Consider the following 72,089-nt stretch of genomic DNA (forward strand, 5'->3'; position numbering starts at 1 on the left):
CTCCAGTGGGAACGATTTACCTCAGGCTGCAACCACCTGAAATATTTTTTGAAGGCAGAGGTGGCTGACTTGAGTCATCCCACGTTCCAAAGGCAAAGCTAAGCCATGATTCTTTGGTTTAGCCGAATTGGAAATACAGGAGCTACAGCTGTTGTGTGGAGACCTCTAACAGGCCATCAGAGGGACCCTGAATTCCTAAGGTAGTGCTGAGCAGAGTATCAGCCTGGAAGCTCATGTCAAACCTGTCTTAGCAATCAAAGTCTGAAATAACAAAACACAAAATAATGTCAACATTTGAGAAGAAAAGGTCATATGCCTCCAGCCAAGCTTTGTAGGATTTCCCCTCTGAGTAACAGCTGGTCTGTCACTGTCTTACAGCCAGCCTGGCTTAAAGACAATCACAGGACAAAAATTAAGGAAATAATCTCCCTGCAGCAGGTCGCTACTGGCAACCCACAGCTACAGTTGCAAATACTGTCTCCCACTTTCCTCCATGTTCACTGCTGTTTGTCTGCTCTAGCTGAGAGGTGAATGTGTTCAATCTCATCAGATCTACAATTCAAAAGACACTGGTAGGCAGTGTCTATATGGCTGAGTGTCAGCCATCAGTAGCACAGGATCTCAGAGCAACTTCAAGTTACTACAGAAATGTGCTCCATAGGAATAAATGTTAAAAGATTCCTGCCATATCAACCTGAGAATCTAACAAAGTTCACCCAAAACTGCTGTTTCCACCCAGTCACCCCAAGTTCTATGCTTAACAGAATTAAGAACAGCTGACAGATCTAATTAAGTCATCATGGGTATCTTATCCTCATCTTGTAGTAGGTCAAAGGAAGCTACCACTTGCTTTGTGTTTTGGTGGTGTGGACAGAACCTACCATAAAGCCAGTAAACACATTAATCCCTGCATAGGGAAACAGTCCCTTCCCCCCAGAGGAACTAATTGTCTGATTAAGAAATCCTGTTCTTTTTACTGCTCCTCAATCACAGTGCATACTATTTGAACTTGAATATAAGCTTCATGTGTTTATGCATTGCAGTGCAGGTTATTCATACATTATGCAGCTCAAAATCTAGCCAAGGTTATTTAAGCTTGTGCTCCTTTAAGGTTAGCTGTAAGGGAATTAAAGTTGTTTTGTAATTTAAATTATTCTCTGCAATAACTATTATATGTGCACCTGTCACAGAATAACTGGCCTCATTAGGGAAAACTTAGTCCAGACAGGACAGCAGACATGCAGCAGCCTCCTGCCTTGGGCCTAACAGTCGACCTGTGCTACCACAGGAACCTGCCTGCACTGGCTGTGGGAGAGGAAGGCAAAGTGAATGAGACAGGGGGCTGAGATGCTCACACAGGGATTCCAGAGGGAGAATAATGAAATCTGGATGAGCTCTGAGGAATTCAGGAATGAGAAGCATCTGAGAGACAAGGGCTTCCCCTCTCATCCTTCCTAAAACAACAAAGGTCATGAAGCAGTGAAGTACCTATATATTCATCCCTGAGCAAGATGAAACCCTGCAATGCAGACACTCTAGAACCTTACATGACTTTGACAAAGTCTGCCCATTATTTAACTAAAAATAAATATTGGCCAATGAATATCAGCTCAAATGTGACCTGAGGGTTGTCAGTCATCCCGATATGTAGAGAAAGCAGTGCAGGACTCTGATCAGAAAGGAGCAACAAGAGCAAGTCTGGCAGCATTTTAGCCTACCTTAAAGTTGTAAGCCATCCTGCACAAATATTGTGCCTTTCTATTTTACCAGATGGCTGCTATCATAAAAGGAGTCTTTGGTCCCTGTCACAACTTTTCATCACTGTGTACAAAATACAGCAAATATTTGCATCTTTTAGCATCAGTTACAGAGCATTTTCCATCATCTCTAGTGTGTACAGTAACATTATATGGTAACATGACTGGACTGATGAATATTGCTTTATGCCTGAGAAAACCTACCAGAATTTTTCTATCATATCCCATTCAGACTATAAAATAAGCTCTTGCACTAGGATAGCATCTGCTCTCCTCCCTCATGTCATTTGGAAAGACACATGTATTTTATTTGGTTCAGCTTGCCTTGAACTGGAAAAGAGGATTCATTAGGGTCACAGCAATTAAGCTGGCTGAGACGCAAACAGATGTCTACACCAAATTCTAGGCTATCTTGACCAGGTAAGGAGGTTTTGGCACACTGTGAACAGCATGCCCTGCTGACCAAACACTGCCACTCTGCTGCAGCCATACCTGCCGTGAGGAGAAAAATCTGCACTTCTCCAGGTTAGACCAATTTCCCATTTTAAAAACCCATTCCTGTATTAGCAATCTGAATATTAATCCCAAAATGAAATTAAAATGTATAACCACGTTATTGCAAGTCGGTTGTTTATTTTCTTCCTGTGTACAGAATTGCAGGCCAATAATGTGCACCAGACAGCATCACGCCCACTGCTACAGCTCTGCAGAAGTAGGTGGTGTTGGTGATAATGGATGGCAGAATCACACTAAACATTGTAATCGTGCTTCCAGAACTGCAGTACCTGAGAAGTGCAGTTAACACCATGAATATCTTGTCAAGAGGATGCCAGTAAATTTAATAAGTATGCAACTTCAAAACTTTACTTTTTCAAAAGCAGAACACCGAATCATCACAGAACCACTGGCAAAAACATTTTATAACTGCCAGAAGCTTTCCTTAAACAGATGAAAACTGAAGAGTTGGACTTACAGCTGCTACTAACACCGATATGCTCAATACAAGGTTAGCTGCTAGTATTAAGAAAACATCAGTCACCTTCTACAGCACCATTAGTAAGCACTGACAAATTCACCTGTTGATGCAGATTATTACCACATAAACTCAACCAATCAGCTTGCATTTAAGTAATTAAAAGCTTGTGTTTAGACTTTCTAGTTGCCAGAGATCCAAAGCAGTCCCCACTAAGAGGGCATTTAAAACTGTCTACACCATTCAACAGAAATCTTCCAAGTGTTCCTCACCACTCTAATTTCTAAATCTTGCAGTTGCTGCCCACATTCAAAAGGACAGAAAGCAGCAAGTTTAAAAATAAAGACATAGAAGCAATTCCTTCTGTATCATTTACATTCTTCTAGGAGGAATCCAAGGGAACCAGGAAGTTCCTCAGGCTGCTGGCAGAGCTAATTAACTCAGCTGATGAAAACTCCTCCCTTGTTCATTAGCTGAAATTCATACATGAACTTGTGTGAGAATCTGGAAGAGATCCCTGCAAGATTGGTCATCCATCCATCCTAAATTTCACCTGTCATCACAAACATACAGAGCTCTTCGCTGTTACTGCCATGCAGGCGGGTGTGGTTTGAGCCACTCCTCATGGACATTTGTAGCTCTGGAACACAGCACCCATCTCCACTGCAGGGACAAACACCATGGGCTTGCAGCACCCGCTAATACAGGACATGGCCAGGTTTTCCTAAAGACAGCTTTGCTGAATTTAGGGATTTTCTACAATACAGTCCTGCTATGACAACTCAGCAATGCTGGATGTTCTGTGAAGCACTGTCCCAAGAAGTCCAGATTTGGTCATTAGCACACAGCATTAGCATTGTTGAGGAAATAGCATAAAGACAAAACAAAACAAGTTAAACACCTGTTTCTAGCCCTCCTATAAAGCAAGATTCTTACCTATTAAGAAAGGGAACAACTCCCCTGTCTGACTAGTTACCAACCCCTGTCACCTGTCCTCAGCTCTGCACATGGAAAAATGTCATTCAAAACAGTCTGAAAGGTGCAGAGGTGCTCTGTGCTTGCCATCTTCCTACTTCACTCTTTAGTGCTCAAGCCTGGACAGACACTTGTTCTGTAGTCTCCTCTAAGTTCTAAAAGGCCTAGGCAAAGGAAACCAGCTTCCTGCCTAGGCCTCACTGGATTATTGTTGAAAAGTTATTTTATGCTTCTGTATCCTCATGTTTCTACTTAGGCCTGCCTAATGAGAGTATATCATGCTCCTTTCCTAAGGATAAATGCAAAAAATACTATTTTGTTGGCTTGTCATTTAAAGTTGCTGTGTCTGAAAATCAGCAGAAGTAGATGTTATAGTAACAAAGGGGATTTTGTTACAGCAGGAAATAAAAATATAACTGGATATTCAAAGCATCTGTTCATCTTACGATTCAGAGGCCTAACCAGGTAACAGTAAATCCTCTGCAACAGAGAAGAGCTGTTCTGCAGTTAAGTATTTTGTAAGCAGACAGTATTTTTGATACAGCATATTAAATATTGAACTGAAAGGCACAGTTACACCCAGGAGTACCATAATTACCTTTTCTCTCTGCTGTGGCCCCCAAGCTGCACTGCACAGCCTCAGCCAGGTGAGTGAAGAAGGCGAGGCTGGCAGCTGCGGGTGGCTGTCCCCAGAGAGGAGCAGAAGCTCCTTGCCTGTCCCAACAGGCGTTTGTTGGGCAGCAAAGTGGGAACGCATCTCTGCCCCGCAGGTTCTGCTTGGAATGGTTCCATTAGGCTGGCATGAGAAATGGGTGTTAATGTCTTCACTAACGACTCGGTCTGAAAAACCACCCGGGTGCTGAGGAACGGCTGCGGGGGTCTGCAGGGACATCAAGCCGTGAAAGTTTGTTACAGAACCCAGCCAATTTGAATTTCTGAACTGAGGGGGACGGCAGAAATAGGTCCGAGTAAGTTTGTTACAGAACCCAGACAATGTGAATTTCTGAAAGGGGAAAATGACCAAGCAACATGCATGTTCAAGGGGGGATATGTGGTAGGCGGCTCGGGAGGGCTGTAACCTCCTGGTTCCTCAGCCAGCAGGGAAAAGAGGAGGGCAACAAGCGGCCGGGAGATCACTATCAACAGAGTCCCCCAAAAACTCGGGACCCCGCGGGGGTGTGGCCCTGGGAGCTCTCTCCCTTTATTTGGTCTAAGTTGCAGAACCTCTGTCTCCTTTGTGAACCCTGGCTTTTCAGATCATGATTTTCCACACAATACTAGGAAGGTGAATATTCTAAGTATGCGATGCAAATCCTATGAAAACAGTAATGGTGGTATTTTACAACGCATTAAGTGCATCTACTGCATCACAGCTACAGCAATACCTCTCTGAGGAGGGAGAATGGGAAAGCACAGGAGTTATTCCTCACCAATACACAAGGCTTTTTGACACCTGGCTTACCTGTTAGCACACCGCCAGGAGCAGCAGGTCCGTTCGCTGTGTGCACAGCCTGGAAGGGGGTGCAGCCCGGGCCTGCCCTGAGGGTGCCAGCTCCCGGCGCTGAGGAGCTGAGGGCCGGACACGGCCATTTGAACTCGGGGCTACCTCAGCGCCGTCCCTCTCACAAAGTCAGCCCAGCTCCGCAGGAGCTGAGATCCACATCGCAGCTTTAGGCTCCAAGCCACATTCTGGCACATGTCACAGGATGGTGAGGGCCAGCTGCTCCCCGAAGGGTGCAGAGCAGCAGTGTCCATGGCTGGGCAGAGACGCAGCTGCAGAAAGGCACAGCTCCGGAAGGGCTCAGGAGGGAAGAAGCCAGGCCGAGCTCCAAGGGCTCCCTCACGGCCAAGGGCAGAAAGTGGGGCACCCTCCTGGCCGGGGTGAGGCTCCTCAGGACAATCAAGGGCTGTCCAGTGCCTGATGGACACCCACCACTCATCTCACAGAGCATCAGCTGGGCCGGCGCCCTCTCACACTCAGAAAAATGGTATGAGCTGTTTCTAAAACCCCTTGTTCTCACTGCTGTCAGAGCAGCTCGAGGTTCATTGCTGACAAACACGTCTATAGCAGACCATGCACTTTCCTACCATATTTTCCACTTGTTTAACAGTTCACTACCCATTGTACTTTCACATCCTAAACTGAACAGACTCCAAACTGAGTAGCAGCCGTCTTTTGTGTGCATCTAAAGTGACGTTTTAAGCCAGTTCTTACTTCATTTGAAGGCATTCTCCTTTCTCTAAATCCCTCTGAGAGCGCCAAGCCTCCTGCCTTTGAGACATCTGAGCTCAGGGTGGGCACAGAGCTGCGTACCCCAGCACCTCAGTTCCTCGCCCTCCGGAGCCCCAGCAGCGTGGGCAGCAGCTTCAGGCGCTTGCTTGGCTGGAAGGGGGCTCGCAGCCGGCCCAGCCCCAGCACCCACTAATTGCCTACCAAGAAAGTAGGTTGCGAATGAAAGTGTGACAGGCACCGTCACACAGGGTGATGAGAAGGAACTGTGGCAGTAGAGAAAGCACAAGGATATAAATGTGGATAATTGGAATGATTTAATTTGCTAATGTTGCATAAGAGGCGTAATTAGTTCAGTAACAGTGAGAGCAGCAGAGGAATCAGACTAGTAATCACAAATAATTACGTGCCAATTACACATAGTAAGGGGGTTTTGTTGTTATTGAATGGTCAGAATTTGGGAACTAGACCAAATAACAGACCTCACAATCTCTGTTTCAGTCACTTTTTCTTTCCTAAAGCAGCAAAGCCTCTCTACGTTTTCTGTGGCAAAAAAAAGAAAAAACAAAACCCAAGAAAACCCAAGATGTGATGTGCATCCAAATTGGACATTATTCTTATCAGGAAAGATAAACTTCTAGCATCTTTCCAAAGCTCTCTTTCTGTAGCCAAAATCTTTGTCTTGTCCACACTGTCAATACCATCTGCCAGCAGCCTCCTCAGCTCATAAGCCATCTGCCAGCCATTGACCTAGAGCTTTGCGTGCTCTCACTGCCATGCTTGCCTAAGCTTCTGCATTTCCACATCTCTCACTAGCCTCCTACCCTGCTCTCACACATCCTCCCAGAAGAACTGATCCAGACAAATATTACTAAGCCAACAAGAATGGAAGGGGTTGAATATTGGTTGTCTTTCCTGTGAAAAATGCCCTCTTTTTTTTTTTTTTTTTTTTTTTTAGTTATTTCCTCATTAAATAATATATGGCCTTAGAGTTGTTCTGCAATTAAAAAAAAATAAAACAAATTGAAATTGGTTTTTTTTTCTTTGAAAAAAACCCCCTTTTTTTTTTTTTTTTTTTTTAGTTATTTCCTCATTAAATAATATATGGCCTTAGAGTTGTTCTGCAATTAAAAAAAAATAAAACAAAAAAAACCAAAAAAACCCCCACCAAAAACAGTAGTAGATAATTCACTATTCAGTACGGCACATAAATTAGTTTATTTAAATAGACTATTTCTTCTTAATTACAAAACTAAAATAAAAATCAAGAAAATGGAGATCCATATTTTATTATCAATGACACTAGTCACATATTTATTCTCATATCTGACAGTCTTTAACTGAGGGAAACTATAACTGCCTTGAGTTGTAGTTGGACACTTTACTGCCATTAGAAAGAGTTATTGCAACAAACTAAGAAAATACTGTATCTAAAGATGAACAATGCTGCCACTACCACTGGAGTTTGAAATTCATGTTTACTGATGTAAAGTTTTGTTCAAATCTAAAATTCTGTACTTAGAAATATGAAAGCAACTTTTGTGTCTTTCAAGTGTGCACAGAAGAGAAGGACATCCCTGAAGCCTCCACTTTGATTCCCACACATCCATAAAAGCACAGAATGAGATTCCCTGTATTGTGCCCAAATGAAAAAAGGACCATCCTACAGCTGCAGATAACACACTACTACTGTGAATGTCAGCATCTGGAAATCCAGATCATGATTGGTTTTCCTAATGTAAGAAAGTGTCAAGTACCCCTTTCTTCAGGAATCTCTTAGACTGTAGCAGAAAACATCACCAGAAACATCACCAGAAAACATCATCATCCAGTTCACTGGATCAGTTTGGAAGCTTTGTAATACTAGTTTTCCTTGCCACAGGTTTCTTAAAACTACTTTTTAGACAAGGTTTTAACATTTAAGTGTGTGTGTTGCTTTTACCCTTTATTGAGAGAACATTTTAGGCAGCATTTAGTTTCTCTCCAGAACTGAGCCCAACTCTTGAAGGTTTTGAACAAAAAAATTTCTTATAAATAGGAACAAGCATAAGAACAACACGACACAACTGAAGAAAGCCTATTTTGCAGCAGAAATATTAAAAAACAGTTTTGTCCCCAGTTGCTAGCCTGCACAAATTTATTATCTACTCACAAATGCATGCTGCTGATGTAACCTCATAGGGGTTCACGTCCCTGAATCTTCAGTAAAATTAATTGGGCCAGTATAATATATGATCTAGTTCTTTTGTTCATTTACCTCGTTTGTGTAACTTTCTGAGGGTATGTTTGTTACATGTTTCCTGGTAGAATTGCACAGATGAAGCTGTTTTGTTACCATGGGATGGGGCCAGAGGAATATTGCTGCTTCTCAAACCAGGTGGCAAAGCAGGAGCACAGCCTGTGCTGTGCTGCAGCTTCTCCCCTGTCCTGGAAATTCTCAACACCATTAAGTGGCTTCTGGGCTGTGCAGCCAAGAGTTGCAGAGGTGCTGCAGGGCTGGGCAGAGGCATCTCACAGGGAACAGAAGCTTTTCTGCCCCTTCCACATCTGCCTACACATTCCCACATTGCAGGGGTACCATGAGATCTTTCCTGCTTTGGGGGAGCCTGAAAATTATCTCCTTTCTCCTGCAAAAGATGCCTCATCTGGGAAATTTCAAGTAGATATGAATGACTAATACATTTAGGGAACATGATGTGGGGGAAATACACAACTCTATGTGTCCCATACCCGTTTGCCAACCTCCCAGTCCCATGTCACAGTGCACTCAGGGCACCAGGAATCATCAGAGCACAATCCCTCTGTGTGCACCCAGCCCAAGGAGCCATCTTCTCTGCACCTCTTTGCTCTCTCTACAAAGGCACATCCATGCAGCATGTCCAAAAAAAAGTCTCTAACCATTTCTTCACCAGCCTTCCCCTCCCCTCCGAGCTGCACAAGGTCCCTCTGGGCTGCCTGATCCACAGCTATGCTGCATCACTTAACTGCTGCCTTAGCTCAAGGTTCACTTCCCACATTTTATTAAGTAAAACATGGAATTAGTTTCACTGGGGCTTTATTTGAGCTTTTTTGGATCTTATATTGCAAGTTTTCTGGAATACACTTGCTTTAAAAAATGGCTCTGATTTCTACCCCACATTCCCTTTTCAGATGTAAAAATGTTCCTTGTTGAATTTTTTCCCATTATTTCCTCTGGGGAGGTGCTGACATGACAGCTTGGTAGGCTTTATGCCATTCTGTTTGCAAAGCTGTTGTGATGCTTGTAATTTTTTCTTATGTGTTTTCCTTTGGAAAAAAGGAAAAGGCTTGCTTTTTCTCCCTCTGATTGATACAAGGAAATACCTATCTACGAGAATTCCCCAGGAGAACCAAGAAAGCAGAGTTAGAGGGGCACAAACCTCACTTGCAGCATTGAAGAGGAACAGAAAGTCCCTTGGCCCTTCCCTGCTCTGCAGCAGGGGCTCTGTTTCAGTTGGTTCATGGGCTGTTTAAACCACTGGGAAGTGCACAAATGAATCACAACCCTGAGTTCATCAGATTTTTATCCCATACCTCTCGCCTTTGTCCTGTGGCAAGTCACAAACATCTCCTAGGTCTGCAGAGGAACTTGTGATCCTTCTGCAGAGAGTATGTTACTTTTATTTCCCTAAGGATCACAACTTTGGCTCTTGTGTTGCTCTAGGGTGCATGAAATGCTTCAGGCTTTCGACCCCAAGTCAGCTCAGATAATGGAACTCAGATATTTCAGATATTGAAAAGGAATGAAAAACCCAAATTATGCAAATTCACTGCACCAAGTAATTCACAACTCCCATTTCCTAGCCCCATTGGCAGCTGCAGATTTCCTGTGTGGAGGTGAGGAGGAACAGATTTAATTAGAGGAGGCTGCCATGCCCAAGTGTCTGCGTTTGTCCAAGGCAGGCAGCGATCGATGCATGAGGAGCCGCAGGGCGACCCACAACGTCTCCTGGGCCTCAGGTTCCTGCCTGTTGTTTCCCTGCTGATGTTTTACTAAATGAGTCAGTGTCAGCCTGCTTTATCTGCTGCTAAGGGAGTTATACAACAAATACACTGACATATTTGATTGTTCCACAGATAGAACCAAAACAAGTGCCACGTTAGTTCTATCATACCATTTAATAACCAGGTTCGGGTGCCCCAGAAATTTGTTTTCATCTTGAAAACTACTTGAAAGGCTTTCTCCAGCATATTCAATTCTTCTCCATATCTTCTTTTAATATGGACAATTTCTTTACTACTTCATTGTAAAAAGATTAGGGAAAATCATCTGTAAAGCGTGTCAGAGCCTTTCTTTCCATCTGCTCAAGAGAGATGCCTTGACGCCCCTTGTAGCCCACTGCCTGTCTGCACAGCAGCTCCCCTGTGGGCAACTATTCCTTCTGTGGACAAACCCAAAGAGTGAACCTCCTGCAGGTCAGTGCTCTGCAGGTTCCAGTGCAAGAATCTGCCTGGGAACTTTCCTTTGCCCACCATAACTTCCTTTGTATATTCAACATACACCTCAGGATTCAATGTACCTATAGAGAAGGGAATCTGCACCTTAATGAATTAAAGACTTTTAGGGCTTTTTAATAGGCTATTAAAGCTTGCAATTTGACACACAAAACCTTACAGGTTATTAAAGTCTACATTAGTTTTGCAAAAAGTGCTAGTCATGCAGGCAGAAAGGTTTTTTCAAAGTGTATTACAACAGCCATTTCTCCCCACCGTAACCTGTGGGTCAATGTATCAGCTCTTCACTCACATTTTCCAAAATTGATTTGGAGGTCTTCTTTCACTGGGTGTTTGAACATGATGAAATACATTGCCTTTGTGGCAAACTCCCCACGATTTCCAAAAAGGTCCAAAAATACTCCTCAAAACACTTCAGAGCACAAGGGTAACTAAAATAAGATACAGACCTGGCGTAATCTGAAGGGGTTGCCGGTTAGTGTCAGAGAAACAGTGTCACTTCAGCTTCCCCTGCTTTGTGAGATTTTGCTTTTGCAAAGGACTTTTGTAAGGACTGCAGCCCCAATGAAGCTCTGGCTTTGGCCAGGGAAGGGGCACACACTGAATTCCAACAGAAGCCTTTAGCTCCTCTGTCAGTGTTTCTCCCTTAAGAAGCAGAAGCCTCCCTCCAACATTCCCTTAGCTAACATCTACCTGGAGCTTTAGAAGAAAAAGACAGACATGTCAGGTTTTAGAGTGACAAATGTCATTCATTTCTCTTATATGCCACAAAGGAAATGTTTAGAGAGCACTTGAGCTCAGAGAAAAAAGGTGCAATTAGAGCGTCTAGTGTTAAACCCTAGCAAAGAGCTCCCCAGGAAATTCAATGCAAGCCACATGATGCAGAAGTGTGAGCAAGTGAGGGGAATGCCTTTCTTTTTGTCAAAATGCAATCAAAATTATAAAAATGAGAAATAGCAGAACTGTTTGTGATTCTGTCTACTTGGGACCAGAAGCAGCAGGAAGCTGAGGGACACAGGGGAAGTGGCACTCAGGGACAGAGCCCACCACCCCAGGCACAGCCCTGGCAAGGACACACAGACTCTCGAGTCAGGTGTTGGCACAGGCAGCCTGGCTTTGTCAAGCACACAGAGGCTCGCAGAGGAAAATCACTGAGAGAAAAGAACACTAACTTGAGATCAGATGTGAAGATTTGATTCAAGTGAGAACAGTTTCCCTCTTCAGAAAAAAAGAGACAAAAGAAATGCCCTTCTGTAATTGTACTCTTTTTGCTTGAGAAATCTCTTTTTTTTCCTGAGAAACAAGTCTGTGTGGTAGCTGTCTAAACAAAGAAGTTGGAACTAAGCAAATAATGTGATGAAATTGGCTCCCTGTGAAAAAAATAACCAGTGTCTTTATTTTAAAAACAAATTTGGTACTATTTTTATGGAATAAAAAGCTAGAAAATTAATTAGGAAGCATAAATAAGAGAATTTCCCTGCTCAATAAATTTACGTTGATTTACAGCTCTCAGCAAATCATAGGTTTTGCTTTCATGACACAATAGCTGCTTAGTGCTTTTGGTGCAACTCCTCATGGAAATACAACAGTTGGTTCCCACATGTACATCTATATGAATCTAAAATTCTCTTTCTGTAAATATTCTTCCCAGTGAAATTGGCTCCCCAGCATGCTCACATAAAGATGAGCTGTGAGAGAATTGTAATTTCAATATCTGAATTGGGATCTACAATACATAAAAAGGGCAAAGCAGATTTATTATATTCACTGTGAATAAAGTCATTTGAGGGAATAACAGCTTTATGTTTATTCAAACATAACTGAATCCATTATTCTTCAAATGTCAACAAAATCATAGGAATAGTTCTCTGCTCTGTGGGTAAAATGCTCAGAAGTTTTCATTTTTACTAAATGACTAAATGACATTCTGACTAAAAGCAAGGGTGATATATGATATAAAACACCTGCTAGGGCCACAGACAGCATGATAAAGTGCTACTGGGCATGGAGAGATTTTATCACACTTAAAATTTAATAAATCAAAGTTGTACTGGGCATGGAGAGATTTTATCACACTTAAAATTTAACAAATATTCTGTCGAGGTCTCTACATGCCCAAAATTGACCTGTTAAAACCAATTTCTTGTATCTTTCTACCCTACTCCACTTTTCCTCCACTGTCTCAGACAAGCTCCTGTAATTGCAGTCTTCTATCCAAAGCCAAATCCCACCCTTGCAAGGCTAAACTAAAAAGCAGAGTAAACAAAACTCACCTCCAGCTCTTTGCCTGAGCTTTCTGTGTTCCTTCCACCTTCCTGCTTAAGTCTCCCTTTTAGTATATGAACAGTATCCTCCTCCCTGGGCCTCAAACTGGGAGTCTTTCCTGGACCTTTCAAACTTTTCTGTTTTACTCTTTCCCTGGCACTGTCATTAGATAGCTTCCACACACATGTGACTTTTCCCTGGAAAGTAATATGGAGCAATTCCTACCACAATCCTCCTTTTGCATCCTTCTCCCACAGCTGTACTGTGATCTTCTGTCCTACAAGGCAAAAAGAAGTAGTGGGAGTGATGAAGGTCTTAATCTGCATCCCTCTAAATGCTCCTCTAACTTCTCTTAAAGAATTTGTTCAGCAAAAGATAAAAAGTAACATTTTGAGTAGGTTTTAAAAATAGAGAAAAAAATATTTTCCCTGAGGAGTAGTGAGTGAGGAAGCTTCTGGAAGTCAGTGCATCCACAAAGGGCAGTAAGTGAAGAAGGTTTTGTAGGAACAACAGACAGCTAAAAATCAAAGAGCATTTGAAAAGAAAAGACTTTTGATGTGTTTGTTGCCCAAGTCCCCACCCAACTCAAAATTTTAATCATTAATATAATAAAAATCTCTGCTGTTTCGAGGAGCTGACTACTCCAGTTGACCAAAAGGGAGAAGTCGATATGAGCAGACAGTAAAAACTGTAGGTGCCCTATGAAAGAAAGATTACCAAGAATTTATTATATGATAATTTTTTCTCTCTAAGTCACAGAAATGAATCTACATTTTTAGACTGAGCACTCATGTATGTCTTATGCTCAGAATATGTCAGGTTGAAACACCCAAAACATATAAATTAAAAGCCATAAAGTGACATCACTGATTTAAGAACCTGAGGGCTAAAACTGTGCTATCATAAAAAACCCCCTACTACTATTTACTATCTTCAAATGTGAAATTGAGATAGACAGATATATATATAGTTGTTTAACATTCTTTGAATCAGCTGTAATAAACAACTGGAGAAATGTACAAGGGATTTGAGAATGTGGATGAAATGGAAGAAAAAGAGAATAGTATAAAGGCTGAGTAAAAGAAAAATTCAAAAAAAGAGGATGACTGTGGTCATTGAGTCTCAACCATTAGCCAGCACTCTACTCAGGCTGTTAAGATCATGCAGGGACCTGTAGGGGATTTTTGTCTTCATTTATCAGTGGTCAGACTCGCAACAACTTCAATGGGAGAATTTTTCTCTTGGCAGTAGAAGTTTTATTTCTCTCATTAGCCTGCTAGTGCAAAAAGAGTCCAATCAATATGAATATACAAATACATTCAAAACAGATGCTCTCAAGGCTCTCTATTAATCAAAAAATTCACTGCGACTTTTAAAAGATTCATCATTGTTTTCAGAGCTGAACAAATAATTCATGAGTAACTTACTCACTAAATTCAGCCTACTTTGGTTAAAAGATTATCAATGTGGAGATCATGATTTCCTCAAATGTATTCATGTTTGAAGGCGATGAATATGTTAGCACATAGTTTGCTCTGTGGATCCTGATAATCCAACTGTAAACTGTATTCTTTGCTGTGATTTGTCAAAATAATCAGATGGCACTTGGTGTTTGATCAGTGAGTGTGAAGGTACTGCCAAACAATCGAGATCGTTCCCATGTTTGTGTCCATAACGCTGTAACACTCAATCTGAGAACGCAGAAGCTGGAACATGAGAAGTAAAAATGGCACCAAAATGGAAAACAAATTTATTTTAAAACAGATACACTTTACAGAGAAGCAAAGTGTATGGTTCAGAAAGAAAAATTGCATGCAGATTTCAGACACCTTTTTTGCTCTCCAAATTTACTCTAGATAGGTATTGAAGACACTATATGTGTTTTAGTCTGCTACCAATGTAACACTACTTATCTTCAAATTAGAAAGCTCAGAATTGCAAAAGGAGTTGTGTCTGTGGCTATACAAACCTTCAGCTTAATTATGCTGCATTTCTATGACAAACTTGAATACCTTTTCCAGGTCTAGTCTTTTATCAGTTTAATCAAACACATTTTAATTCAGGTGACACAGCTCCTGTGAAGAAGCTATGATCCAGAGACCAAAGAGCAAAGAACCATTTTTATAGTTCTGAAAGAACAGCTATAGTGATATCAGTGTAAAATCCCTAACAAAAACTATAGTCACAGAATATAGTTCCTTTTATTATACACTTCCAAGTCTTTAAATAGAAAAAAGAACAGATGCCAAAGCAGAGCCATATGTTTTAAATGTAGCTGTATACAAGCATGATTTTATTTTTTCTGACAGAAAATCTATAACTTGAGTGGGAACTTACTGAGTGGAATCCTCAATGCCATATTTCTGGCTAAAGAAATAAACTCCCTATAGAATATGTCAAAGTCTGAACTGAGAGATTGAGACATTTTGATAACAACTCAATACTTGTCTCAAAACATCCAATTGCTTTGAAGTAATTGGTGGGAGGAGACAAACTGTTAATACTGGATTTATTTGGCAGGGTTTGTGTCTTACACTACAAACAACCACTAGCTTTCCTTGAAGTTGTTGGCAGGTAGCATGCATTTAAATCAATGGTTGGAGTCCAAACTAGCCCACGACTGCAACAGCCCAATAAGCCTCTCTCTACTTAAAAAAGCCATCTTTTCTGAATGGAAAAGATGGGAAAGAGAATGGTTGATCAGATCTCAAATGTCCCAGCAAGTTCTGGCTGCAAAAAATACATTTTCTGTAAATTCTTATGTCACTAGATCAACCTCAAAGGTGTAATGAGCACACTGATGCCTTACAGTCAATGAACCTCACTGATGCATCTCTGAATGTAAACTGTATCTTTCAATTTGAGCACTCCTCATGTAACTGAGACCAGAGGTTGCTCATCTCTCCTGGGTTTTATAGCCCCTTTAGCTCTGGATCCCTCATCTAGAGCCAGGAGTCTCCTAGGAGCTGGAACATTGCAGGAAATTTCTGGTTGCATGTGAAAAATAGCCACAAATTAAACGCAGAAAAATTCATTCAGAAAATATTTTCAGAGGATTAAGGGTATGGACACACAAATACAAAGGTAAAGCCTGATGCATAAACTGGTAGCAAATAACACTGCAGCAGCTGTGTTTATTTGCAAGAAATGAGCAGGCTGTATATTGAAAAGTCCATCTGACAGATTAACAAATTCAGCATGGATTTGTCCAGAGTTAAATCTGTCACTGGTCTGATGGTGCTAAATTGCTTTTAGGAGTTCACAGCTTTTTGAAACTGGGACACTTGACATGGAAAAGTGAACGTGTTAACCTGAAGTAAGGGTTTAGAACAAATTGTTTTTGTGAAGAAAGATCTGATTTAAAAAAAAAAGGGAAAAAAAAGCCTTGAATGAGAAGAACACAACAGGAGAAAACTTCCCATATAATTCAGTAACGCTTCCAATGTAATGCTGGGTTACAAACAACCTGCATAAATTGGGACCTTGCTAAAACCTATCAACGTTCATATCATTGAAGACTAATTAAAGACCATATTTTTTTAAAGGAGAGTTTTTTCTACTGACTTACTAGAAGGTATCTATGATAGTAATGGTTTTAGATCTGTCAGCTCCATCAGCTTCTCAACACACTGCACCTGATCTCAGATACTTGGACAACACAACTAATGACAGGCTGCAAGTCAGAATTGTTGCCAAGGATGCAATCTGGGGAATTATGAAACATGCAGGAGTTTAAAGCTCACAGACAGCACAAATTTATGGCATAACATATGAGAGAGGTAAGCAGAGATTATTGAAGTTGCAGGAAGGTGAGCTGTTTATTTAAAGAAAGAAAATGGTTTTGCTGTTGGCCATTCTTAAACTGTTCATATTAATGTAATGACTAGAGTGCCTCTGACCTGGAAGAACAAGGGAAATTCTCTGTCAACATGAGCGATTACCTAAGCATACAGACAATAACAAGAGATAAGCACAGTAGTTGAAGACAGAAACCAGGTTTTGTAAGCCTTGTAAAACCCACAGCAACAATCAGAGGTTACTAAACAGGGGAAAACAGTATCAGGGAGCACCCAGGAGCTGCTCTCTGCCGTTCTGCAGTGCTCAGCAGGACACCTTGTCTTCAGGTGATTTCAAAACACTGGTGGTAATTCCTTCTTTCTGGGCTAGTAGACTTTATCAGCAAAAGGGCACCTACAGACATGGCACTGGGCATGGCAGCCTCAACATTTCACATTATGAGCCAGAAATAAAAACACAAAATTAAGTCATTCAGATTTGGGACTTGTACTAACATAGCTGGAGAAATGAGCATTCCCTGTCTAGCTGGGACAGCCCTGTCTGAGGTCACTGTAAGGAATCAGCTCCCTTCAGCTCCCTGAAAGCTTTTCACTGGAGCAAGAAGGGCATTTTGGAAAGGGAAACATTGAAATTGCTGCTTATTCAGATCCAGAACACAGGTAAAAATCAAGCAGATATCCAGCAGGCTATTGCACTGAGAATGTTTTTTATTTCAACTTTTGTGCTTTCTCTGCTTCAACACAGGTTTTAAGTGCTAGTGACAAAGGTACAATATCCATGGCAGGGTGCCCTTTTCTTGAAATTGCACATTGGCTACAAAGATGAAAGTCATCCAGATCTTCACATGCTCTAAGTCTGCAGTATCACAGCAGCCCATCTCGCTGTGGTGTCAGGCCGTGCCCTCTTAAGAGGAATGTGATAAGGAGTGCTTTGGGAGGCAAAAGTTAGAGGAAGAGAGAGAACCAACCTTTTGTTTCACTCTTCTGTCCCTCTTACAAGCCCAGAACTGAGGACTCTGGGTGGCAGGAGGAAGTGCAGGGTCCTGTTACAAACCAGAGGCTGTCTGAAGCATCCCTCCCACACAGAAAACGCAGAGGCTTGGCTGTGGTCAGCCCTGTTGTACTGCAGTGCCCTTTCTTCCCCCTCCTGCTTCAGCACAGAGGCAGGGACAGTCCCCTCCCTGTCCTCAGGGAGGTTTGTTCTGTAACACAATTACACTGGAGCATGGCAAGTGTGACCCTAGAGCCTTTCATATGGGGATAGAATCGGAGAGTCATTTAGGTGGGAAAAGTCCTTTGAGATCATCGAATCCAGCCATTAACCCAGCACTGCCAAGTGCCCCACTAAACCATCTCCCTGAGAGTCACATTTATACATCTTTTAAATACCTCCAGGATGGGGACTCCAGCACCTGCTCAGGCAACCTGTGCCAATGACTGAGTGATAGCCAAACCAAAACCACCACCTGAGGAAGCTGCTGTCCTCGGGGCAGGGTCAATTCAGCAGCAGCACCTAGCTCAGTAGAATAAAGGACAGCACAAGGTGACAGACGTGGAACAGGGACCCCAGACCAGAGTCCTGCATGCTCTGTTGCTGCTTCCTTTGCTGTGGACACACCCAGCCACAGCTGGGCTAAAGCCTTTCCTCTAACAGCAGCCCCTCACCCAGCTGCCAGTGCTGGAGAGACTGAACGAGCAGGATGCCAGCAAGCTTCACAATTATGTTCCCTCTGTGAAAGACACCTGCTGCAATTCCTTTGTCATAGTGTGGCTCTGATGTGAAAAGGAAATTGGGTTTTATTACAAAATTGAACTTTATGAAAACACACCCTCCCCCTGCTATCAAATGCATTTCTACAAACAGAAAATCTAACTCTGCAGTAGGTTTTTTTTTTCTTTTTTTGAATCTGAATAGTACAGAGGACACTGTGATATAAATGGAAACATTACAATCATGTAACAAAGCAGTGCTAGGCTATATCACTCAATCACTATGGTCTCCTTCACGAAAAGGAAAAGACTGACTGACTATAAAAGAAAATATTAAATAGCTGTAGTTTACCTACAAAGCCTTTAAAGCACAGATGGCCATTATCTAGGGGATATTGATGCAGAGAGATAACATGGGTCATGCACTATTAAAAAAATAATAAGACAAGGACCACATCTGACACTGTAGAGCAAGAAATAATTTGCTCTTTCAGGGGGTGACCAGACCAAGACTGCAGTTCAGCTCTCAGAGCCGATATCATTATTTAAAAGCGCCTGTACCTCAGTGTAATGCACCCTTTGCTGCTTTATGCTAGACAAAGCAGCTGGGCATTCTTCTTATCACCTCAAGAGATGGTCTTTAATTTTGGTTCAGAAATTATTTTTAAGCAGTTTCAGGAAAGTGCTTGTTATGCTTCTCTAAAGGTGTCTGCAAAGACATCAAAGGCTGTGTGGCCTGCGCAGTGACGCACCTTCCCCACAGACACACAAAGCTTGGTGGGACAGGGCCAAGGTTACACCAGCCTCCCAGAGCTCTGATGCTCTTTGTAATGAGACCATTTGGAATTAAAAACATGAGCTCTAAAGCTCACAAAAGTAGATGTCTGCAAATCAAGGATGACATTATCTTTTCTCTTCTGTTTTCTATTTTTCCTTCTCTTTCATTCTTTCTTTTTAAACATTTTGCCACTGGTACAGTTTAAGAAAGAGATTCCAAGCCAAGCCAGTGCCAAGGAGGAAGTAGGCTCATGGAAGAGCAGAGTATGTGGCTGGCAGTACTTCTTGGTCTGAACTCAACTTTGATTTTTGGTAAGTCTGTTGAAACAGTCTTTAGGAACCAATTTAATTTTCATCTAAGGTATCCTCTCTCTTTGCCAGAAAAAGATGTTTTAAAGCAGGACCAGCTTCATCTGTACAGCTGTCAGTTTTCACATGAATCATAGAAAAATGCATGAATCCCTATTTCAGAGATTTTTGCCATGTCTTGTGAAGTTGTTGGCAGTGTGGGCATTGAATATCCTTATTCCTCTTAGGAAGGGAAAACAGAGGATTTCCCTTTGTGTGAAACCACCCAATTTTTCTTTTTCACCAATACTTACAGGAAGTCATAAACCTGATGCACTAATGACCTATGGTACAAAAATCAATTTTCAGTATTTGTGAGAGGGTTAAATTCTGTTCCCCCTTTTCACCAAGCTTTCTCTTAAAGGGAATAAAGAGTTGGTATTATTATGCCTTCCCCATAAAATTCTCATAAGTACCCTACATGCTGCAGTGCCATTTCAATCAAACACAAAAAAGAATGTATCCAATTCTGATTTTATTATAAGGCACACAGTATTTGAAATCTTTGATTCATAGGGCACTTAGTTCTCTTTCCTGTGTAAATTCTAGCCATTCTGTCCACAGAGAAAAGAATGGGAGTGCAATCCCAGGACACCCAACAGAAACAAATACCAGGAAGCAAATGAAAATAATCTGCAACATATAAAAATAATGATGTTTCAAAGAATAATAACAAGTTAGTTAATGCTGCTCCAGAAATAGTCATTTTGTAATTGCAAGGTCTACCACTAGGAATGCACAGCTAGGACTTAAACACCCATGTTAGTTTCCAAGAAGCAGTTTAGAAGAAGCAGTTTCATATAACCAGCTCCAATCTTCCTCCATGTAATGTCTGTTAAGTGCATCCCTTGGTGACAGAACAACACACAACATGGACACCACAGCCAGGAAACCATCCACAGTATCTAGTCAGCATCTGTGTATCACTGAAACTCCTCTCTCTTCATGTCTGCAACCTATCACAAGAGTGATTTGTGCTTGGGATTGTATTCCAAGGGGTCTGCTGCAGGAAAATGTCATCGCACATGTTTGTGGTGCACCTACTATGGCCAGACCACTAAGACTTCCCAAGGGAATCAGCTGGCTTCTGCTCCTTACAAGCACCATTTGCATGGTAAAGACCCTGTATTAATCACCCACAATATAACTGCATAACCCAAATTAACCCTAAAAATAACTTCCCTTACAGAGATGTGAAATACGTAGTTCATGTGTGTTTTCATTTCACAAGAGCCTTGTTACACCAATTACTCTTGTTGGTTTGGCAAAAGTTAGATTTGCTGAGTGCCAAATTCTGCGCACAGATGTATGTGCCTGGCTACTGCTGAAATAAAAATCAGAGGCTTTGACTTCCACTTTTCTTTTTATCCCTCTGGTCTGGAAGACAGTCTGTCAATCACAGACAAATTGAATACGATGCACACCCACATGCACACCCAAATGGCTTTATGCACACAAAAGAAAAGGGTCCATTTGCATTTAGAAGTGCTTTTATGAGGTATGCATTTAGTAACTATGTTTACAGCTGGGGTCTGGGAGATGATTTCAGGAATGGCATCCAGAGAATTGAATACAGCACTGGCAGTTGAATAAATGATTGCAGCAGCCTGATCCTCATCCTGAAAGTGGGTGGTATTCCTTTTTTTGGCAAGTATATGAGCTACAGGGACTGGATAGTGCTGTTCCCCTTTCTACCCCCTTCTCCATGCTCTTTCCTCTCTTCCCATTTGGCCTCCTTTAACATATTCAAGGTTCTAGGCAAAATGGTGCAGAAAAGGAGTGAAAAGACAAACAGGAACCCACCCAAGTGAGCCTTCTTTTTGTTTGTGTGGGGTTTTTTCCCCCATGTTGGAGTTAGCTGAAGAAACTGTTCAGCATTCAGCTGTGGGCTTTATCCAAACCTCCACCTTCGGGTGTCTTTTCACCCTTGTTTTCTGCCCTGATGCCCACAGTTTGGCCATTCTGGAAGTAATTTACAGCACATACACATGCTCTTCAGTGACACCTTCTCAAGGGACCAGATAAAAAGTACTGGTGCCAATTTTGTATGCCTGCAAGCCCATCTTCCTGAGAGAACTGCTGCCCCTAAACCCTGTGGATGTCCTGGGGTGCTTCTCAGCTCACACAGAGCTGTGGTGAGCCCTTAGGGCAGGGAGAACTTTGCTGACCAGAACAAGGCATCCTGCTTGAAATGCCAACACAGCTGCTGCTTAGCTGTTGAATGAACTTGTAGGAATTCAGCCTGTGACCAAAAATACCCCAGAGCTGCCCTGTATTTCAGTACCTGAAGAGATCTGCCCCATGTATCACCTGCAAGTCTGACCCCACATTCCACGTTTTCCACGCCATCCCTATTAATTGGACCCAAAGTTCTGGAAGTTGAGGACAGCACAGGACTGCAAACCCAGACATGAGCTCCTGCCCCAAAACACAACTCCTCCTTTTTCATGAAGATCAGCCTATCATTCTGTCTTTAATAGTCTGTGTGGCACCTGCTTTGTAGGCCAAGTTATCAGGTTAAGTACAAATTTGAGAGAGACTGAGACATAATGATATAAAACTCTGCTCAGAAGTGTAACTGAAATGCTCCCAGTCCACCTCTTCCCAGGATTATTAGGCAGTAAGAGGGTAAGCAGGAGACACAGAAAGTAGGTGTGCTGCTCCCCTTGTTTAATTTTACCCTCTTACATGAATAAAAAAAAATTATTAATATTTTATAACCTTTGCTTTCATCATAAATAATTTTGTGACAGTTCAGCATTCCTGTAGATTATTTACAGCTTTTTGGTTGATGTGTGCTCCAAAAACATTTAAAAAAGTAATGTTTTTTTGGATATTGCCACAGTAGCATTAGTACACCTTTGAGATTTCGGATACCCATTTCAAGAACACTCCAGGCTGAGGGTCCACAAACTCTCCCTTTTCAGCTGTTCTTTAATAAAACACCAATACTCTTGCTCCAAAAATGCCAAATATAGTTGAGAGAACTCCTTGATAACGTATTTTTGCAAAAAACTATTTATATTCATAGATTCCTGACAGTTCACTTCATTTTGATACAGTTTCTGCATTTAGCCTTCTGATTCTCATTTTTTTAAACCTTGTTTTTGGTTTACGATTTGGAAAAGAAACTACAGTTCTAATCAGGGAAAAAGATATATAACTACGTAAATTACTTACTCTGTGAGCACAATTACTTGTAAATAGCCATGAATCTTTCTTTAAAACAAGACAAAACATAAAATAGTCTGCTTAACTGTAAATTTAAACCTATTTCACTTTCAGGCTTCACCGCTTCCAATATGAATCAGCCTATTATCTTTAAGTATGAAATTAGAAAAAAGATTTGCTGTTTGTGTACACCCAAAGATTAACATTCCCTGAGATTAACAGTGTGTTTCTTGACGATGAAAAGCACATAACGCCAAGAAATACAGTTTAATACTCCGTCTCAGGAGCAATTTTGTTTTTATAGCAAATGCAGCTTGAGATTAAGAATATGCTTTAAAACCAACTAGTGAAAAAGAGATACCAAACCAATGATGCTTTGTGGTGAAAGCAAAACAAATTACTACATGGCCCAAAAGTTAAAGACATAAAATCTGCAGTTTACAGTACATTTGCTTGCATATTTTTGTGGTATGCAAAATAATGCATAAAAATTCAGGATTAAGCATATTTAAATGTCACTTGAATAAGAATTAGAATAAATGTTGGGATGGTAAAATAAGGCATCTGTTTGGAGTAGTCTCTGCTCTATAATTGCCTGATCAATATATTTAAGTTTGCTGAGGAGTATCTAGCCAGGGGGAAAGCAGAACACATCATTGTTCCTTCCTTCATATTGCCCAAGCCTTCAGTCTTTCCAGGAATAGTAAAAATATGAAAATACTAACAACATGTGATTTCTCTGCTAAGTTTGCTTTGGGCTAATTCTCATCACTGTAAGACACAAGGACAGAGCTGACTACTGCATTTATTTCCCAGAGATTTACATACAATATAGAAGTAAAATATTCTATTTACTTTTTACTTATTCCCTCCAATTTGCTTGATTTTTCTTTCTTATTGGGCTCTTTCTGGTCTTTCCAGCCCCCAATGGGCCCTGCACTAACACATAAACACCAACTCAAATACAACACACAAATACTGATTTAAACACAACCCAGAAACACCAACTCAAACATATTACATAAAAATACCAACTCGAATATATTACTGTGGGTAATAATGTGGGCAGCTAAGAAAAGCTGATCCCATCAAGAACCAAGGCAGCTTTAGCCAAAAGCTCGAGAGTTTCCTCATCCATTGGCAGTGGAAGTGCCCTGTACCCCTGCCTTCCTCTTCTGCTGAAGTCTGGAAGGTTTCTAGCACAGCACTTGGTTCTGGTGCCCTCAAATCTTTTAGCAGCACTGAGGCCACAGAGATACCGTGTAAGGCACCATTATTTATTATTTCTGCTGACCTCCCTGAATCTGACCCAGTTCTTGTCAGAGCACAGATATGCTGCACCTGACTGATGGTGCTGGGCTGCAATCTTGTCCACTAAATTCTGAGTGAGTTTGACACCCTTGCCCACAGATGTTCTCTTGTCATATCAGACCAAGGAGCTGGGGAGCAGGGCAGGCAAGGAAGGAGGGGCCAAGTGCCATTATCTGTGCTTCATCATCTTCCTAAGGCATCTCAGAGTGGCCAGGATGAAGTCACCTACACTGTGCATTGCATGCTGGATTAGATGGAAATACAAAGAGAGTCTGGGAGGTGTCTGGTGTGGTATGTAAGGTTTGGAAGTTTCACAGATTCATTCCCTGAAAGTTTTCTAGTCAAGAGTTTTACCTAATTGTGACCTAAATCTTGATGGAGGGGTTTCAGACAGGAGGCAAAATTGGAAACCAGAGGAAACACAGGTTGTTTGTAGTTAAAAGTACAGTTCATAAAACTTGTACAATTTGATCGGTGTCTGCAATGCTGGATAAACCCCTAGTTCCTACTTAACATGTAGAATCCAAGGTCTATGCATAATTTTTGCATATCAAGCAGCCCATGGTGCTTGAAGTTGTATATATGTGCAGCAAAAATAATGGCTATCTGCCAAAGATTTTCTGAGCTGCATGAGCAGGTTCACACAGAGAACATCAGCCTGCCTGACACCATCCAGAAAACCCCAGGAAGGGTGTTTGTAGCTCCAGAGTCTAGCTGTGTTGCCACAAATATTCATCTGTTGTTTCTATGTTCTTTCTCTCTTCCTCTTTGTTATTGAAATTGCAAAGCAGACTTATACCCACTTCAGACAGTGGAACTCTGTCTGGAGATTCTGAGCAAGGTGTCTGGAAAAGGCATACAAGTAAAACAGGATATGTTACACTCAGACTGAAATTCTAAGAAAGTTGTTCTTAAAAGATACAACTTCGTAATTCTTCAGAGAAATTCTCAAATGCTTTAGATACAGCCACCTATGGATACCTCAGTGAAAACAAATCCTAAGCCTGAGTCACAACAACTCCACTTTCTATTATCACTGAAGAATTAACTCCTTTAGCTGTGTTATTTAGAGGCAAAAAAAAAAAAAAATTAAACCCAACCATAACAAATATCTGGAGAATGACTATTTGACCTAAACTCCTAAGTCACGAGAGGCAATAAACAAGGAGCTCTATGAGGTTTTATTTAGTGCTTTTTTTCAGAAGATAACTCTATTTTGACTTATTTTCTAGGTTTTTCAGTACTCTTCTTCAGCTAACACCACTCTTGGCAGATGACCTAGGTAAAGCATTTAGAGAATCAGTTGGCATCAGAAAAATCTTGATGGTGTAGTTCAACACCACTCTTGGCAGATGACCTAGGTTAAGTGTTTAGAGAATCAGTTGATATCAGAAAAATCTTGATGGTGTAGTTCAACAAGAAGAAAAGTTCACTGGGAGACATTACACAAACTGGCCCAAGGACCAAATGTCCTGTGAGCAATGGTGGAAACACCAGTCTCTTGGAAAAGAGTCAGTGTAGAAAGGAAAAGAAAGGGAGTTATCTTTTTGAGAGTACTGAATCAGTGGAAGGAATGACTAGGGAGCAAGAAGACAAGAGGCAGATGTACCACATACAGTTTTAACTCTGCTCAAGTAGATACCTGCACCCCTGGATTTCTAGGCAAAGGAGCAGTTCATTATTTCATTGCTGGATTTCATTGCCAGCGAGGCAGAGCAGCTGGAGAATATGTGCCTGAGCAGTACTGGTGGGCATCCACTGCAAAGCAGAGCAGTTTACACATACACACTCCTCCAGATACAGAAAGCAGATCCAAGAAATACACACTCCTCCAGAAACAGCAAGAAAACAAATCCACATGGCACTGCTCAGAGATGGAGTACCTGACAGCAGCACTTTAAACTGAGTACTCTGGGAGACGAACATCAGGTTTCACAATACCTCACGGTAAAGCAGGGAGAGGATAGGAAGAAGAACCCCAAACTTTCTCACAGCAGGTCTAAGTTTTGATCTGAGTGACAATCTTAAGTGAGACTTCAAAAGTCAGTGGTTGGAGTGTAGTACGAGCAAACAGGAAAACTACAGGTCCTAAGGGATGAACAGACTCTTTACCCTGGTCTTCTAAGCAAATGACCACTGAACTAAATCTTCATACAGATGGCAAATGAAGGGAGCCTTTTCCCCCCCACTAGGCAGACAACTTCAAAGGAGAAAGTTAACCTTTCTCTACAACAGCAAATAAAGTATTAAATCTGTTGTAAATACTGTTCCATTAAATAAGAATGTTGCAGATTAGCACAACACAGAGAAATGTATGTCCAAATACAATGAAGACCATGCTTATTTCTGGATAATGGAATACTGTAATGATTACAACTCAAGGAGAACCTAGAGAAAGGTAATCTGTGCCAATACTTCTCCAGATGCTAACTTCTTTTTAGCAGCACTAAACTATTCATAGAATGATAATTTTTCACCGCCTAGAAAAAGCAGGATTTGGGAATCTCACACCTCAGAAGTTAGTTAGAATTTTTATTTGGAATTAAGTCCTGGACCAGTTTCCTGCCTTGACTGCAGAGGGCAGGCTCCAGTGACAGGTATGGTAAGGCTCTTGTTCCTAATGTGCAGGTAACACAGGTAAAATCCTTCCCTGTGAGACTGTGCCACGTTATATATAGTGCTCCAGGGAAAAAGGGCCAAAAATTAAGAGAAAATAATCTTCCTAGGGGAGAGAAGTGATTAATCCCTACATGAGAAACTTATTACAAGTAGATTGAGGAAGCTCCCCTACAGAACTGGAGGTTGAAAATAATTATTTGGAAATACTGCAATCCTCACAACAGCACTTTTTCATGAAATGTCTAGAATTTATTTGGAAGTCTAATTTCAAGCAGAGCCACAAGTGTATTTAGCAAGCCACTGTGAGACTCACTGATGGTGTCACACATTGTTTTTACAGGGTTACTGCTCAGAAAATCTGAAATCTTAGTAACTGTTGGTATCTCTTGTGTCTTTTCAGACAAATCTTTTTAAAGCTGAAATTTATCTTACCCTTTGCTTCCCTTAATCCTGACAAATAGTGGTTTCATTTGAAGCAATACCCACATTCACAGGGAGGGAGACACTTCCTAATGCACATCAGTGAGCAGAAGGCCTTACTGAGATCCTCAGCATCTCTGTGTCAGATGGATGGGACCTCTCTGTAGTGAGCAAATGAGTGTCAAAAGCAGACATGCCACTAACCAGTTACTGTGACTTACAACATGAAAAGAGATGTTTAAATGCTGTAAGTGATAAAGTGTCAAAAAGGGAGGCAGAATGAATGGGCTAAAATGGAGGGCTCCTTTGAGTGATCCAGTCCCACAAAGTTCATTCATGCTGTCCTGATAACACAAAATCCCTCCTGGTTTCTCCCATTGATCATATGCTTTCTATACTTGCCAACAGAAATGTATATTTAGTAACTCCCTGAAAGATTTACATCTGTTACATTGACACAGAATACAAATGAGGCATTTTAAGTGGCATTTTATGGTTATGTTGTAAAACAAATTACCACATCTGTTTGAATTCCTGTTTTACCATATCCATCCTTCAATCTCCTTCAACTTGTCTTTACTCTGAGGTCTTTCTCTTCCCCAAGCCTTTTCTATACCAACCAGAAGCTCATGTCTATTTTTCAACTTTCTTCTGTTGAATATGGCCACAGCAGCTCTGCTACTCACCATACATTCCAGTAAGTGGAATATTGTCCCTGTAACATAATCAATCATTTTAAAATACCAACAGACATAAAGTACAAAATACTTGAAATCCAGGGTACACAAAGTGCTTTCTTAGAACATATAATTCATCACACACCTTGTCGTGGTATAACTGATACTAATTTTGCCCTTGCACTTCAATAGTGGATCACTTGACATGCCTTGGTCTGTGCACATTGCTAAGATGTGTAAGCTGTGAAAATTCTACATCCCTCCCCATCCAAAAAAGACAAAAACCAGCCAAATGAGAAACTGCCTATATTTCTGCTAAGATCACACAGTAGTCAGAAATGGCACTAAAAGGCCTGGTAAACTTCTGAAACTAAACATCTCACAGAAGTACCAATACACTGAGCAGGCATTGCCCAAGAATCAACTCCTCAGCAGCTCCTACTTTGTCTCCTCTGATTTCTCCCTCTTTCCCATTCCTGCCCTTCTCTTCCCTTTCCAAGCTCAGTTCTCCTGTTAGGCCTAGAATGCAACTGGGTGGAAAGAGGAAGGTGTAAGCACCAATGCAGCACAGAACAGCAGATCAGGAGCAGTTTTCCGTCTTCCTAGAGATCTGTGCTGTCCACTGAGCACTGCTGGCTCCAGCTGCCCACTCCCATAACTCCGACCATTAACACACAGGCCCAACATCCATAAAAGAATAATCATCATCAACCCCCTCACTAACATATCCAGGGCATCAAAGGATGCCACATTTACCATCAACCTCTCCATAGCCTGTCTAGAGAACCAATAAGAAAGGTCTAATATTTGGTTTTTCAGTACATAAATGTCACCAATTCCATCTGACTCTTCACCTACAACGTGAACATTCGGTCACAAACGCTTTCCCCAGCCTGTGAACACAGCTGGAGATCTCAGGCTGGCTGAACAATATGCCCATCTCATTATGTCCCAAAGAAGGGGTTATTAATAACCACCAATAATATGAGTGTTAATAATTCTAAAGATCATCTACTTCAGTGACATTGATGCCATCTTCCTTATCTGAACTGTGAACCTGAACTTCTTTCACCACAACCTTAGTGAACATTAGCTTTCCATCAGATTGTGGCTGGGAAACTCCTGGCACCCACACTAATTTCCTAGTGACCTTAGTCAACATAAGCAATAATATATTATAGACTGAAGTATGTAAAAAAACCCCAGCTTAAACTCTGTCATTTAAAGCATGTAAACATGATAGTAATACATAACCAGCCTCTCAAAAGGGTTAATTTTGGGTTTCAGCAATCTAAAGAGTAGTTTTAACTACAATAAAACAATTTGCCAGGGACATAGATCACATTTTTGAGCAAGCCACTCACTACCATAGATGAATTCACTTCATGCAGAAAGGAAGCCCAGGTGCTCATAGATCCATGCATTGCTGTGTCTCCCCTCACCTCCTGCAAACACCTTCCAGCCCTCTCAGTGAATCTGCCCGTGTCATTTATGTGAACATGAAGGACATCTAGTGGAGCCTTGCTTGCTCCCAGCAGAATGCACACTTTTAGCCTCTGCTCCCCGACTTCTCCTCCTTGCTCCTGAAAACCAGCTCATGCTTCTGTTCTCTGAGGACAGGCAGGGAAGTGCAAAACGGCACAGATTTCTCTCTTGCTGCTGCCGGCAGGGACGTGCAGTTCTCTCTGGCCCGCTGCACTCCCTCTGCAGAGCACAGCCCTTTGTCAGTCCCTGACCTGTGTCACCTCCTCTCCGCTCACTCTCCCAGCACCAAGAAGCCTGGAACAGTCAATACCACAACCTGCACAATATTCTTAGTGAGAATATTGTGCGTTTAACCTAGTCTGAACCAGCAGGGATTACAGCCAGGTAGACTTGCACTCTCAGGACTCATCTACACTTTATCACCTTAGAAGTGTAATTCATGGGCAAAACCCTCTTAATTTTATCCTAGCTCAACACCTTAGCACAGAGATTACAGAGGGCTTAAACTTTCCACAAAAAACAACAGACTACTTTTGTAGCTAGGGAATCAAACTCGTGTATATGGCTAGGCACAATTAAGTCTGCTGTGGAAAAAAACCCAAAGGCTTATTCAGATTGCCTTGTAAAAGCTTAAACATAAATATTTAATTCAGAATATTTTCTAAATTCACTTTCAAAACCCATCACTCACAGTATTTCAAAGGCTGAGGCACAGAGGTGTTTTATCTCTAAAAGAACAAGTAAACAAATGCAAGTTTCTCCCTGTTCATTTAGCTGAATATGTCAAAGCAAGAAGTTCCTAAAAAATTAGGAACTATGTAAATAACAACCATTCCAATAAGTGGGTATTTCTCATGATAGAGATACAAACTGAAAAGGAGGAAGGGCATTCTGTGTGTTGTTTCTACTGCAGTAGAAGCTGGGGTTTGTGCTGGAGTTAACGTCCCCTTCCCACAGGGCAGCTCTGGTTGCCTGACTGCCACAGCGGGTGCCCTTCAGGGACTGGTGGGACACACTTGCCCTGCAGAACCTGTGTTTTCCAAAGGCTTCCCCACTCATCCCCATCCTTACCCTAGTCAGCAGCCAGGTTCATGGCCAAATTATGATCACTTTCCCCCTGTTATCTTCATTGAAGCCAACCCTACAGCAAGCCAAGGCTGCTGAGCCCAGTGAAACCAGGCACAAAAGCCTTAAGGAACTCCTTGGCTCAGAACACAGTGTTAACTGCAGTGGATATTAGGATTAATTTTCTTAATTCCTCTGTACATCCATGCAGGAGCTTTGGGTGGCCAGCTCTGCTGGTCCTTCCTCTGCTGAGTGGACACAACCCCATCCCTGCGGCCCCAGGGGCGAGCGCTCGCCATGTGCCCAGCCCTGCACGCTGAGCCTGGCACCCAAGTGCTCCACAGAGGAGTGACTCACGTCATGCTGAGAAGAGACACAGTTTCCATTCTCAGCTACAAATATTTTTAGCTGCTCTAACAAACAGAACAACTTGTCAAGATGACCCAGGAAGTGTTTGAAGAAGAAAACACAATAGAATTTATGGTCAGAGACACACAATGAGGATGCCAAGACTCTAATGCAAGGAGCATCGTGAGCTGGAGCTGGGATGTGTGGATGTCTCCTGGCCCAGGCACTGGATAACCTCAAGACCAACACTTACATGTACTCACTTATCCTCCAGAGGATATTTCATCTTGTGCATGAAATCAGCATATTTGTCATGTGTAGGAAAGACAGAAAGGGGATGTCCAGAATTCACTACATCAATGATGGAAACACTACCAGCAATGAGCTAAATTTTCAGTGGGTTTTGAAACTGACTTTCTAGGTTTTTATATAACATTATATATATATATATATATATATATAATTTTATTTTTTCAGAGACCAAGATTTATTATGTTCAGATTTTCTCTCCTCCACGGGAGCAGGATTCAGCCCAAACAATTTCTCAGCAGATCTGACCAATACAATTTTGGCTCTCCATCAGCTACTAATGGTGTCCTACTTTCCTCCCTTTCAAATTTCAGGGAAATCCACACGTGATTTTCTTAGTAAATGAAAAGTTCATCTATCTCACCTGAATGCCAACACAAGTGTTGCAAATTACTCTAAGGTGGGATTAGAAACCTTTTATGAATTAATCATTGTACACTGCATTGGTAGAAACCTTAAAATGACATAGCGAGTAATGTCTCCAGGAGTTACCAAACACTTTACAGAATTCTCCCAGACTGAAATTTTTCTTCAGCTTCCACAGCATCCTGACTAGGTTTGTGGCCTTTTTGTCACTGCCCTTACAGCTTAGCTTTCCACACCAATCTGGAACAAGTTCTGCTGCTCAGAGCAAACGTCCCCAAGCAGCACAAGCAGGCTGTCACAGGGCAGCTTGTGAGGAGCCATTCTGCTGTTTGCAGCCCAGGGGAAGCAGACTGAAAGGATTTACGGTTATTGTTTAAGTAATATTCAAGTAGATTTCCAGAAACACTAGAGGTGCAGTGACTGCAGACTGAGAAATGCTCCTGGGAATTTGTACCACTGTGTCTAAATTTTCAAAGCAAGCAGCAAAGTCTGAGTTTTTTGATTTCTCATTGTTCAGGTGGAGACAAACAGAGAAGCAGGAGTGAGGGGTTAAGGTGGCTTCACATTTGTCAAAGTTGAACAGACCTGTCTCAGCCTCAGAACTGAGAATCTGAGAATGCCAGGTTCACTGGAGATTTTGGAAATGCATATGGATGTGGGTACACAGATGTGGGGAATTGTGCTTCCAATGAACAAACAGCCTTGGATATAAACACTGATCCAGAGTAATCATCAATAGCAGGAGTAAAGTGCATAAACACCATGAACCACTCCTGTACCCACATATGTAGGAACTCTTTGCTCACAAAAGATGCCCTTTTCTCTGTGCTGTGCTTCCTCTATACTTTATGGTTTTGCTACTTCTCAACTAGAGAAGTCCATAATAGCAATAATAAAAGTCATGCAGAATACATTTAACAGCAAGGTACCATATCTTTGGATATGAAAATTTTTGCTTTGTATTAATATTCATTGTTTACCAACTGTATAATAGGAAGGTTAAATGGTCTACTTGAGTCGTTTTGTGAGGATGCATTTACACTTACAATGTTTAATAAAACATTTGCCAATAGCTATCTGAATAATATGTACACATTTTCAGATTAGCCCATGGGCCAGTCTGTAGAGCAATGCATCCTGTGTTATGCTGGTGTGTTTCAGTCCCTGCTGTCCTGCCATCCGCTCTCACTCAGACACTCTCTCCAGCTTAACTACAGCAGAACTCAGTGGTCAGGATGCTCTGCAGGAGGAGTTACATTAGAAAAATGAGTGGTTTAAAATTCACACTTTGTCTTATGTTATTACAGCTTTCCAGGGCCCAGATCTGTAATTCTGCTTCAGAGAAATTTTACAGACATGTTTCTACATGCACTCATACACATTGCTCTGAATTTTTACAGAGCAACCTGCATTGTTGTCACAGAGCAGCTATGCTCTGGCTGGGAAAATTTAGGTTACTACATGTGAAAAAGAATCCTATTGTTTATCCAAAACCAAGGATCACATCTGTGCCAACTGGCAGTTAGGCAGAGCCATCTGTCATTTTGGGGTATCCTAATGGGATTTGGCATCAGAAGATGAGGTTCTATAACCAGGTAAAGATCAAGGGACAAGAATGCCCCGAGGCCTCAATTACCCACAACTTCACATTGTGGTGCCTTCAGAAATCTGTTCTGGGAGCCATGTTAAGTGCAATTCATTGATGTTTATGGTTACATTTGCTGTTCCTGCAAGCAGAATAGCTTGTAATATTAGCAGCTGCAGAAAAGGGGGAAAGCTGAGAAAAGGGAAAAAAACCCATTTGAAATAGTGGAATTTTGATTTTATTTTTTGATACTTCTGACTTTGGCACAAATCAAATTTAACAACACTACTTTCAAAATGCCCTTTATTTTCAGGTGATCATTCTGTATTTACACCCTTTATAGAGTTTATTTTATACTCTGTGTACAGTCTGTAGACAGAACTCTAGAGACCCCTGCTTCTGAAACCTTTTATCTTTTTAAATCCTGAGTGCCCTCTATATTGGTAGACATTTTATGAGTTTGGAATTGGATATTTTATGAAAACAAATAAATTAACAAACATATCACCACTGAGAATACACAATTCTGGTGAAAAAAATTTCCACCTATTATTCAACAATAATGCAAAGTGGATTATTCCAGTTAGAAATGTGATTCTGTGGACAAAGCACTGCTGACACAGATAGTGATTTGTACAAATTAGAGCTACAAAGTATCTTCAATGCCCAGAGAAAAGCAGAGTAATATTAGTAATGTATAATACTGTTTGGAGACAGGACAATTTGTATAAACTTGTCTAGGTGTTATGAAAAAAGCTCTTTTATGAAAGAATACACATTTTTGAGTTTACAGAAATAGAGATACAATTAAAGTTTTAAGAAAAAACAATCCCCAAACCCCTGCAATGAGATGCCAAACCAAATATTCTTCCTGACAGCAGACATCAAGTCTTCAGGCCTAAAATGTTTCTAATATCTTCTCATTTAGAATAATCTGTGAATCTGTTTCCACAGAACTTTGCAACTGCCAGTCTAATGAAGACAACAGCAGTAATGATGTCTTGAATTTTTCTCTGAGAAGTGTTGAAGTTCCCAGTAGATGAAAAACCACTTGATGGTCACATGTTGTGAGGACAGACTGCTTGGGTGTAACTCACAACTGAGAAACAAAGTCAGGACCCTTGGTTATGTACTTAATTTCCTCTGAATTATTTCTGTAACAATTGTAGTGTGGATAAACAAGGATTTACCCAAAGTTTTCCACTCAGACCTTTGTTTAAATGCAGCTTTAAGAAGACAACAGCTAACAAGTTCCTAACATAACTGTCCCAGATATGACTGTTCCTTGGCCACATGTTTGCTCTGTGCTCACTCACCTTTGTGGGCTGTCCTGCCCTCTCTGGCTCCCGTGCGGGCTCTGCCCTCCCCCAGCCAGGCTTGCTGTAGTCTGGTTGTCCCCTCTGCAGCACTGTCAGCGAGTGCTTTCCCCCTCCTGCCCAACCCAGCTCCCCAGAGCTCCCTCTGCCCCGCTGGTGCCTGAGGTAAGTGCTCAGCACTCCCTTTGCGGAGCAGTGCTCCCAGGACAGCAGCTGGCAGGTCCTGTGCACCTGGAAGGAGGAGGGCTGGAATGTCCTGAGCATCCATGGCACAAACCTCACACCAACAGGCTGCCTCCTTCCTCCCATATCCCTGTGCACCTGGAAGGAGGAGGGCTGGGATGTTCTCAGCATCCATGGCACAAACCTCACACCAACAGGCTGCCCCTTTGGTGCTTGTGGTGGCTCTTTTCCCAAGGTGAGCAGCACAGGACACAAAGGTTGCCTGGAAACTGGACCAAACGACAAGATGCTCAAAAGAATTGTTGCAGCGTGGCACTATCACAAGAAGGATGAGATTTCCATATTATGTTAAAATAGCCCAGATTTTTTGGCGTGTAACTGGAACTTTCTGTGCGTGTTTTTACTAATAAGTAATTTTTTAAAGTATTTTCTTACCAAATTTTCAAGTAGCCAAAGGTCAAAAGTAGAAAAAAAGGTAATAAATTGGAAAAAGTCCAGGGAATAAAGATTCTGGTTTTAATACCTCCTGTTAATTCCACACAGTTATATATTAAAAAAAAAAAAAAAAAAAAAAAAAGCATAATTGTGAGAGGAGCTTCTCTCTTTCCAAGAGCACATATCAATAGATGCAAGTTAAATTTTTATATCGAGCTTCTTGAGCAGCAGATCTCACCAATAGAAATAATGGCCCTGGCTCAGTTAGAGAGGGGTCCTGTGTGGGACCTGCTGCCTCTCAGCATGGTGTGACCTGTGCCTTCCTCCTGCCAGCCCCCCTGCAGCAGCAGAAAGGGGAAAGGATGTTCAGAATGGGATGCTGGGAGAGCCCCGAGCTTATCTGCAGGGCCCAAGCAGCCCGCAGCCAGTACCAGAGAGAAAAGCAGGTTGTCAGCAAATACTATTTTCTGCCTTTGAACCTGGAAGAAAATGCAAGGGACTTGTGGATGTTGCAAAGAAAGAGGAGCATACACGTCCAGTGAAGCTTTTCTTCAGGATTTAAATACTCCTTTTCCAGACTTAAGAAAGCTGCATTGTTCATGAAATTTAATGTTCTAACTTGGTCCATTTTCAGAAGGTAAATCCTAAAAAGCTCAGTGTGGCATTTTTAAACAACTGCCTCCACAAATCTCCAGAATTTTGTGTTTCTAACCTTGCTTTTAAGTGCTTGCATGACTAATGAAGTGTGACATTGCTGAGATTTGCTAGCATTCTTTTCTTTAACATAAGTTCTAGCTGACAAAAATATGGCTAAATTTAGATACCTGCAGCAAACAAGAACCTTCAAAACAAAAGCAGGCTTAAGGATTAAAACTGGCTATGACATGTTTGTGCTCAACACAGGCAAGTTCACATAACCCCTTGTCTGCTGCCCCACGTGCAGCGCCGGGCTGGCTTGGGGGAGCAGTTTGCTGAGCCCTGGTTATAAAAGCATTACTTAGTCTGAAGGGCTGCTGTTCCAGCAGGTTGTGCCAGTGTGGCAGGTGGAGCCCGCTGTGCCTTTCAAATAGAGATTCTTAATTTTTCTCAAATAAGTCATTAAGTAGGGGAAAACAGACAGAAAAAGACCTGGTCTGTAGGTAACAAACTGGTGCTAAGGAACATTGCTCGAACAGCAGAGGAGTCTCATAGCAGCACCTCAAAACCCTAAATGCACCCAGATACTACATTGCATTTTCCCAGTTTTCTACTGTCTAGGTGTTCTTTAAATGGGTCAAATCCAGCTGAATCCTTGCTTGATTATCCTTATACATTTCCTCCCATATCCTTGAAAGATTCAAACCACAGCTCAGTATTGGTCAATAACAGTCCAAATGAAGTCAATTGATGGCTTATCAGACAGATATAAAAGGTCTGCAATGGGAGTTACCTAGTTAAACCCTGGGAAAAAAAAAAAAAAAAAAAAAGAAGCCTGAAATCCTGCAGCTGAGTTTCAAGTGTCCAATTTCTCCTTTTATCTTCTGTTTTCTTCTTTTTTTTTTTTTTGCATTGTGCCAGACATCTACCTTAGAAGTCACAAGGAAATGATATATAAACACCACAGCTTTCTAATACTTCTGCTGGTAGAATTAACCACATTATTCAAATGTCAATTTACTACAAAGATAAATTCTTTTAAATCAAAGTACCATTTCAAATTGAATTTTCAAGCCATTAACTTTACTAAGCTAGTCCTGCTGGCATATTGAATGTCTACTAGGTATTCTCATAACAAGGTCACTTTTTCCAGCACAAACTTTGCATTAAAGCACTCTAAAAAAGCCAGTCAGCTCATGCAACAGCAGAAATTAAAAGAAGCAGTCTAAATAATCCAGCTGCTGTGGAAGAGCTGCCTTCTTTGTCTTCACAGTAAAATTCAACCTTTATTTTCTGGGGGAAAAAAGCCACCCAAAAGATGCTAGGACCTCTCTGTAGGAATAGTGAATGAAAACTTACATATTATGTTTCCTATTTGTTTTCTTTGCAACTGTGTTCTTAGTCCTGGAGAGAACACTTCCTGCTCTAAGTACATATTTTGAATTCACTGTCAGATTTAAAAACAAACAAATGAAATACCCAAACAGAACAGCAATTCCAGAAGCATTTGTAGCCTCTTGTCCTAGAAAAAGGCAGAGCTGTAGCTCTGTGGGAAATTCCTGGCAGGTCTGATGGCTTTGTGCTCTCTGTACTCTAAATCTATGCTCACTCCAACCACCTAAATAACTATACAGAAGTCATCAATTTGGGGAAGTATTTTCCTAACAAAGCCAAGACTTATAACCTCATTTTTCTTCTGGCAGCAGTAGTATCTCTGACACTATTTCTGTGTTTAATCAAGACATCTCTGGAGGTTTCAGAAATCAGCAATACTTCAGGAAAGTTTAAAAAAAAAAAGAAAGAAAAAAGAAAAAAGAAAAAGCAAGCAGTGAGGTTAGGGTTGGTCCCCACCATCCCACCTTCTATCTTCTTCCTCCTCCAGGGCAGTCAGGCCATTCTGCCACCAGCAGTCCCACTGGAAGAAGCCATGTCACAGCCACTGCTGCTGGTTTTGTCTGTCACCCACCTGAGCTCCCCAGCTCTCAGGGGCTCCCACAGTTTGCTGTCCCTGGGTGAGTGGGACACAGCACTGCTGCTGTTCCTGCCATCAGCAAACAGCTCCTCACAGCACTGCAGACAAAGGCAGAGGCTGCTTCCTTCCCTCTGTACTGGGGCAACGAGCCCTGGACCCAAAGGGGATTAGCAGAGGCCTCATCAGGCTGGAGATGCCAAGTGGGAGGATGGCCCCAGGCCATACATGCTGCCATCCAGGCCCTGGCTGTTCTGACTGCCCAAGAGCTGAGATTAACTCCTCTCTGGCTCAGCTCCCCCTCAGTAGCAGCGTAGGGACACAAAGCAGGACCCTACTGCATAATCAGACCTCTCAAAAGCATGAGCAGTGTCCTCAGCAGTTCCTGTGATACCCAGTGTCATCAGAGACTTATGGCACTGTCATGCCTGGAGCTTGAATACCAGTCAAAGTCATCCTACTGCCTCTAGGAAAAAATGCCAGGGGTCAGGAAAGGGCAGTGAAAGCAGGAGAACCACAGAGGAAGATACGCTGTCCTCTAGTGCAGAGGAAGAGCAGAGACACAACAAAGAAAAGCAGGGCTAAAAATATCAAGAAGAGGGCAGAGGTGCTCACACGGTGCAGGCATACTGGGGCCACAGAAATGCATTTGCAGCTACCTCTAACCTGCACTGAGAGAAAGACAGGTACTTGTGTGGGGAGAGTTGAAAAAGATGTTTTATTTCCCAGCTCTCTGTACTTCCCCCCGACCCCAGTGTTGTCCTTGGCAAAAATAAATTAAATCTTGAAACAAGGGACAGAGAACAGGGAAAGAGAACAAAAATGGGAGCTGGGAGAGGTCTTACAAAACCCAGTTTTTCACTGAGATTTTTAAAGTTTAGGGATATAGTTTTGAAGACAGAATATCATGCTTCCTTTCCTTTTAATTGAAAAAAACTCAGCCAGCCCAACTCTTAATTAGCTGCCAGATAAAGAGATTGTTAAATTACTGACAAGCAGAAGGCAGAATAACACAGTGTCATCAAAACAAATAAAATCACTATAAGAGAGAATTAACTACAGCTCCATCCTCCATGGCCACAACAGAGCAGAAACACCTAAACCATCAACTCAAGAGGTGAGAACTGCAGCCTCCTTTTGTAGGGACTGAGAACAAAAAGCAAGGCTGTAGACTCAGAGTCAGGGTTTCAAGCTTCCAACACTAAAATTAGTTTTGGAGCAACTGGGAATGGAACACTGACAAGTCAATTCACAAACAAAAAAAATGTATTTAATTGTATTCATTAAAAAAACCCAACCAGCAGCTCAACCCTTCTAGTACCATTAAACTTGATCAGTTTAGAATATGCACCTTGCTAACATGGAAAGTAATTAACTGAATCCAACTCTCAGACACTGGGCTCTTTAAGAATGGATTAATTCATGATTTATTTAAATTGATCTAAGATCAGATTACCACTGAAAAAAGTGGATCTGCACTCCTTCCACTCCCTGTGTTTTCTCAGTTGCTCCCTTGAAAAGGCTGCAGTTCAAACCTGAATTGTTTGAAATCTTTCCTTTACTTCATGACTTAACTTGCACTCAGATCAGCCTCTCACCAATATTAGAATAAGGAAGAGAGGTGAAAGAGGAAGACAGGAGGGCTAAAATCTTCCTTTTAGTGGCAAAAGCAATGCAGAGATCCTTAAACCAACGCTGAAAAGGCACCTCACTTTTGGATAGGTGTTTATTGCAGGAAATGTGATGTGTGGGGCAGATATTGGCCATATCCACAGGAAGGGATGAAAGCACCTCTTGTTTGCTCCTTTGGATGGTTACTAATTTGTAAAGCCAAAGTGACTTTAAGAACTTATTGACTTGTTTGTACTTGTTAGCAGGTCCTTCACCCCCCCATCTCTATTTACCTGCCCAGGTGAACACAGGGTGTTCATCCACTCCTGGGATGTTCCCTCTGTTCATCTTTGGAGGGTCAGTGGTCTGGGTACGTTCCTGGGGAGGCTGCTCTCCAGGAGTCAGGATTTCCCTGGCCACTTGTCCCACTGAGTGAGCAAGGGTTATGAACTCCTCTCTCTGCAAGTTGAATATAGTAGCAAAATGCTCATTCTAACTGGAAAAGAAGATGCTTTTCATCTTTTATCTTTCATTTTTATTGATGACATTCATGCCATAGTTCAGAGGACCAGCTTGTTCTTGGCTGAGACATAGTGCTTTTAATTTATAAATTATGTCTTCTTAGAAAAAGGAAAAAAACACTGCATTCTGCCAGTCATATTGTCCTTGTTTTTTAATTACCACCACCAAAGAGAAAAGGCTTTAATGCCTAAAAGAAACGTGCACATATTTTCTACCACAAAGAAATTCATCAATGTTTAGCACAAGGCATATAATTAATAGTTGTACTTTAAAATCCCAGCTAGGCTTATTGCAGCTGTTTGCCAAGAAATACATACACTAGCACTGCCATACAGAATGCATTTTTCTTTTGTTTCTGGTTTTCAGTAGGTAGCAGGACTGTGAATACAAACCACTGTGGCAATGGCACAGCATTACCAGAACAACTGGCTGTAGCAGCCCCTTCCTCTACAAAGATTCACTCCACACAACAGCTACAGGTGAAAAAATCAAAGAAACAATTGTCTCAAGGCAGCCCACCCACTCCCCTGAACAACTGCCTGCTGCTCTCTGCTTTCTGCTCTTTATTCCCCACCTCGCCCTGCTTTTTTTCAATTAGAACATAAGGATACTTTACAACTGCACTGAACAAACCCTTTCTTAGGTGCTGCTCCCAGATCTGACCCTTTGTTTTCAAAGAGCTGATCACTGTCCTGGCAAATGGCTGTGGGATATAATTTGCTCACTAAGTGCTCACTGGCAGAGAAACAAGGCTGATAAACTGAAAGATGCTGTGCATGCACAGCTTAAATGAAGGGCTCCAAGACACAAGGCACGGTGGGTTTAGCTGACATTAAAGTCCCCTGCTGTGTCAGCCTCCCCTTTCTCCACCCTAGATCTCTGCCCTATTGTAAAAGCAGCTGAAGGCTCATATGCTCACTCCAGTCAAAGTGTTCCAGTTGCACAAATGTTTCCTTTATAGCAATGAGGGGTGCATCCCTCTGCCTACCTGCTTGCTCCCACCCCTAGAGATCTCCACTCTCATTTCTGTCAGTACAACTGTGTGGAAGCTGAGTAGCAGAAATCTGTCTGGGTTAAGGCAGGGGGCCTTTGATTTTCATTTAAACCAAAGGGTGGGATCCTGCTGAGTCAGGTGTGAGCAAGGATGACTGGGGCACAGGCAAATATTTCTCTGGCATAACAGGAGAAGCACCTTTGGGAAGAAGCTGCACTGGTGATTTGGCAGGGACGGCCTCCACTGCCACAGTCACATCTGCCAGGTCTCACCTGACACTCTGCCAACTTCCAAGGAAATGGCACAGGCGAGGTCTGCTGGAAATTAGGCCTCTTATTTACAGTCTGGCTCACTGACCTTAATAATGCACTGAGAAAAGGTCTGAAGTGAGTTTTGTTAGCACTGACTGGCAGGGAGCCTTTCCCAAGTTGTGCTTGTTTCTGTCTGCTGATGCCATGCTGATGGCAAGCTAAGCCATGCTGGAAGCCAGGAGGAGAATCCTTGTCTGCAAGCAACAGACATGGAGGGGAGAGCAGTTTGCTAAACATGATACCATATCTGAGCAGTCCAGACCCAGCACGTTCATTTTTCAAGCTGTCACATCCACGGAACCCTGTTCCTGTGCTTACACAACAGATCTGCCTGTGCATCCCTGCACCCATTTACTCTTCCAGCTGTGCTTGGTGAGGAAGTGGAGGTTTAGTTAGGAGCTCCCTACAGTCTCTGAAGCAACAAATCCCAGGTATCACATATAACACAATTTTTCAGTACTGCTGCTGAACTGCTTTAGACCAGAGTCACTTGTGACAGACTAATGGCATTTGCCTGAAATACCCTCTGCCAGGAGCTGCTGCTGGTCCTGCAGGGAAGTGTGAAGTAGGTTTTGCTGACTCAGTGGCAGGGCTGACTTGCTACCCCACACAGATGCAAATCAACTTGGAGCAGCAAAACCCAAACTTACATTTAAGGACAGGCATGGGTAGGAAATGGTACAAACTCTGAGTATAGCTAAGCCTAAAAACAAAGCTTATTGTTATTTACAGAATATTGTTAATTCATAAACCAAACTTCAGAAATATGGCTTTGATCTTAGTATGTATGTAGCTTGAAATAAAATTGGAATCTCCAGCTGTTTACAAATCCGCTACTTCAGGAAGCAGAAAATTTGAATCAATTATTTGTTTCCCTGTCTACTCCCAGCTCCATTTGCTTGCAACTTCTACAGAACAGGGACATTATGTTCTCCCCTGAAGTTGTATAGGACCAAAGAACCTCAGAGGCACACAGCAAACCAAGGGCAATTGCTGTACAAATTAGAATGTTACTAGTGCTGTGTACTGGTCAATATAAACACAACCCTCAAAACTTTTATTGCCACCTGACACTTACAGATCCTGACTGCCCATGGAGGGTGGGTTCCCACTCTGGGCTAAGAGGTCTTCCTCTTTTCTCCAGAGCAGCCAGCCCCCAGCCACAGCTTTTCTTCAGACACATAATAATTATCTTCTGTGCTTGCCCTCAGTGATGATTGTCTGCTTTTTGTATTCAGTTCAAATTATTTTTTTAAATAGGCAAAGCAAGTTTCAAGCTGTGGAGTTTGTAATTCAGAGCTTACTAGCCTAAAGAAGAAAGTTCAAATTAACACAGTACTGGTTTTCTTTTTCATAAATTATTTACATCCTGATTATCTGCCATTTTCACCTTTCTTTAAAAGTGGAGAGTTTGGCTGTTAGTCTTAAATATTGGGAAATCTATCCAAAAACACCTTGTCAAGTTGGTCAGGACTGTCAGCTGTCAGTCTTGTTGAGGAACAATACAGAGATTCCACAGAGATGAACATGCTGTACACATATCTATAAATAAAACTTTATATTTCATTTGCGGTGAGCTAGAATTATATATGCACCTCTATGCATACAAGGCTATAAATAAAAATTAGTATCTTGTTCACGGAGTTGAGTTGGACTCAGATATGCTAATTGTCTCTCTCTCTGTTTTCACAAGTATGTACATATTGTCAGTATTTACATCCTGTATCTAGGACACCAGATTTCTAACACAAAGCTTATGGCTCTCAGGTTATGGTCACCTGCAAGGATCTCACCTCCTTATGGTTCCTTTCTAAGAGGAAATAAGAAAGGATGGAGGGAGGACATCAGAGTAGAGATTCTCACCAAACCCAGATGTGAAAGACAAAATTCTCCTTAAAACGTTTGCCATGACAGATTCACCTAGAATGAGAGGGAGGAATAACTCTGGCCAGTCCTGGTGGGCAAGACCAGGTGGGTGTAGCACAAGATTCTGCTGAGCAGTGACAAAGCCAAACTGAGAAGACATGCAAGGCCAAGGTGTGCACACAGGGAGGTGCAGGGGGATGTGAGGCTGAAGGCCTGCAAAAAGAAGCCTGCAACAGTCCAGCTTCACATGACTGGTGCCACATCAGGGGATGGTGAAAAGGGCAGAGAAAAGGCATGACATGACATGGCAAGGCATAGCATGAGCTGCCCTCCCTACTTCATCTCCAGCAGGTAACATACAGCACTCCAGTGTGACATGCACTTGATGAATGGCATTACTCAGATTGTTCGTGTCACTTCAAGTTGCTCGATCAATACAGCTCAAATTCCCATTGTAGTCCCTAGACAGGCAAAAATCCTCCACACAGACCTTCAGCCATGAGTCAGCCGCAGCTACTGCCAGACGGCTCTGGAACTGAGGTTACCACAGGCTAATGTACACCTAGGCACACCACATGCATCGCCACATAACAGATAATGATAGCTAACAGATAAATCAGAGACCACACAGGCACGAAGATACACAGATACAGTTCAGATAACACACGGGCATCTGTCCTAGGGTACAATATAAAGATGTATTCTATTCCCATCCTCAAGAGCTGCTGAAACCAGGAGGGGCATTGTTTTTTCCTTATCTCCTGTCAATGGGCCCATCAATGCCTTTCCCCATGGCCCAGAGATAAGTCCCTGCAGGAGCCATTTCTGTTTAACAGGCAATCAAGGACCCACCCATGACTCAGAACGATATCAGCCCACTGTGAGATGCTCTGCCCAGGGGGGAGGAGCTAAGCATCCCCACCTGGATATAATCTGGGTTTTGGGACAGAGCAGGCAGTCTTCCCACTGGATTCCCAGAGGAATGGCTGTCTTTTCCTGTATTGTCTGTAGCTTCAGAGGAAGCCTACACCCTTCTACAGGATCACTGCTCCAACAGAACCACGTCTGCCACTCCAGGAGGACTGCAGCCACCAATCCAACTGGACTGCTACCAACACCCTGACCAACAGGGTGTCATGTTGTATTCTGACTTTGTCAGTGTTTTTTTTTTTTCCTTTTGTGTTATTGTATGTATTTTGGTTTTCTTTTCCCTTTTCCTAATAAATTGTATTTCTGACTTGGAATCTCTCACTGGTTTTGCTGTCAAACCAGAACAGCAACACAGACCATTGACACAAACAGACAACAGCCTCAATGGGAATGGTGGGTTGGGGAAGATCAAGTGTATCTGTCCTCTGAGCTGACCCTCTAGTACCTCCTTCATTCCTTCCCATTAGTCTTCACAGAAGAAAAAATGTCTTTCATTAATGGGCACTGCTCCTGGGAGACAAATGTTGGGTTTGGGGCCAGTTATTTTCTCTGTCCCTAACATCAAGAGGCCAGAGTAAACCATGCTCACAACATCAGGATTACAGTTTCAGAAGAGGTTTTAGGTAACTTATATTTTAAGCATTTTTCATTTATTCCTACAGGACTTCTTCTGCAAAATGCTTCTTGTTCTCATCAGGTTTGAATGATACTTAAGTTTATCTTTAATCTATTTTATTTCATAGGAGATGAAAACAATGTTAGCTTGTACTGTGGCCAGCAGGAGCCTCCAAACCCTCAATTGAGAGTTATGGCAGACAGGCCTGTGGAAGTTGCAGGAAACTGACATTTGCAGAAATCCAACCCTTAAAGGGATTGCTTTGAGCAACTTTAGCTAGACTTGTAAATGTTTCCCATTATATTGGCCAGAGTTAGTGTGACTTTTAACACTTTCATTTGCTCTATCTCAACTACTACCCTCAGTAAACTATATTAATTTGGTTGAGATTACATACTCAGTTGTTGCTTGCTAATAACCCATGCAACTGGACTCTCCATGCATTATGGGGATTTTCACCAGCTTGTGATCTGTAATTAGAAACATATTCAAAGTATTTACCTCAAATCTTGTTAAACTGATAGCTTTGGCTCTGTTTGTTCAAGACACTGCTTTGAGAAAAGTCCTTAAGGAAATGTGTCTTGTACATACAGCACCATGAAAGAGCAACACATTACCACAATCTGAACTATTGCTCATGCATTGTGCAATCTGGAACATAGCACAGCCAAGCCAGAATCACAGATGGTGTTTTACATGACAGCAGTCATGACTATTGGCCCTCGAGTCATTTGGAAAAAAACAAAACAACCAAATCCTCAACATCTACCAGGATCAGGTCACACTGGAGGAGACAGAAAAAGCAGCATCACTGAATCACCAGGCTGGAAGAGACCTTCAATATCATGAAGTACAGCCCAGCCCCAACACCTCAACTAAACCCTGGCACCCAGTGCCACATCCAGGCTTTGTTAAACACACCCAGGGATGGTGACTCCACCACCTCCCCGGGCAGCCATTCCAGTACTTTATAACTCTTTCCATAGAAAACTTTTTCCTAATATCCAACCTATATTTCCCTTGGTGCAGCTTGAGGCTGTGTCCTCTGGTTCTGTCAGTGCTGCCTGGAGAAAGAGACCAACCCCACCTGAGCACAGGCACCTTTCAGGGAGCTGTAGAGAGTGATAAGGTGATATACATCCATTTATAAACATCTGATTTACACCCCAATAGGTCATTATGGCACAGCTGGTATGAAAAATTTCAAACAAATACTTTAAATAAATATTAAAATGAAGAATTAATTTAATCCAATCAACATTGCCTTTTCTGCACTACATCATGTCATTTTGATATGAGAAGGTCTGGAGCAAAAATATTATTTTGGCAGGTTTTAGGGACCAAGTCAGTCCTAAAATTCCTTCTTCAAGCATTTGGGTCTACAGAGACATTGGTAGCTTTCAAACAGTTCATGGTGCAGTTTGTTTGTCAGAACAGGTCTTCTGTGTGATAAAGGCAATCCAGACCCAAATTTAGAGTGATTCTCCCACATTAAAATTAGGCCTTAAGCAAAATTAATAGACTGGCTAAGGAGCATCTCCTTAATAAAACAAGCATCTTCAGAGAATTACTCAAGTCCAAAGCTCCTGGTTCAGGAGTGGCCAGAGCACATTTTGCTTTTGTTTTGCTAAATATTTCAGGTTTGGAAATGTATCAAGCTCAAACAGATAATCGATATGAGGAAGCACTGGATTTCAGTTGGCTCTATCCTGTGTGTTGCACTCAAACCACTTGTAGCAAAACAATCCAGAGTGTTGGACACTCTGGGGCATCCAAAGCTAAAGCCAAGTCCCTGGCACCTGAACACAGCCTCACTTGCATAGGTGAGACAAAATCATATCCACGCTAGAAAGGCCAAAGTGAGTACCTTTCTACCCAAGTGCCAGGGATTTACCCAATTTATCCAAAGTAGTTGTTCAGAAAGGAGTCTATCCATCCTTTCCTCTGCCTGTGAATGCCCCAGAAACATCCCCTAGGATAAACTCCATGGAAGGCAAAGGAGAGAGGATGATGTTTGTAAGGAGTCCTTATGCCTGACACTTAGGAAAAATATCCACAATGCAAAGCATGTCATACTGCCAGTGGGAATTGCAGGAGGAGAGGGAACATTTTCTAAGACATCTGCAGGGAATATTTTATGAATTGATTGTGTTTTCTCTTAGGGGACAGTTGCATTGCTTCACTTGATTATCTCTGATATTTTAACAACCATTTTTAAAATGGTTTTCAAAAGAATGAAATTTAGAATCAAGAGGATAGGCAATCCCAAAGGAGATGAGTGTTTTGCTTAGGTAGTCACTCATAACGTTGGGGCATCTTAAACAAAAGTAGGAAAAATAAAGGAGTCAATGCAAAAATTAGAGACTGAAAAACCAAAATGGAAAAAAAAAATACCAGTATAAATTTCTTCTTTGTTGAATTGAAAAGTGTTCTGAGAAATTTAAGCTAAGATAATAAAAAAGTAAAGAGGCCCTTAAGATATTTCCCACAGTATTTCCCTTCAGATCACACTGTCCATTACAGTGCAACCCAGCATAACTGGACTAAACCCAGCAGTGGCAGCACATTTCCCTGCAGGTGTTACTCTCCAGTAAATAGTTAAGCCAAAATTGGAGGCCTGACCCCACTCACTCTCTGATCAGACCACAAGACCTGTCACTGCCACCCTGGCAGTGCTCTGCTAAAATCTGTTGGGTTTGTTACTCTCACAAAGGTGCAAGACCAGGGTAATGCCAAGTAAACAGAAGTGCAGTAGCTCAAAGCAGAGAGGCTGCTGATCATTTAAAATTTCCTTTCACCTCTCCAGGTTTTTCACCACAGCTGCTGAAAGCTGTTCTAACACAGACAAGGCCCAGGCATTCTGGACATTCTGCAGGTCTCCATGAGCTTATCCAGCCACAACCAAACCCTGTTAACAGCCTCACTCTCACATTTACCCCATTAACAGGCAGAGAAATTGCAGTGCCTGGATGTACAAGCAGAAATAATATACAGCAGCTGGAAATATACTGTCCAAAAGAAATATACGTTTAGAAGATTACTCCTCACATTGCTTCCAAGTGTCCTTTAATGACAACTTGAGAGAAAACACCAAAACACTGCAGTCTGACGTGGCTTCTTGATACACATCATGGAACTAAGAGACAAAAGGTTTAGGTCGTTTGATGAGGTGGGTGAGAGCCCACCCAAACCAGCCAAAGAGCAGGGCAGGAAGGTTCCCAAAAAGAGGTGCTTTTCCATCCCTCTCGCACTACAGCCCTGTAGCTGCTGGCCCAGGCCCAAGCCCTCTTGTCCCAAGGCCAGAAGTATCCTGTTCTCTTACTGCCTAATCTGCCTGTAACTCCTCCTGCTGTTTGCTTACCAATCAGATCTGTACAGGTTTCCAGGAGAGAAACAATCTAAACCCAAGTGGTTCATAAGACCAACCCAGTTTCCCAGTTTACTGAAACCCATGTGGTGCCCCAGTGAAGGGCTGCAGAGCCTGGCTGCTATGCCCTGCCTGCTGCTGTCCTCACTTGGATTGAAAATCAAACTGTTTCTGCTGACTCCCACTCCCAACCATTTGTAGCAGACAGAATGAGAGCAAAAAAGGGATTCCACTGAGCAAAGAAACCAGGAGGGCACAGGCAGCAGCAAAGCAGCCGAGGAACAGAAGGCAGCATTTGTTTTGACTGATGCAACCTGACAAAAGCCAAGTAACGTGTCCATTTGCACAGCTGCATTTTGCTGTAGATGTGGCATGGACCACACAAAGGATATTTAATGTAACAAATCAGTAATACAAAAAGGCGAGTTTTTTCCAGTTTCACACATAAAAATTTAATACATATCTATTTCAAATAGATTCACACCACCCTTTTAGGCAAGCCCTTTTTTTAGAATTAAACATACGATGGGTTTTATTGTGTAAAGTAGCACGGGTTCACGTGGGATCAAGCTGTGAACAGTGACAACACCAGTGGTTGTACTTTAGAAAGTCTAGTGGTTGAAACCTGGGTTAGTAAACCACAAAACATAAAGAATTGCCTGTCCACAGCTGGTTTAGGTTCCCAGAAATGTGCACAGCATGATCAGAGGAGGAATGCTCAGGGAGAAGTAAGCAGCTCCAGTGTTAGCCTTCACTGCTTTTGGTCCCCTGGGAAATGCAAATCACCATCTGGTTACCTTTTTGATGAAGGAAGGGTTAAAAACCAGGTGTAACTGGAAAGAAAATTTCAGCTTCACTGAAGAGACACAGGAAAAAAAAAAAAAAGCACAAACCTAGCTGCACAAAGCCATCTGGGACTCTCATTACATATGGGCATGAAGTGGGATTGCACCTCACTAAACAGAGCTGGGGCAACTCTCAGCTGGGGCACAGGGAAACTGGGCTGCCTGCACAAGAGGACTCCCACTGCCAACACAGCCAAGACCAGGCTCTGATCTAGGCTGCCACAAGGATTCCAATTCACTGAGCATTAAAGCAGAGGGGTGATAGAACCTCTTAACTAAACAGTTTGTTTCTCCTCCCCCCTACCAAGGACTGTCAGACCTTACTTTCCTGCTTAACAGTTGAGTAATTACTTATCAAATTTACAGCAAGCTGTTGATTGAAAACATACAATTTTGGAATTATTTTTATGCCAAACTTACATTATGACATTACATGACTCAATCTGCCATTATTTTTCAACAGCAAAATATTTTGATTGAGCGAATCCATTTCCTTAATCTTCAAAACAGAACAGTTGAAATAGTAATTTCCCAAGAACAGCAGAAAAAAAAATATCCTCTGGCAGCTTATCTGCAGGGTCTAATGCATGGACTGCTAGAGCACTACCAGGGTGGGCTGCTTTCCATGCACAGTGAGCCTTATTGTATGTGCTGCTGGTCCTAATTGCTTTAGAACCTAATTGCTCTTACACTATTGAACCCAAGACAGAAGTGTTTTGTTGTGTTTTATCATGGCTTTTGTTGTCGTTCTTGTTGTTGTTGTTGTTTTAAATTAAAGGAATAAACAGACACCCCTCCCACGCCCCACCACGTAGGAAGCAACCCTTAGACCACAGCTGCACTGAGCTAATCCAGCAACAAAAGTGTGGCAAGTGGAGAAAACCAACTTTTCAACCACCTTACACACTGCTCCTCCTCCCCAGGGATGGCAGGGTGCACTGTGGCACTTCTCAGTTATTTCTCTATAAAAAGAGGCATAAAATTTTCATCATATACAAATGAGAGGGTCCCCAGCCACCTCTCCTTGCAGTTTCCTCCCATTCACATCATGTTTTCTGAGCATGATGACAATCTCCAGGTTCTAAAACATCCTAGGAATAATTGTAGGCTGCTTTGCTATAGGACAGCAAGTCCTTGGACGCTGACTATAAAGGAGACAGGACTGAAGGGTCCATGGGGGTGTGTCCAGCCACTGGGCTGGGCTTGTACAGGAGAGATCACCCAGGAGTGCCAGGAACCACAACGGCCACAGTTTTGTCTGCACGAGAGCCAACATATTCTTTCATAATAATTCATTGGAGTTAATGTGTCCCATAAAGTCCTGCTGAACCACTCTGCCACCTTCTGCAATACACAGGATGTTTAAAATGCAGAGGATGTTTTCTAATATAACTTTCCTTTTCTTTGTCACAACTGAAAATGAAAGGAGGCCCAGCTGCAAGAGAGTACGACAGCAAATGCTTCTAGGTTAAAAATTTACCATGTTCTACATTCTTCTCGCATGAAGAGGACAGCATCAATTACTTTTGTAACGTGCAAAAATGTACAGACAGACTGTATTCTCCCGGGCTGAGGCTTTGTACATGCAGCCAGCTACACAAAGAAGATAGTTTGGGGCCTCAAAATGTATTCCAACTGATTTCCAGCTCCTCTGCTATGCTGACATTTTCCTGTGACAGGTCTTTTTTACACTGCACAGTTAGCTTTGCTTGGAAAAAATTGAATTATTAGCTTGTGTACAACTTGCTCAGATGATATGATATGATATCTGCCCTGTCAAAAATATATCTTAATTAGTTAAGACAACAGGCATTTTCCAGACCTGGCCTGTCGGGTAACATATCCTGGCATAAGAGAATCTTAAGGGTGATTTCACTTACAGAGCTTTAGTGAGACTGTATTTCACCTTCTACATGCAAGTCTTTTCTTTATCTTCTTGAGGGCTGATACAGCTTATCTTCAGGTCACTGAATATCATGAGACATCATTCTTAGAGCTTTAGTAATTTTTATTGTTTAAATATTTAAACAACAAAACCTCGAGGGATGCAGAATTGCAGCAGAATACCTACCAGAAATTTAAGGTGGAATACATGTGAGATAGGTTTTAATTGTTCTTTGGTGTCCCCTGCTCCCTGTCTTCCTAGAACAGCATTATTTACTGAGATAAATCCCAATAAATTTAAACATACTATAATGATAAAATAGGGGGTTCACAGCACAAAAGTTTATGCCTTCTAGCAGCACCATAGAAAAAAAACCCAGTGAAACAACCTTACAAACCCAGCCAAGCAAACTGATCAAATGGAGCAGGGACCAAGAACCCTGCAGTACCTTTATTGTGCCAACACAGCTCTCAGCACAGGTCACAGAGAGGATGGTGATGTGCTCTCCTGTTTAAGTTTCTCTTTTTGAAATTAACCTAAATGTCTGGTTTGTTGGCTTTACAATAATTGCTTTGGGGACAGTCAAGAATTTATTGATTTAGTGTTCACTGTATTATATTTATTTAGTAATGAAGGACATATTAAAATCTGGTTTAAGGTAGCAAGACTTGTACTCACACGGCTGCAATGCCAACAGCATTAAACACCTGGACCTGGTACCCACTGACACAGCAAAGAGATGCAATCCTCTGAAATCCAACACTGCAGATTTTTTAAAATTTTTTTTGGTGGGATGGAGGGCACAAGGTGCATGGGTGTTTCTGCTAGCTAGGGGAAAGGAACCACACAAGCTGGACAGCAGCCACTCCACCACTGGAAGCAAACTAACCCAGACAAGCTCTAGCTCCTAAATGATCAGCTTTAGTATCAGGCTACACTGCATGCTAATCACACTCATTTTGTCCACTCAAGTCATGCCCACTGCAGGTGTTGTGGTGCTAATAACCCATTTGCTGTTCCTATTCCCTCTGTGCAGTAAATTACTGACCATTACTCATTCTGTAAGTCTGTTAAAAGCAAGAGAAAAGACACACATGTGAAATGTTCAAAAACAATGCAAACAAGAATTCAACTGCTATGAAAGGCTGCTACTTATGAACACTTGGCAGGACTGGCTGAATTGGTCTTGGGTTCCAGTTGTGTGTGACACAGTTCTATCTGCAGGCAGTGCTCAGGAGATCTGAGCAGCAGCTCTCAGAATATCTCACTTTTGCCATGAATGAGTAGGAATGGTAGGGTAATCAGGAAAATGGACATGAGGAATCATTCGAGCCTAAGGTCCAAAGCCTGGGAGACCATTTAATGCCCGTTGTAGCAGACTGCATGAGCTCATTAGCCTCCACAAGCTCATATAGCCAAGAAAAGAACACAAATATTGCAGGTAACACAAGTTTGAGTCTGATACTAGCCTAGCTAAATCTCCTCTCTCTTACATGCACACATGGAGACAATTTCAAGGTGTGTCACATTTGAGGGGACTCAGCTTGGTCTGTAGTGTCAGAACAGGGACTACATAGGCAGGAGCTAAAACCAACACTCCAACCATGAGCAGTGCACCCACAGAAACTCTGGAACCATCTGCAGCCTGTGGATGAGCCAGCCTTACCCTTGCCAAGACACCAGGGTGGAGGGAGCCTGTTTCTCTTGTTTCCCCACATCCCCTCCTTTTCTTTCGTAAGGGACTGAAGATTTGGTCCTTAGGAAGTATAAAATAAGTTTTCCCCATAACCTCTTCCTCTCCTAAATGTCTTACTTTTATTTTACCAATCTTGCTTGGTAGTAAACGTGTGAGTCTGAGGGATTTATTATCTGTAGGTGTCCAAGAGCCATGAGGAAAGCAGGAATGTGCACTGTCATTCCTTGTCCTGAAGCCCCCTTCCATTGCTGAGTGACAGATTCCTTCTAAGTGCCTCTGCATTGCTGTGGGGCACCTCACAGAGAGAGCACTAAGTGTAATCACACACCTGGATGGGTAATGATATAACTGTTGCAGTAATTTTTCTTTTCCTTAAGTTGTTAGTTTTTATTCTCCTTCCCTGGGAAACAGAGAGAGGTTGTTAAAAAATCTTGAGCACAGTCACACAGTAACTGCAATGGTAACAGACCACAGAATTCAAGCATTCACATCAGAAAAGACCACAGCATACTCTGGAGGGGGTAACAGTCTATTTTTTCCTCAAGAAAATAGTTTCTATAATAAATATATCTGGACAGTTTACAAAGTCCTCAGAGGCTAACCAGTTAGCTGTAACAAGTTCTACACCTGACACATTTTTCTTCAGGGTAACTCGCTTCATTCAGAGTTTTAATGTTTAAATAAACTGCTGCCCAAATCAATAACCTACGAAATCATTCACTCTGGGAAAGTCCTTCAATCCTTCCCCCTGTTTTAAGTCAATTTATATGCTATGCCACAGCTACCTCCAGCTGCATTTCATTACCTTCCCACTCCATCTTGGAGCAGCCTCTCTGGAGTTTTGGCTACTATGTTCTCAGTGAGGAGGTCCACAATACTTTATTTTGTGCCAGCTTGTCTCAGACAGCTGAGAAGTCCTTCTGTCTTGTCTCAGGGTTTTAGATCACTGCTGTGCTCCAACAGAGACAGTGAAATCTGAGGCCAAACAGCTGGAATGTATCCACTAGTCTTTCCTAGTGACAGTAACTGAAGAGGTATCATTGCTGCTGGCTTTGATAATCTTAGATAAAGCAGGTGTGGGAAGAAACAAACCTAGCCTGTATTGATCCAATCCTATCTTATTTCCTTCCGAGCACCAAGTTTGTAGACAGCTGCTCTCCTTCTGTGACATTTTTAAAAGGTACTTATAATGTCTATTAACAAAACAGTTTTCCAAAGATTTCACAGAACACAGAACTGTTAGCCCCTTCAAAAACCCTATAATTTCAATGACATGCTGTCCTAAGCCAGAAAAGTATTTAAGCAAATGTCTTAAATGAAGCTGGTGGGTATTTACTGTGCTAATAGAGTATTATAGTGCTGGTATTACTATAATATATACAATATACTATAATAGTATGCTAATATAGGATACTATAATAGTGCTAGTATTACTGTGCTAATGGAGGTGGGACCACTCATACACTTGAATCCTCTTCCATAAATGCAAAGGCTCCTCCTGTGGTCAAGGGGGCTCCCTTGAGCAGCAGCAGGTGTACATCATATCCAACTTCCACATCCTTCCCAGGCATACAGCCCCACAATATCCAGAGATCCAATCAGAAGCTTGGCCTCATAATATGAGGACACAGAGGCTACAGAACGTGCTTCACCTCAGACCACAGAAAACTGGCAGTGGCTGTACAGGTGAACAGCCTGGATGGGATCAGTTCCAAGCCTTGCCTTTTGCCTCCTCACCCCAAGGCCATGGAGCCTGTTTTCCAGCTGTCTGGAAGCAGCACAGTTACCAAAGCGAGAGGCAGGAGCCAGAAGTGCCTGCCCTTAATGCTCTGCACAGCCTCAGGCTCCTGCTCATTTATCTGAGGTTCTCAGGTGTCAATGTGAGCACTCATACAGCAATTCTGTGCCTCTTGGAGAAGACTCTGAACACCCTTTACAGCACAGGTTTCTGGTGGAATCTAAAGGAAGAAACAAGCCCTTACCACAAAACAGGAGATAGAGAGAAGAGATCCTATTATTTTAACACTGCTTGTTAGTGAATCATTGCAGACATGCTGCTCTCCATCTTTTCCAAATGCAGGAAGACCTCCCTTTAAAGCCTTAACTGAAAAAGTAGGAGTAAAAATAAATTACTTTGGGAAAGTTTTCCCATTTATGCCTCCCCTTCTCTATAGAAATAGTGTTGCATTTCTGTGTAGATGAAGAGGAATCATTAAAAGGAAGGGAAACAGATTTCCCTCAGGCTCACTTCTAAATACACTGCTAGCCTACCTTAAGTAATGGCCCTCATTTACCAAACTGCTGAGGGCCTGCCTGTTCCCACTGCTTTCAGCTGACTCCATGTGAACTGCTGCATTCCCTGAAAGGCCCTTACTCATCACTTACAAGTTTGAGGTTCCTGCTTCTGAAAACCTGCAAAAATCCTGAAAATTAGTGAGCTATACCTTACATAAATTTTTCAGATCTCTCTAGAAACAGAGCAATGATGGAAATACTCAGAGCCACGACATCAAGCATGTGCCTGTGAGCCCCAGATGAGCTGTGGATGGCCACCCCTCCTGCTTCTTCCATCTCCACCAGCCTTGGAGCTGCAAACACACAGACCTGCTTCTGTTTGCCTTAATCTCTGAGGCTGATAGGTGAAATAAATGGGCAGGAGATCTGTCTCCTTTTTGATGCCTTTATTAAAAAGAATCAGCTCAGGTGGGGAGAAATCGACAGGTCGTGCCCACGCTGCCGTTGTTCCCAGGAGTGGCACGGAGGAGGAGGAGGATGATGGTGCAGCTGTGTCCACTGGTCTGCAGGCAGAGCTGGGGACTGTGTCCTCACGGGAAATTAGCAGATTCTGTCTTTTTGGTCCAATACCTCAGATCCTCTCCCTAGTCAACATCTTTTAGGTGAGGGTGAGAAGCAAAAAGAATCCAAGCAGGCACTGGACTACGTGCCCATCCTTAGACATCACCTAGGTCCCCTAGCTCTTTGTCGGCTCGCTGTTTTTAGGGGTTTTCCTGGAAAACTGTAAAATTTGGTGCAATGCATTTCTCATCTGCATACTAGCTCTGATGCCACTCCCATTCTCCTGGTACTGCCGGGTCCAGGTGTCGCTCCCTGGCAAGCACCAGGGGGACAATGGCTAATCACCAACCATTAACGGGCAATTGAAGAAGAACTCTCAACAATGAAGCTAACTTAATAGCAACTGGTCCAATGGGTTTTAACTCTGCAACCTTAAAAAAAATAGATAACTTTTTATTCATAACAATATGTAGGTCTGAGTTTCTTCTCTCTCTCCTTTTTTCCACCAACACAAGATGGAGAACAGCATGCTTCCATTTACAGAAAATTGTTGTGCTTAACTACATAAATTCAAGAAGCAAGTGTGTAGAAAAACTACAAATTACATGAAAAAATGAACCAAATAAAAAGAGAAAAACTCCCCAGGCCAAGGAAATATCCAGAAACTACTCATTTGCTGCTGCTCACTGTTCTGAGACTACAAACTCAAGAGATACAAGAAAAATGAAAAGAACAAGAGATCTTTAGGTTAGAATATTTTTTTCCCCAAAAAGCCTCCAATCCTTTTTATTTTATTTCTACTTTGGGAGAACAAATTATCTAGACTTGATTCTACCTGTCAATCACTGTGGACAGGAGCCTTCCCTGGCAGCCCAGTCATTAGGAGTACTTAATACATTCCCTCTCCTCTGCCATCTTACAGCAGAAAAGCTCCCAGCTAATGAGGTCCATACCAGGGCATGATGAGGTCACCTCCAAGTAAAATACCAGAGAAGAATACTGGCCAGAAATATATCAGAAATTTTTGCTTTGCCCATGGCTGTTAAAATGGATTTTTTACTGCCACAGAAGCAAATTAAAAAGCCTTTTAAAAGCCAACCTTTAAAAGCCAACTGAAAAATATTAGAACTTTCTCCATTTGGGAGGAAAAAATCCAATAGAACTAAACAAGGACTTTCTTATAGATTTGCCCAGATTACCAGGAAAGCTGTGGAAGAATGATTAAAGAAAACATCACAAAGACCTAGGAAGATTCTGTATCCAAAATACTGTCATCCCAGAATAAACCTGTCAGTTTGTTACATATCCAGGTGGTGTTTTCCTGTAGCTTTTAAGATATTTGACATGCAGCTCTACCCTTGAGATGTGACACTGTGAAGATGGTACCTTCTTACTCAACAGATCATCTCTGCATGGATTTTCAGTCTCACCTCTGCTTACATTAGGATTTCATCTGCCTTTCATCATTATTGTGCTGCAGATCCTATGGGCTGCTGAGGGAGTTATCTATAGCCTTAGGTTCACATGTCACTAGAGAACAATCCTGGGCTGGAGCATCTCAGGAGCTGCTCAGGGACCACAGCCCTCTTCAGTCAGGTGCTTGCATTGGCACAGAGCACAAGAGCAAAGTGGCACTGCCAGGTTCAGGTCCTTGGACCAGCTGAGCAGCCTCAAGGGCTTCAAAGTGACACCACATCCACCTGTGCAACCTCTGGGAAAGGCAGAGGGTGGCACAGCTAGAAATGAGAGCAGCATTTGCACCGCAAAAACATTTCATGTGTGAACCAAGCAGCTCTTTCAGAAAGTCAATTCTTCTGCAAAACCCAGCGTCTTACACAAAGATTTTTTAACCAAGTTTAAGGACTCAGGTGGAAAAATACATGCAAAAACTTATATAGGCAAAAATGTAGGCCTCACTGATGCTACTTTTGCACAACTACTGTGCACTGGAACAGTTCAAACCAGCATCACCACAGTGTGTATTTTGAGAGAGGAAGGGAAAAACAAACAGATCTAGCATTTCTGTATGGAGCTGCAAGGTTTGCTGTACTGGAGCATACAAATCATCCAGTTTCATTCCCTGTTTCTGGAAGCAGCTTACATAGCATGGTTTGAATGGAGCCAGAAAACAAAGCACTCCCTTGTGCTGTATGGAGCCATTTCTGCCAGACCTGACCCCTGGAGAAGACCTGCTCTCTGACCCTTCAGGTGATCTGACAAAACCTCACAGCTTCATGTTTGCACCCCAACTCACCATAATTTCATCTGAAACCAGGCTCAGAAAATAAACTCAGGAGACTCTTGAACTCTATTTGTTGAAGGAGAGAACATATTTATAATCAAACAGATATTTGGACTTTTTTCTTTAAAAAGATAGCATAAAGTAAGAGATCAAAACATCAACAGAACCAAGTGTTTTGCTTTTTGTCCTCTTGCTCAGCATACTTTATAACAGCACTTGAATTTAAAGTCTGCTCACATAATCTAACACTCACTGAAAAGTAGAGGAAGGCAGAGAGACTAAGGACAGAGTGTGAGAGTCCATCTGAAGCCAGAGCAGTGTAAGTGCACACACATGCATCAGTCTGTATTTTCTAGCATACTTCCTACTGATCTTAACTCATCACCACAGTGCACAGCAAATCATAAAAATGTCTCTGTACTTCCTACAGTGTAGAGGGACAGTAAAAATTATTTTCTCAGGATATAAAGCCTCAACAGAAGACAGAAAAAAAAAGAAAATTAAAAAAAAAAAAAAAAAAAAAAAAAAGAATACAAAATAAACTACACTGTATATTTGTTTGACATGTGCCACTTTAAATCATTTGGAGTTTTTTTGGTTCAGGCTTAAGGAAGAGTATTTTAGGAGCAATATTTCAAAAGCCACCAAGTTACTACACAGTGCTGGATTGGACATTGGAAGTGAGTGCAATAAAAAAGAACATGGGATTGAGAATAGATATAGCAAATCTCAGTTTCCTCTGTTTTGTTGTTTACTGAGAAGTGAGCAGGAATAGAATGGCATCCTTTGACATAATTTGCAAGCCCTTTACATTTTGGCTTTTAGAAGTCCCCAGGGAGCAGACAAGCATCAGTATCCCTGCAGCTTGAGCATGCATATCTGTACATAAGGAGCAATCTTTTCAGGTTCAGCAGGTTTTGAAGATGAGGCTCCCTTAGAATGCTTCAAATACAAGACACAAGTCAGTACCCAGAGCTGCAAACTCCTTGAGTGGTTCATTTCTGCCTTGATTCAGAGGATTGTTAATGGGATTTGTTCCTGATATAGTTTCCAGGATCAGCAATGAAAGTCTGTCACGTCCATGTGTGTGCCTGTTAATCTGTGCAAGCCACAGGACTGACAGGAGAACTGATGTAGGCCCAGCTAAAGAGAACTCCTGAAGAAGCCCAAAGAGCCCTCAAAGGCTGCACCTGAGCTCATTTTTCATGATTTGGGGACCACATTATTCCAGCAGCTGGCAACAGAACAACTGAATATTCACAGCTATATAATATCTGGGTAGGAAAAAAGCTTTTTAATACGGAAAAGTAATTTTACAGGAGCACATATGATTCTTCCAGTACAATGCACAAACACCATGGTGGTTTTTGACATGGGCACTACCCAGACAGAATGAGAAGATAAAGAGAGACACAGAGAGCACAAATGTCTCTGGGGCTGGATTTTCACATATTAGGTCACTGGGGAAACAATGGAACAGGACCCAGATCCTTGGGAATCTTCTTCAAGGCCTTTTCTTTATGTCACTGTAGCTGAGAAAAAAACTGTTTCTAACAGGCATAGTGATGGGATTCCATGGAAGGATATTTGGTGGCTGGAAACCAGCTCACAGCAGCCTTTCCATTTCTTATTTTAATGTGTCATCTGCTGAGAACAAAGAGAACCATCATGATATTAAAGCAATTTCTCTTTGACCTGTAGTGATCTCTAATTCACTGGACTCTGCAATTTGCTTTGTATTGGAGGTTAAGTACAGCTGCTGTAGCTGAGGTCTGAAGGATGGCATTGTATTACTCTGCTGTTTATGTTTCTCTCTGCAGTGCATATATCTCATTTTTTACTAGAATGTACAGAGAAAGGAGGTCCAGAATGCATATTCATACTAGGATGTGCTCATGCTCTGAAGATGGCTTTAATATAAAGCCAAAAAGTAATATTAGCTATTAGTAATATTAGTCACACAATTTCTTCTTGAGGAACAACACTTTCCTTTGAATAGAATAATTCTGCTAGCCAAAGATGGGTTTTTACTTCTGTTGAAACCACATTTCTACTGTGAACAATATGAATTGCATAAAAGCTTTTTGTAACACCCAAATTGTATTCAAAACATAAAACAAAGGCAACTCTGACACTGCATTGATGCAGTAGATACAATGGAGATGTGCATATAACTACATTGTAAATGTATTCAATAGATTTCCCGAACTAATTGGTTTGTCATCTAATTGCCCTTTACAAAGTAGAGCTGACAGGACCAACAGGGGCCTCATCCTTTCATTCACTTTTTGGAAAACATTAGGAGCTCAGGTCTGGGTGTACCAGGTTAGACAATGCAGATTGATGAGGCAGAAAAGCCTGAAAAGACAGCCTTCTTCCTGAAACAGGACATCAGAGGCCTCTGTGGAGGATGTCTTTCATGGTACAAGGCTTTCTCAGGGAATGCACAGCTCCTTGCTGCCCTACAGAAACAGCTCTGGTGGAACAAAAGTGCCTTCAATTGGAGCAGTGTGAGAGTGGATTCAGCTGAAGGTACAATTCAAAATCAGAGGATAACCAAGAGAAAAGAGCTCCCAGAACAACACCTAAAATTAGACCTGCTGCTCCACCACACTTTGTCTCCAGGTTCAGGACATCCCCTCCAAAAGAATTCACTGCTATGCCAGCCAGACACAGGTGTCAATAGCTAAAGAGGGTCCTGGATAACAGACAAGTTTTCCTGCCTTGTTGAGTATTCCCAGCTGTCCAGCAGAAACACAGCCTGTGCCATGGAGCACTACCCTTTCAGGTACAGAAATGTGGACATAGTCATGGAGTTCATGGCCAAACTGAGGATTTAGGAGTTTGGCAGCAGTCCTCTCTTCCCAAAGGCACTAATCCAGTGAGCAGTGAGTTACCCATCAGTTACTATGCAATTTCTCAGAACGACATTTTAAGAAGACCTGAAGGTGGTTCAGCCTAAGTTTGTCAGATAAGACGTATTAGTAAGCAAAATCTAACAACCAGGAGTGCCAGAATATCCTGAACAGAGGGGATGTTGAGCCTTAGTTTTGAAAAACAGGTGAACTGAAGCACATCTGCAGCTCCCAGGGATCTGTATATGCAGCAAACACACTCTTGCAGATGTCAGGCTTGTCTGCCAATGCCACACCTGAAGGACAATTGCCTACAAAGCTTCTGGAAAGGACTGAAATTATTTTAATGGCCTTTCTGCTTGCTTGTCAAACACTTTTCTTATGCGAGTTAAATGTCACTAAAAACTCATTTGTTTAGTGTTCAATTAAAAACAGAGGGGAATCAAACTTATCAGTTTGGATTTGAATTGCATCCTTTTCCAGTTTATTCACAGAAATTAAGCCTAGACTGCGTCTCACTGATCTGCTTTATCCCTCTTAAAGATTTGTTTCTGTTACCCTGTGTCTTAGTGCATCTCTCTTTGTGCTAGCAAAAGCCAGCTCAGACAGCCTGAACACCATCCTGTTGTTGCTAGATTTCCAGCAGTGCAGGAGATTGCTTAACATTAACATCCTCCAAATCTCAACATTCACTTATATTTAAAACAATAGATAAGAGGTGCTTTTATTGATAGGCAGTTTAGCAATCCTTGACAGAGTTCCTTTAACATCAAAAATACCAACAGTTCAAAATTTTCCTGTATAAAGTGGCTGCCTCACATAAGTTTTTACAGCCTGTTTATAGGCCTGAGAAAAAGGTCTTGAAAATCAAAATGCTGATGCAACATTAACTACAGCAGACAGCTCGAGATGACGAATTTGATAACGTAAAATGACTGGGTTTTAAGGGTGTTGTTATAATGAGAAAGGAGGGTATTTACAGCTGCAGGTGGCATTGTTTCCAATCTAAGAACCCAACTGGGTGCAGAAAATGATGCAGCTCTTATTTTCAAATAATAAGTAAGACTGTGATATGTGTTGCTCTGAAAGGCTGTGGGCAGAGAAGCAGGTGGAAAGGGAAGTGTTGCTAACAGGGATGCAGTGCTGAACATCTGACTTTCAAACCCCAAATCCACATTCTGTACCTTGACATTCACAGACAGACCACATGGCATTGCAGCAGATCTGCCCTGGGATTTTGGTAAATATTAGAAAATGTGCTACTCAGATGTTTGATCCTTGAAGTTTTCCCAGGAATCCATATGTCTGCACCCCTATACCAGGAGAAGAAGGTGGTCTCCACAGTCCCTTCCACGTTTCTCTGTAGAATGGGCACCCCAAAGTACTGCAGGACCAGGGATACCAAGCCAGCAAAATGGACATACAAACTTCCCAAAGCTTTTTCTTTCACACACAAAGGAAGGATTAATTTCTTGAATGGAAAGTACCAACCTAATGCAAAAACAGAAAAGGGACAAATGATTTATACATACAGACATTTCCTTGCTTGGAGGAGCATCAGAGCAGGGCTCCTTCTCTAACAAGAATGAGGGATACCAGAAGCAGGAAAAATCTCAGTGTGTCAGGAACCCTTTTAGGGACTGCAGCAGTTTGTCAAGGTCTAGATAAGGATACATGAATGACATGAGATGACCAGCTGGAAAACTACTGCCTGGTTAAGCCTAGGATGAATTTGTTAGCCAAGAAAACCCTTATTTCCCAAAAAAACCCCTCATTCCTTCTGTTCAAATCTTTGCCTCACATTTGTACCACCAATGTACAGTGCCAGTTTAGTGGGGCTGCTTTAGGGCCTTATCAAGCTCATCATTTATCAATATTGCCTCAAATAAATCAATCTGACTAAAAACAAACCTTACCACACACATTTTCCATTATTTTTTGAGGCAATCCCCACTGTGGCAATGGTAATGGCTCTTGTCCTTTTTGTTCTGAATACCTGAAAGTTTGGAGCTGAGCAGATTTTAGACATTGCCATTACCATTCATGGTAAGAAGAGAAATCTGCACTCTGTCCACTCACTGGCGGGAATTCAGCTACAGCCATCACTCAACATCTGTTCAAGAGCAGTTTGACCACTGTATCAATCTTAAAATATCAAACAATATTGAAATGTTAAAAAAGTGAAATGGCATAATACTGAAAAAATTATTACTTTAAAGGTTATGTTGGTTTTCTTAAAATTTTCAACGGCTACATGAGATGAAAATAAAAATCTGAAATCACTGTTTTTTGTAATAATTTTTGTTCTATTTGTTGTTTGCAAATGGTTCTTTTTTAGAATTACAGAAAAATATCCTAAATTTGATCTTGCAAATGGGAATGTGATCTATTTAATTCAGATATTTCAACTTAGAGTTTAGCTGTCAACACCAGAAATAAAGGAAAACATCCACACAATTTTGGTTTGGTTTGTTTTTGTTTTTTTTAGCTTGCATCAAATTTACATATGCACATAATATTATAAAAAATTACTATGGAAGTAAAATAATAATACACATAATAAATATATCTGGGTTGAAGAACAAGCACCTGGGCATCTCTAATTCTAGCATTCATTAATATTTAAATGAATAAATGGTTTAAGAGCTTAATATTCTAATATTCTCTTATTCCTGCTTTCCACATGCAGTGGAGTACAAAATGCTACCAGGCATTTCTGATTTATCCACTTGTAAAGCACAAGAAACTGCCAGGCAGCAATTAATTTAAAAATATAATCCCACAGTGCCACAGTCTCCTGCCCCACTGACAGAGCTGACCCAGAGCTCAAAAGGCATCACTGCAGTGAGGAGTTCAGCTGCACCCAGGCAATGCCCTCTGCTTCCAGTGAGGCTGCAAACACCAACCACCACACTGCAATTCCCACTTGTTGCTTCAGCACAGAAGCCAAAGTTTGGAGGGTTTTTTTCCTGTTCTAATTAACATTGCAAATCAGTGCAAAAAGAATTTGCCAGATCTCATCTGTCAAAACACTTATGGATATCGTGTGAAATGTGTGTTTCTACACTTCATATTAGATGCAAAAGTGTGCTGGAGGAGACCTGAAGAGCAGCTAGCTTGAGAATTCTGACACAAAAGATGAGCTCACCATTCTGTTCTTTATGAAATTGGTTAAGAGCAGCATTTCCACAAAAGCCAAGATTTCTTCCTTACCCAAAAAGCCCAAATCCTTGTACTGTTTGGATCCCACACCATATATCCAGATACAGGGGGAAATAGGAAAAGATGAAACCAAAGATTATTTTTATTGTTCTCCCTTTTTCTCTCTTATCTACCAAAGGACAAATTCTGCCTTGTGAGTCTCGGGGGAAGCACAGAATTATCAATGCAGGAAAAGGAGGGTACAAAGTCAACATTAATCAAATACAACCAGTGAGCAATGAACAGTGCTGCTGTAAGAAACCCTAACAGGCTGAATAAACACTCTACCACAGATCACTTCATTAATACTTTGCCTTATTTCTTTTCTAACCCTTTTTTTTTCCTTTTGATTTATTTTATGTGATAGAAGCCTTGTTGACCACCACTCCTCTCCAGCACGCTTTTAAAATGTGTTTTATATTAATCATAATTGGGAAATCAAGGTTTTTCACCTAGCTTTGCTTCCAGCTTTTGGGGATTTATAAAGGTTGATTTTATAGCTTTTCCTTGGAAGGGCAGGAGTGATGAACCTGTAACAGAGGTTTCTTTTCTAGCTCCATTGGAGGCTGAGGATGGCAACAAATATTTCGTGCAACGTTCAGTTTCCCTGCCAGTTAGTGTGCAGCCTCTTCCTTTCTCCATTGCTCCTCAGCAGTAAAAAATCCACTGAGATGAAATTTTGCAGTGAAAAATCGTACTCCAAATCCTCCAGGAAGAATGAACCACACTCTGGGAACTCAGCCCATGGGGGAGGTGTAGCCATCCATTACCTCCCCTACTGTGTCAGAGGGGATACTTTTTATTAAGGTTTTATGAGGTGAGTTTTGGCAATGTCCTTGGGATCACTGCCTTCCTGCCAGGCAGCAGAAGCAGAACCACAAACCATAAGAGAAGCTGTGACTTGCAGTGTGAGGGGGGGGCTCTGCATCACTGACAACATTTACTTATTTGGGTGCTACATATTTCAGGGAAGAGAGATGGGCATTGGTTAAGATGTGCTTGTAAACATGATGCTGTGTGCTGGACCTCTAGGTACAATACATTGCCACATAAATCTTACTCAGTATGAAAACATTTGTATTGAATACTGGCTATATATAAACCTTAAATACTCCAGCACTTTAAGAAAAATCTATATTTTATGGATTAAAATATGCATAAGTTTAAATTTATCTGTGCATTTCTTCTTTGGAAACTGTTCCTTGAGAATAACATTAATATTTATTGCATTTTCCATGTCTGAGCAATTATATGGGCATAAATTCTTCAAGAGCTGATTCTGCAGGACCTGAGTGGTTACATGGTATTCTATTTATGTCAGTGGGATTGCAGGTAGGGACCTGTGCAAGATCTGTGCTTGGCCTTTAAGACAGTCCACTCCTCTAAATTCTTCTATGGGCTTTGACATGCTTTGATACCTCTGAGAATTTATTCTCATTTTCTACAAGAAAATATAGGTCTTTAAACAAAAATTGAATGAGCACATTGAATTATCAGGTTAGCTGGCATCCTTGAGTTCTTCACTGAGTCCAAAGAAGGAAGCTTTCTATCAAGATCACCCTGTCAGTTGCACCCAGGCAATGCCCTCTGCTTCCAGTGAGGCTGCAAACACCAACCACCACACTGCAATTCCCACTTGTTGCTTCAGCACAGAAGCCAAAGTTTGGAGGGTTTTTTTCCTGTTCTAATTAACATTGCAAATCAGTGCAAAAAGAATTTGCCAGATCTCATCTGTCAAAACACTTATGGATATCGTGTGAAATGTGTGTTTCTACACTTCATATTAGATGCAAAAGTGTGCTGGAGGAGACCTGAAGAGCAGCTAGCTTGAGAATTCTGACACAAAAGATGAGCTCACCATTCTGTTCTTTATGAAATTGGTTAAGAGCAGCATTTCCACAAAAGCCAAGATTTCTTCCTTACCCAAAAAGCCCAAATCCTTGTACTGTTTGGATCCCACACCATATATCCAGATACAGGGGGAAATAGGAAAAGATGAAACCAAAGATTATTTTTATTGTTCTCCCTTTTTCTTTCTTATCTACCAAAGGACAAATTCTGCCTTGTGAGTCTCGGGGGAAGCACAGAATTATCAATGCAGGAAAAGGAGGGTACAAAGTCAACATTAATCAAATACAACCAGTGAGCAATGAACAGTGCTGCTGTAAGAAACCCTAACAGGCTGAATAAACACTCTACCACAGATCACTTCATTAATACTTTGCCTTATTTCTTTTCTAACCCTTTTTTTTTCCTTTTGATTTATTTTATGTGATAGAAGCCTTGTTGACCACCACTCCTCTCCAGCACGCTTTTAAAATGTGTTTTATATTAATAATAATTGGGAAATCAAGGTTTTTCACCTAGCTTTTCTTCCAGCTTTTGGGGATTTATAAAGGTTGATTTTATAGCTTTTCCTTGGAAGGGCAGGAGTGATGAACCTGTAACAGAGGTTTCTTTTCTAGCTCCATTGGAGGCTGAGGATGGCAACAAATATTTCGTGCAACGTTCAGTTTCCCTGCCAGTTAGTGTGCAGCCTCTTCCTTTCTCCATTGCTCCTCAGCAGTAAAAAAACCACTGAGATGAAATTTTGCAGTGAAAAATCGTACTCCAAATCCTCCAGGAAGAATGAACCACACTCTGGGAACTCAGCCCATGGGGGAGGTGTAGCCATCCATTACCTCCCCTACTGTGTCAGAGGGGATACTTTTTATTAAGGTTTTATGAGGTGAGTTTTGGCAATGTCCTTGGGATCACTGCCTTCCTGCCAGGCAGCAGAAGCAGAACCACAAACCATAAGAGAAGCTGTGACTTGCAGTGTGAGGGGGGGGCTCTGCATCACTGACAACATTTACTTATTTGGGTGCTACATATTTCAGGGAAGAGAGATGGGCATTGGTTAAGATGTGCTTGTAAACATGATGCTGTGTGCTGGACCTCTAGGTACAATACATTGCCACATAAATCTTACTCAGTATGAAAACATTTGTATTGAATACTGGCTATATATAAACCTTAAATACTCCAGCACTTTAAGAAAAATCTATATTTTATGGATTAAAATATGCATAAGTTTAAATTTATCTGTGCATTTCTTCTTTGGAAACTGTTCCTTGAGAATAACATTAATATTTATTGCATTTTCCATGTCTGAGCAATTATATGGGCATAAATTCTTCAAGAGCTGATTCTGCAGGACCTGAGTGGTTACATGGTATTCTATTTATGTCAGTGGGATTGCAGGTAGGGACCTGTGCAAGATCTGTGCTTGGCCTTTAAGACAGTCCACTCCTCTAAATTTTTCTATGGGCTTTGCTTGTGTGGGCTCTGACATGCTTTGATACCTCTGAGAATTTATTCTCATTTTCTACAAGAAAATATAGGTCTTTAAACAAAAATTGAATGAGCACATTGAATTATCAGGTTAGCTGGCATCCTTGAGTTCTTCACTGAGTCCAAAGAAGGAAGCTTTCTATCAAGATCACCCTGTCAGTTGCTAAATACTTGATTGTTTTCTGGAACTACAATTCAAATTTCCACTTGCAGCAAATCTATAACGTGAAAACTATTGAAATGCAATTAAAAATAAGATAAAGGCCAAAAAATCATGGATCCATGCTATCTGCACCCTTGAGAGAGACAGCAAATCAAATTACACTGAATGGAAAAGTAAATGATGAATCTACTAAGTGAGAATGATTCTTCACAAGATGAACAAATTAACTTCACAGTTCCATTTCAATATGTACTTCCTGCACAACTAAAACCCCTCTCTCCTTCTGCCTTCAGGAGAGTGTACCTTCAGCTGGCAAAGACAGAATGCTAGCCACTCAGAAAGGTGACTTTTTTGGACAAATGAGGAAACTTTAATGAATTCCCCACTCTGCAGACGGCTGTAGTATATGTTAGAGCACCTGCTGCAACTCACTTCATATCACATTGCAGTTATGAAAAATAGTTTGCTATTTTGGAACCCTCTGGCAGCCAAAGTGAATCACTGAGGGCCCAAAGCTCATTTATCTTTTGTCAGAACTGAAGCCAAATGAACGCCATCTTGCCCAGCAGCTGAAGAATGGGGGAAAAACACTCTGCAAGTAAAAATAACCAGAAGAGCTTGCAAGAGTTGCAAAGACAAGTAACTTCTGGCAGGTAATAAAAAGCTTTTCACAACTCACTCAAGCTTTTTAGACCAAAGTATTTCATTCAACGTCCTGAGGAAAGCAAGTGAGATGGGGGAGGCAGGCAGGGAGAGAGGAGGGAGGAGAGTCTGAGCCACACTCACACCATCACGGCTGGGTGACCTGCTGGCTGCACACAGAATGACAAGTTTAGGGGTTTAGATCCAGGTGTCACACAGATGTAAGGCAAGAATGGCCCTGACAGACACTTCCAAAGCAGCAAAAGCAAACCTGAACAGTGCTGCTTGGCAAGCCTGTGAAAGTTGTAGGACAGGTGGAAGAAATTGGGTACTGTGTGTTATGAATATAGGGGCTAGCTGCTCTTTCAATGTTTTTAACCAACAGACACATTATTTGTGCCACTCTCAAAGACGCACACTGCTTTGGCTCCCCACAGCTCTGTTGATACCAATACTTTCACCATTTGGGTGTTGAATTCCTCTGGATTTTATGTAGTTCTTAATAGTGCAAAAAGCAGAGTGCAAGGTGATAAACTCACCACAAATACCACCGCTGTTCCTATGGGATCCTTCTCCATATATATTTCCGTTTTGAATATTTCAGTGAATAACTGAATTATTTTATTCATTGTATTTACTGAATGGAGGCAATGGTACCTGCATTTGCCCCTAGCAGATCTCTGTGGTCACTGACATAAAGCAAAACCAACTCCTCTACAGTCCTGAAGTCCAGCAACATATTGGTATTTTTTCCTTAGCAAAACACAGTAATAACATAGGGAGAGGTAGGACGTTCTACTAGACCAACTAGAAAAGTTTGAAACCTAAAAGGTTTCGTCACAAAAGCCCTTTTCCTCTTCCTGCTATGCTTGCTGGTCTAATGAAAGACAAGCCTTCTGTAAACCTTGCATTTTTAAAGTATGTAATAACCATATAATCTGAATGTGAGGAGTATCTCAATAGATGCAGACACACTACCTTTCCTTTCTTCTTCCTTTCTTCTTTCCCTCATGTCTGGTAAAGCTCATGTTCACGAGCAAGTTTGGGTTGTACATTCAAGCTCTGAAAGCAAATATTTTGTTCTGTGGCCATGAAGGATATACAGGAGTCCTTGCAACCACTGTGAAAGGAATTTTAAGGCAACCTACTTCAGGGGAAAAGATAAAGCCAGGCATTATCCCTGTTTCATGTATATGACTATTACACAGGGTTCATGTTTCTATAAGAACACTTTCCTCTCATGCTTCCTAGTTATCTTTTTCAGCTATTATAGACACTATTCAAGTATTATTAGATAATAATAAATTAAATACACAAAATATGGAATGATCCACAGAATGAAGTTACATTTTCAAGTTCTGTAAAATCTGAACACAATTGTTGTACTTTTCCCCATTTCTTTTCCCCATCATCCTTGGCGTCTATGATACAAAGAGCATTAAAATAAAGCATTGCTCTTTGTTTTCTGCAGAATTAAGTGTACCTCTGTGTGACAGGATCTTCATGACTAGATGCCCTGATACTAATGTTTACTTCATGTACCAAACTAAAACATGGAACAATACAGGGAATCAAACAAAGACAGGTCAATGATTTTAGGTAGAAAAACTTTGAATCAAGATGTCAAATAATTTAATTTATTTGGTTTGCAAATCCTTTAAAACTTGTGATTTCTCTAGCTCACAAACAACCATTGACTTCCAGCCAATGAGGCTTCTCTTGATTTCCCTGGGACCCAGATCAGGGCTTTTAATTACCTTTGATTCTTTGACATTTTGATAATATGATCTTAAACACTTCTTGTGCTGAACTTCAACCGGAAAGCTAAAGAGTTTCAAATAATTCTCACCAATCCAATTCCTTTACTTGCATCCGTTTAAATACACCACAGACTGTTCACAGACTGAAAAACAGTCTCAGAAGAACAACAGGGAAGCAGGAAATGAGCAATCCAGCAGCATCATTTACAAACAGAACAATAACACAGCCTCCCTCTTAACGACCTGAGAAAATCAACATGGGATTCTTACACAAGTGTCAGTGTTCATGACACTTTGAATCACTTTTTAAAAAATCTATTCTATAAAAAATCATATAAAGAATAGAAAAGCTGCCATTATAGACCCCAAATCTTCTTTGAGCTGCATGTCAGCAATGACATTTGAACAGTGAAATTTTATATCCTGGGTTTAACTTCAAATTACAGGAAAAAATCATATCCATATACAGCTAAGCAGCACTAACTTGAGAACTCAGTTCCTAAGGTAGTTTCCGACATGTTCAAATATTCTGCTCCAACCCAGATTCCCTCTGCTCCGTCGAAGGTGAATGGAGTTACAAAACACACAGATTACATGAAATTATTCAGGTTAATCATGACAGGAAGAGTATGAAGCTCTTAAGAGGGAGCCTGGTGAGCAAGCAACATTGTCAAACGTGAGATCCAAATGCAATTAAATGCCAAATACTCTACACTGGAAGGAATAATCTGAATCACAGCAGCATCTTACAGGCTCTGCATTGCATCGTGACAGACATGTACATCTTTGTAGATAACTGATTGAAGAAACAATCCCAAACAAAAGGTAATAAAAACCCTAAGATGCAAAATACATTATACAGAAAATAAATTAGGAAAGTAATTGTGATTCCATATATGCAATTCAGAAATCTAATCTCCTTTATTGGATTGGGGTCTTATGACTTTGAAAAGAAGTAGGAAAACATGATGGGAGTGCTTGATGAGTAGCAAATACTAAGAATGATCAGAAGCATTGAAAAAATCCTCACCATATATGAAGCTGAAAGAGTCAGGGATTTAATCCTCAGACAACCTAAATGCAGGGAGATGTGACTATTTAGACCATAGTAAACAGAAATCTGGTAAGAAGACTTCTAGTTAGAAATATATTTCTCCAAAACAGTTAGAGGAAAATAATTTTCTTTTTGATTTACAGTTAGGTCGTACAGCTTATTTCTAGAGGGTGATAGCCAAAACCTTCCCAAAATTCCAACAAGCTGAGATACAATGCTGGGAAAAAAAATCTGAAGTAAGGTATATTCAGAAGTGTATTCACCTGGCCTAAGACAGCCTTCAGCCAGGGGTGAGCAGAGAGCAGCTCCACTAATGGACAGTCACACACAGTGCTAAAGCACCAGAGCATCACTCCTACAGACAGATTTTACTCATTCAACATCAGGGATTTCACAGACTATGATTCTCCATTTCTGTCTCTGCCACAAGTTTCTTTCATCACTCTCCTACTCCTGCACTTCAAGCTTTTATTCTAGTAAAATAAAAATAATACTTTAAAGAGGAAACCTGTAAGAACAATGCCTGCCACTTTGCCTCACGCCATGCTTTGGGGAAGTTTTCAATGAAGAGCACACAAGAACAAGTGTACCATGCAGGAAACTAAGAACATTTAATGATATCATTGTGACTACAAGTGTTGGGGGCATCTCAGAGTCTGAGGCTTCATTCAGTTGCAGTTCTCCATGCCAAGAACAGATCAATCAAGATACTCATGAGGTGAACTGAATACTGAGACTAACATTCTTTAAAATGCTTGTTGTGGACCGAGTCTGTGCTTTTCTGTTTCAACATTTCATACGTAAAAATTCTCCTGCCCCCTTCCCTCCCCAGTCACTTCAACTGTAATTGCAGCTCCAGCCTAAAGCCGCTGTGGCCAATGGGCTCAGTTTCTAAGGCTCAGGGAATTCTCTTCCAGTTACCAGGCAGAGGGATTGAAGCAGAAAACACTTCACCTTCAAAAAGAAAACATTAGTGATTTGGATAGAGCCTGTTAGATTTCCGATGGTGCTCATCAATCAGACATTTGACATGGGCCATGTTTGGGCTCAGAAATAAAGACACCAGCAATTTCAGGAGTCACCTGTTCAGCTACAGGCAGAGGTTTGAGGGCAAAAGAGGCAAAGAGCACCCATAGAAGTCAAGGGGTGAAGCAGCAAACCTTCCCCACAGGGGCTACACTGGGGAGGAGAGGGTGTGCAAGAGAGACACATCTGTGTGACATCTGAGACACATCAGTCTTCTGTTTCACAGGACAAGAGCTTCTGTTAACAACAGGGATTTGCAGGAGATCCTGATATTGGCTCTGTTCTGCCCAGTGACCTTACTTAAATAGAGGTCTGCCTCTCTGGGAATAGATAACACCCAAACTGACAAACAAACCCTATATTATATATACATAATACTATGCTGCCCACACTACTTAAAGGTTTTTAGCTGAAACTAATATTTGTTCTTTAGCAGAGTTATTCAGGTGCTGCAGCTTGTTTTCATTTCACTTTTTTACATGGAGAAAAAGACTCTGCTTTCCCCTCCTATTCTGAAGCCTTTTCACCACTCACCATTTAAAAAAAGAAGAATGGGACATGTCACTTGAAATTTTCTCTTGAAAATATTTATTCATGGAAGAAAGCAGTGCTTCTCCCCCTTCTTTAGAGCCTACAATATAAAATTAATCTAGGAAAATCAGACATGTCAAAGCAGATCTCCCTATAAAAATATTGCAAACAGCTAAATGGTCCCATGGCTCTGGAAAGCCCCAGGCAGTTATAGCAGAAATGAGACTGCACCAGCACTTACCCTGGTAGCAAAACCTCTGAACTTGGAACCCAGTTCAAGGAAGTCCCATAGCTAAGGTGGATGGAATTTTGTGAACTGTGTTCTGCTCTTTCTCCTGCCAGAAAAGAAAACTGTACTGTGTTACTCCAACATTGAAATTCTTTCCTATGTAAATATGTCAGGAACAGCATAGCCTCCAGGGCACTGGCAAAACCTGCGAGGCACCAGACTCCAGGAGCTGCTCATTAAGGGTATGTTCTGAACAGGACAGCAATCTAAAGGGATTCCAGCTGTATCCACTCTCTTCCTTCCCACAAAATACAAGACATCTAGACTTTCAGAAAATTCCTGATCAGTTCTAGTTTCCTCATCAGGAAATGCAAATGCAATGGATTGCTCAAAACCCAGAGAGCTTTCCTAGGA

Source organism: Pyrgilauda ruficollis, unplaced genomic scaffold (genome assembly GCF_017590135.1).
Source record: "Pyrgilauda ruficollis isolate IOZ18807 unplaced genomic scaffold, ASM1759013v1 scaffold23, whole genome shotgun sequence".
Classification (NCBI taxonomy): domain Eukaryota; kingdom Metazoa; phylum Chordata; class Aves; order Passeriformes; family Passeridae; genus Pyrgilauda; species Pyrgilauda ruficollis.